Consider the following 56001-nt stretch of genomic DNA (forward strand, 5'->3'; position numbering starts at 1 on the left):
CCACACAAACAGCGATAACTTTTACAATTATTAATTTTTTTCTTTTAACTTTTGCTAAAGTCAAGACAAAACATGATGTATTAATACTATGTTTTTATTTTTGTAAAATAAGGCAAATGACTAGCAAAAAAATTTATTGAAAATCATAATTTTTTCGGGCCTCTACCTACACCTAACCCCTTAAAATAAGCTACCAGCATTTCCCCGAAAATTTACCAAACATTTGAAAATTTAACGAAAGCTTTATTTCTAATAGTTTTAATTGAAATAAAATAAATTTCTGAATAACAATAAAAAAATAAATACTTAGACTTAAGCACGAGTTGCCTCATCATGTTGGTCTCCTTGACGCGGGGATGAGGCTTAAGTGGTGGTCTGACCCCCATAGCATGGGGGCCAACCCAACACGAACTAAGAGGGAAGCTCCACATGGGGATTGGCTAGCCATCCACTCGCTTTACAGCGTACTTGGTGGTCACCCAGTCACCATGCGAAGATCACCGTACCGACGAAGATCCCTTTGTCGTCCCTAAACCCCCCTACATCCAGTTATTTCCTCTCCTAGCCCACCCCCTAATCCAGGGTGTTATGCGATTGGATGATTTGCAGCCAGGGGGTTCACCAGACCGGCTGTATTTCAACGGCGCCTTCCTAACACCGGGCCACCTTAGGAAGTAACTGTGGCCTTGCCACGGCATGGAGCGCTGCCGTGGTGGACCGTGCTGAATTCCCCATTATAAAAATAGACCACTGCGCTCGCCTCGTCGAGCAGGTGGTCGTACGAAAAAGATGAATACCAGTAAAAGTTTAAGCAACAAAACTTCCATTGTAGCGGGAGCAGGCTACAGTGGTCGTAATTCTACTGCCAAACACACACATAACGCTCTTCAGCGCGGAAGTGCCGTTGTCAACGAAGACTCGGACCACGAAAGCGTCAGGAGCATTAACACAGCTGAGGAAGAGGCTCTTCTGCGTTCTCTGGCTGGATCCAATGGTGCTGCTTCGGATAGCAAGATCAGACCAAGGATCAAGCCTGATAAAGAGAAGCTGAAGGCCAAAGCCCGATACAAGGCCGCGGTCAAAGTTTGTGACCGATTTGGCAGCAAGACCAACCTGACGAAGCAAGAGGAGGAACGGTTGGATTGGGCCAGAGAGGAGATCAAAAATGGCCGGGCCTTCTACGCAACAAAGCCAATGTTCGCGGCTTCCAATCCGAAATATGCGAACAAAATTGAAGAAGAGCTAGCCATCAAGAGGCAGCGTTCTGCGGATAGTGAAGCCTCAGGGCCATCAAAAAAGCAGAAGCACAGGCACGAGACGGCTAAACCGAAAAACGGTGACGAAAAACCCACGACGTCGAAAGCAGCGGCAGCGGCCAGTGAAATTGCCAAGAGACACCTCATAGTGGCACTCACTGACCGTAGCGACCAGCTGGGGCGAATGTCGCAGGAACGGGGGAAGGTAGTGGAAATGAAGCTACTGGAAGCCTTGTTTACAAAAATGGACGCAGAGCCGGACGCACCCATGCCAGCATTTGACGGAGCAGGGTGGTTCAGCGGCGTCAAAATCATAAAATGCAAGGATGACCCCACGCTCACATGGCTAAAGGAAGCGGTAAAAACGCTTCACGGCCTGTGGGAGGATGGCTTGGGGAGTTGGTAGCGTGCACCTTCGCCTCAAAAAGCGCAACCCGACAGACGACAACCACAACACGCTCGCTGCGGGGGAGGTGGAAAAGGATCTCGGTATAGAAGGGATCCTGGAAGCCTCCCTCAATATACAGGAAGTGGAGAAGGGTGACTTGGTGGTAGTATCCCACCCCGAGAAGGTACTGAGGCCAGATGCTGAAAGTCCTTCAGATAAACCTCCACAAAAGTAAGAACGCCTCAGCCGAGCTCCTGCTCAACATAGAGCGAGTCGGCTACGATGTGGCTCTAGTCTAGGAACCATGGATAGCATCGGGCAACATAGTCTCCGGTCTAAAGTCACACAACTACAACACATACATCCCGATTGTAAAAAATAAGGTAAGAACAGTGATAATGGTCAAAAAAAGTATATGTTCTTATATTGATAATAATCTCTCTTCAGACGACCTGACAGTGGTGGCGCTGGAGGGCTGCAAGGATGAGACGCTACTCTTTGGGTCCTGCTATATGCCACATGATGAAGAAGCACCACAGACGGAACTTCGGAAGCTGGTAGAAACAGCTGCCAGAAAGAAGCATGCTCTGGTGGTAGGAACGGACGCAAACGCACATCACACGGTCTGGGGAAGTGCAGATATAAACGACCGAGGTGAGTCACTATTTACTTATATTCTTCAAAGTAGCCTAGGAATAGCTAATAGAGGTGAAGAACCAACATATGTGGGACCAACCTCGAAGAATGTACTCGATTTAACACTCTACACAAGCAGGCATGTTATGGTTCAGGAATGGGAAGTGTTGAGTAGGCCCTCATTCTCTGATCACAGATACATAAGCTCTCAGGTTATATTCCGCTCAAAAAACAAGCTTACATCCTTTAGAAATCCTAAGAATACGAACTGGGACTTGTATAGGAATATACTATCAAAAACACCAATGATACCCCGGAAATACAAGTCACACGTCGCACTTGAGAAAGGGGTTGAATTGTTTGCAACTACTCTTGTCAAAGCCTTTAAAAGATCCTGCCCTCCAACACGTAATAAACGCAAGGTGAAGCCTCCCTGGTGGAACAGGGAATTAGGAGCACAAAGACGTAGAGTACATGAATTCTATAGGTTAGCCAAAGTTGCTGACAATGAGTTCTGTTGGAAAGAGTATAAGGATCTACTAAAAGTATACAAGAAAGAGATACGTAAAGCCAAGAGAGAATCTTGGAAAGACTTCTGTAGCAGTATGGAAGACACTAACGATGTGGCTAGACTCAGGAAACTGCTATCCAAGAATCCGTCTATGCCAAGAACAATACGAAAAACTAACGGGGAGTGGGCTGACAGCTGTGAGGACTCTTTAGAAGACCTAGTCAGTACACATTTTCCAGGGTGTGCGGACATTGCAGATCTCGAACCAAGAGGAGATATTATGCATGAAATCCCGACGAACGTAATTACAACCAACAAAATAGAATGGGCTATACAAAGTTTCGACCCATATAAATCGCCAGGACTGGATGGAATCTTCCGGGCCATGCTCCAAAAGGTAAGCCACCTTGTGGTACCATGGTTAAGAACGATATTCAGGGGATGCCTGAGGTTCAGCTACGTTCCTGTATTGTGGAGGGAAGCGAGGGTTGTGTTTATTCCAAAAGCGGGAAAAAGCAACCCTCTATACTCAAAAGAATACAGGCCCATTAGTTTGACTTCATTTCTCCTGAAAACGTTAGAGAAGATTCTAGATACATACATTAGAGACACAATTGCGCCGGACGAATTATCAAAGGCGCAGCATGCTTACACTAAAGGCAGATCCACTGAAACTGCACTTCACTCACTTGTACTAAACATAGAAAGGGCGTTAGAATATAAGGAGTATGCTCTAGGAGTATTTCTAGATATATCAGGGGCCTTTAACAACGTGACAAAAGATGCTATTCTGAATAGCATAGAGTCACTTAATGTGCAACCCGCGGTTTATCTATGGATAAGGCAGCTATTAGCTAGCAGAAAGATAAGAGCGGAGTGGAACGATGCGAGCGTCACCAAATATGCATGCAGAGGTACTCCGCAAGGTGGGGTACTATCGCCGCTATTATGGCTACTAGTAGCAAATGAAATTCTTAAGAAACTTGACAGAGGGGCACCTAAACTAGTGGCATATGCCGATGACATAGCTATAGTAGTTACGGGAAAGTACCTGGACACCATCAGTAATGTGATGAACAGCACTCTCAAAACGATACATCAATGGGCATATCGCGCAGGGCTAGGGATAAACGCGGGAAAAACGGACATGGTACTTTTTACCAGGAAGTACAAAGTTCCGACGTGGAACCTCCCGAAGCTAGACAACAACGAACTAATTCTCAAAGATTATGCAAGGTACCTCGGAGAAATATTGGACAGCAAATTGCTGTGGAAGCACAACGTTGAGGAGAGGGTGAAAAAGGCCAGTAATGCGTTGTACGCATGTAAAAGAATGCTGGGCGTTACTTGGGGTCTATCACCCTCCCTGATGCATTGGTGCTACACAGCAGTAGTCAGACCGATATTGCTGTACGGAACCTTAGTATGGTGGACTGCGACAAAAAAACTGACATACTTAATGCCGCTGGAAAGGATTCAACGACTCGCTGCCCTGTGCATAACAGGAGCGATGAAGACCACTCCAACGGCGGCGCTGGAAATGATACTCAGCATGCCACCTATTGACCTCATGGCAGAAAACCTGGCAGCGAAATCCGCGAAGAGGCTAATGGCTGCGGGGGTATTCATCTGCAGAACCGTCGGTCACAGCACAATAGGAAAGTGGAGCTCAGGTGGCACAGACTACATGACTCCGTACTTTAATTGGGAAAGAAGGTTCCGCACTACAATTGAAGAGGAGGGATGGCACAAAGGCATGAAGCCTGGCCATAGAACCTTTCACATCTATACAGACGGCTCGAAAACTCCAGACGGAGTGGGAGCGGGTATCTACTGCTCAAAACTAGGAATAAGGCAGTCTATCAAGCTGCCAGACCACAGCAGTATTTTCCAAGCGGAAGTTTTTGCTGTGGGGAAGGCCGCGGAGCTAGCCTACACTAGAACAAGAAAGAACTCAACAATTAATATATACGTGGATAGTCAAGCAGCAATAAAAGCAATAAGCTCATATTGTATTAAGCCCAAAAATGTTCGACGGAGCAGGGAGGCCATAGAAAGGCTAGCCGGAAAAAGTAGGCTGCATATCTACTGGGTACCTGGACACAAAGGCATTATAGGGAACGAAATAGTAGATGAGATAGCAAAAAGTGCTGTGAGACTACCATTTGAACAAGAGAACGACATACCGAGACCGCTAAACACAATATACAATGAAATGGACGACCACATGAAAAGGCAAGTTAAAGCTAGGTGGACTAACCTGACCACATTCAAAACAGCAAAACTCATATGTAGAACTAACGACACGAAACTTACTCAATTCGTACTTACGCTCTCGCGAAAGGAATGCAGAACTATCATAGGTATGCTAACAGGTCACAATCTACTGGCTGCACATGCGTACAAGATAGGGATTGCTAACACGGACAAATGCAGAAAATGCAGAGAGGATGTTGAGGAGACTTTAGAACACCTTCTGTGCGTTTGTCCGGCATTATCAAAAACACGACTAAGATGCCTGGGAGCCCCACTGTTTCAGGGTTTGGAAGACGTCTCAAAAGCGGAGCTCCCAGCCCTACTTAGATTCGCCAAAAGCGCTGACATCCTACATGATGTCTACTTTAGGTATTCATAGAGGTCGGTCTCCATCTGGTATCGCTAGGGACCAAAAGGTCTATGCGTGGCTTACTGTCAACCAGGCTAACCTAACCTAAGTACGAGTTGTAATGTACACTTGTGCTCACATAATTAAGTCACTTTATTTTTTTACCTTATTCGCAAAAGTTCTCATACTACAATTTTTATAAAAATACAGTTCATTGCATAACAAAAACCCTGTAACAACAAATTAAAAAAAAATTTAAAAATTCCAAAAAAAATGTACATCAAAATTTTCAACTTTTAATCAGAAACTTTAGAAAACTTGTGAGTCTGCAGTTTTATGGCCCATTCAATTCTAATTTGAAGTCGTTTAAAAATCACGCTAATTTTTGGCATTTTTTTTTTTGCGTATGAACTTTTCAAGTTTTTCCAATTAAATTACTTCGGAAAACGCGTAAAAAATGTGTTTTCAGTAAAATATTTTTAAATTCAATTGCAACCGACTTTATAAGTAATGAAAAGCAGAAGCACAAAATATTTCTTTTGGCGACCATATGTACACAATTTTAACACTTTTTGTTTAAGAAAAAGTTCTTTCTGTGAAATTATATTCATAATTGCAACTATTAGGAATTTTCTTTTGAATTAAATTAAGGTAGTAGTCTGGTAAATTACACGTTTTTTGAGGCCATGTTTGGGACATTTTTTGGAAGGGAAAATAAAATTCAATCGGTTTGATTTTCTGATATGTTATTAAAGGTATCAGAACCAGTAAAAAAAAAAAATTTTTTTTTTTAATGTTTTGATATTATTTTTGTACACTGCAGCAAGCGGCAAAAAAAAGAGGTACAGTGGCTGGCCAACGTGATTTCGTCACTTGTGGTCATCTGAAACAGAAAAAACAAATTGCTTATTAATCAGTGTACTTGTCGTTCTGGCGGGTAGTAAGATCAAATGGTTTTGACAAAAAATTGCCGACTTCGTAAGAAAATTGCCTTTTTTTAAAGTGAAAATCGGACTAAAAAATGGAAAGTTAGAGTCGAAATAAATTAAATCTACTACCCGGCAGAACTATTGATGTGTAGAAAAACATATCTAAATTTCAACTCAATCCGTTAGATAGAAAATTTGTTTTCACGGCGCCATCCGGAAAAACGTTGTTTTGAGAAAAACGCGTTTAAAGTTTTAGCGGCTTAGCGCGCGCAAGTACGAGCCGCTCTCATGTAAATATGTGCTATAATTTCGTCAATATTTCGAATTTCAGTCTAAAATTTGTACAGTATATTACCAATATATCGCACTTTCAAAATATGTAAAAAAACGAGATTCGAAATTTTCAAAATAAGTTACCAGACTACTACCTTAAACTCCGAAAACTTACGTTCTGCCGCTACTGCACAATTTGGTAGACTCGGTAAGTTGAAAATAAAATTACGTAATGCACTTCAGCCATGGCAAAAATGATTTTTTTAGTTAAAATAAAGACCGTTAATATAATTTCTTTAAGAGCACTATCAGATAGATGGAAAAGTGCGCATTGTATTATAATCAGCTCTTTATGATAGTCAAATAATTTGGATTTTTTAAGAGAAGCGGCGAATACTAAAAACTTTTTGTGGTGTAATTATGGGTAACACCTTCAAAGACTCTTGGTTGTAGTCAAGTTTTGCAATCAATGTAATTTCATTACTAAAACGATTTGAAGATGTTCAATTGCAGCTAAAAAAATCCTACCAAAAAGTTATATGGTTAAAATTGTGAAGTAAAAAGCTACCAATTTTTATAAAATTTTACCAAAATGGCAGCAATGTTCAAAACGCGTAATGCCCCTATTTCTACAACAGCATAAAAGCAATATTTTTTTTTTTGAATTTTTATTTCAAATAATAACCTAGTATTTTTATTTATTCTATTTTATCCGATATTTATTTTATCCGTTCAGCTACTGTTGAAAAGAATATTAATTCGAAAAGAATGCAGACAACAATAAAAGTTACATATTTAGAATTATTATTTACAAAGAAATTTCTTGAAAAAAATCAAGTTTTCTGTTTCATAAATGTTTAATTTTTATACACATATACATATGCACACATACATATACATATATATGAACATATGCATGTACATATATATATTTTTAAAATTTTTCTCTACTGGTTTCGCATAGAACCAAATATCAGTATATTTTAATTTAGCTTTACCAGAAAAAGTACAAAAACGTTAACTTACGATTTTTTTAATTCCTGCTTGTAGACAAGTTTGAAAAAAAAGAAATTATACGTAATCACCAATACAAGACACTTGAAATAGGCTTATAAATAAATAATGTGAGAAAGACCATTTTAACACTACATTTGATATTCTTTATAAAAGAATGCAAGTTGTTTTAGAACTCAATGCTTCAATATTTGCTTGGTAAATCAAAATTAAACAATAAAAGTGATCCCGCTACATTTTTCACTCTTTCACCACACTTCAAACTATTGCGTGACTTTGATGGGGAATTATTACAACAAGCGAAACGAAACTGATGTTACAATTGAGCTAATGCAAAAATATTGCTGGAAAGTTATTAGATATTATTAATACAAAATACATGAATTCACTTCTTATTATTTATCTTAAATTCAAATTTACTATATGCCGGCGGAAGTAAAATGTAGATACAATAAATGCGAACGAGTAACAAAATTTCATATCCCACACGCAATGTTTTGCAAATTCAGTTAAAAAACAACTTTATTAAATTAGTATTTACTTAGAACTATCATAACTACACAATAAAACCGAAACATCCGTGAGAAACCAAAAAATTAGTGAACAAAAAAAAATATCGACAGAAAACCGACGAGCGTTGTTGCATTTAAACGAATCATAAATCCATGGACAGGATTTTAATTAATTGAATTCAGTGATAAGGAGCGCAATGGGGTAAGGAGCTTAACTAAATAAACAAATTTACTATTATTACCATATTTTCAGTACATCTAAGCAAAATTTAATTGATTAACAGATTATTAAAACGAAAATTATGCGTGAGCAACCCTGTAAATAGTATTGAGAATTGGCAGCACTTTTGCTTTTTGTAAAAGATTAGGACACGTAAGTTTTTTGTCAAATCTGACAATCTTCTAAAAAACAAATTCACGAATACCACGGAACGTTAATCTCTGCACATATTGTTCGTTGCAAAGGAAATTACTCTAAAAATCATTTATATATTAAAAAGTTTCAACTTGGAGTGTAAATATAACTTATTTTAAAAATGACCGATCCAGGTCAGTGGTATAATCAGTTACCCCGCTTTACACGCTACTGGATAACATGCACGGTTGTGCTAAGTCTGCTGGCCCGTTTCGGCATATTGCCTATGAACTCGGTGTACTTAAGTCGCCATGCCGTATTGGGTCATTTGCAATTATGGAGATGTGTGACCGCATTATTTGTCTACCCACTAACATCAGCGACGGGATTTCATTTCCTCATTAATTGCTATTTCATCTCGCGTTATATAGCGCAGCTGGAAAAGGAGCAATTTGGTCGTAGTCCAGCGGATTATTTGTATATGCTACTATTAGTCGCATTTCTCGCCAATGTTGGTGGTTTGTTATTCAATGTGAGTATTTTCCAATTTTGAAATGTTTTAGTAATTGTACTGATTTTTATATATAATAGGTATTTTTCCTGATGGATCTATTGGTGGTATCAACAACATACATTTGGTGCCAGTTGAATAAAGAAGTTATTGTGAACTTCTGGTTTGGCACACGTTTTAAAGCTATATACTTACCATGGGTGTTGGCGATCATGGAACTAGTATTCCAAGGGTAATAAAACCACGTAATTATTATAAAAATGCAATGACTAATTGGTTTTCTCTCAGATCGATAGCGTCGCTAATTGGTATATTTATTGGGCACTTTTATTACTTCTTCAAATTCCAATATCCACAAGAACTTGGTGGCGGTGCGTTTTTGGAGACACCGAATTTGTTGTGAGTGTTGTTACTCTCCTCTATTGGAACTCTTCAAGACTTACGATTGATTTGTTTTCAGAAAACAATATGTGCCAGATGTGAGTGGTGGATTTAGTGGATTTGGCGAACCACCGGTGAGCCGCGCACCTCAGCGGCCAGCACCAGGCAATCCTTATTTCGGCAACACTTGGGGGCGCGGTAATCAGTTAGGTCGAAATTGAAGAGAAACTGAAACGAGGTAATGAAGTGGAATGTTTTACAGCGCAAACTTCTGAATAAATGAAAGATATTATGTTAAACAACGTTTAATTTACACATTTGTAAATTTATTTGCATTTGCATACATACAGAGTACTATGGTAATGCCGTAATTTATCACTGCACTAATTTCTTCTAACATGAATGGTGAACTTAAAACAACGCATCATATAATGGCATATGTGGTTATGTATAAATTTAGTATAAATTTTTGGTATTCAATGTTCACACGAAGAATGTGATGGTAATAGCTTTGTAAATAGTATAATAAAAACAACAAATCTATTATAACAATTTATTAAATTTAATAAGAGAACAAATACTTAGTAACAAAATATGCAGGCAAGTGTATACAATATGGCATATTCATTTGATATCGCAAAGCAAAGCAACGCCACGTAATATCCAATGGTCTGGCGACTTCACTGATTGTAACCAAAGTGGTGTGATGTAGTTGAGATCGGTGCGATTGATTTTCTTATAAACTGGACACTGGAAAATTAAAAAGAAAAACGTTAAACTTATAATTCAAAAAAAGTAAAAATTTCAAATTGAAACTAAATAAAGTAAAAAAAAGGTTTTTTACATTTGAATTATGCTACCTTTTTTTATTGATTTATTCAATATGCAGCTTTCGTTTACTTTTAGTCGTATGAATAATTCTAAGCTTAAATAATAATAATATTTTAAGTGCATACTTTAAATATACACCCACCGTATATAGTTTTGGATTTTTCGGCGCAACAGAATTTATAGCGTATATGTGCACAACTGGAAGTGCTACGTACAACACTTTGTTTGTCGCTTCAATTAATCTGGAAAGCTTGCGATCCCAGCCAGCGCCATCCACAAACAAGCCCTCGACAAAAACACCCTCTTTCGGTGGTTTCTTACACTCATCGGTGCTCACTTTCAGCACATCATTGTGCATGGTGACTTGATCCAAGGCCCAGCCCTGATGAGCTCGAGCTACTTCTTGTTTCATGGCAGTTAAGAAACCTTGTGGATTGAAGAACCCGGACATCCAGAATACTACTGGGCGACCCTGCATTTAAGCATAAATTTTAAATCAAATACTAAAATGCTTCTATTTCAGCTTAGTGAACTTACAGTGAAACACCAACTGTTGAATTGTTGATTACGTTCCAGTAATTCGGTAAACCAGAAGCCCAAACTAGATGATACCCAACTTCCGCGCTTCCATATTTCAGGTACACGGGCATTGAAAATATTATCTAAAGCGTCCCGCAGTTGTTCGCTCATAATGATGGTTCCTTCAATGGCTAGCAATAGGTCCTTCAGTGTAGTTCGGACCAGGATGATGATCTGCACCATAAGAAATGTACATTTACCGTCTATGCTAAGTATATATAGCCGTCAAGACTCACCCGCTGCATGCGATCAATTTCTTGCCGCAAAAATATATTCATTGAGCTGGTATGACCCATAAGACGCAGCCGTTCTCGAACCTCATATAAATCGTATGGTGGTGGCATTTTACTTTGCATGTCACGTGTTGAACGAGCTACACGATCTTCCCGGGTCTCACCAGTGCCACCACCGGATTCTAGAATAATAGAAAATACGTTCTTTTAAAGAAGTTTAGATTAGATATCGATGCATGATTTATTGTATTTATATAGATTTTATAGTGCACAAATATAATAATGTGGAGTATTACGAGTTGTTACTTTAACTGTCATACTTGAGTCGTCTAATGACACACAGTTGCTCAGAATTGTTTAATGTAACAATTAAATTGTTATGCTTTAACACTTTGAAGCTTTGTTCCCATGTTAGGCAAAGTCTATGCTCCAAATGATTGAATTCCAATACACTTAAGTGTTCCATACTGCGGCTTCCCGCAATTTCAAATAACTTTTCCCAACCGACTCAAATTATACTTTCAACTATTCCTCGCTTAAGAATATACATATGTTTATCAAATTAACCATCTAACGAATAACGATAACTAATCCCAGTTCGTGCGCCTTCAGTGAATTCGTGTACCTGTTGCCAGCTTTCGTTGTTGTTGTTGTGGAATCAGCAAATATATTCCCCATACATATACGGAGAATGCTGCTGAAGTGACAATCGTTGGCCGGATATAAACCCGGATCGTTCCGGCTTCGTAAAATTGACTGTCGTGGGAACGTTCCACTTTCATCGTGGAAGTTAGGCTTTTCAATTTGCTCACACGTACGACTTGTCAAATATCACAATTTGATAAGCTATTTCATCATCAATGAAACAACTGAAAATTCTCGTTTAGCTGGAAGTATTCAGCTTATCAAAGCCGAGTGAAAAATTGTGTACGAGCGAGCTGAGGGTAATTTGCAAAACTGCGACTGCTTCGGTAAAAAAGTGGCTAGTGTGTTGCAATTCGCAAAAAGACAAAATTGACTTAAAACTAGTTGGTGTAAACCTTAAGAAATACATGTAGCTGGTCACAGTTCTTCAATACAAAAGCAAAGTTGTTCTACTAAATTATTAAAGGTTTATTTGCTCAGACGCACTGATACAATTTATTGAAAATAGAACATTTTATTGAAATGGGCAACTTCAAATTATTCTAGCAACTGCCGTTGTGAATGGGATTGTAACAAGTTTATCATTTCGAGTATTCCTGTACTCGTATAATATTTTTCTAAAATTTACGAAACTATTTCCAGGAGCAGTCTAGGTACCATCCATGATAATTATTCATTATTTCATAATTCTCAGTGCTTCCAGGTTGGATTTAACTATTTCTTCAATTCAAATATTTCTTTAATTAAATAATTAAACTATAAATATTACTTTTGGTTAAGGAAACTATCTCCATTTGAGATATTAAACACCTTTGTGACAGTTCATAGTTAGTCTATGAAATATTATACTTCGACTACATTTTAAGTATTTTCTGCTCAGCACAGAAGAAGGGTGATTCTGCAATTTGTGTCAACTATCGCGCAGTGTATTGCGTAAAGCCCACCATCAGCCAACTGATTGGACTTTATCAGTTACGCTCCAACTATCGACCAGATATTCACGATACGCCAAGTCTTGGAAAAAGCTCTTGAAAAAAGAATGAGCACGCACCATCAGAGTTTGTCGATTTGAAAACAGCATGAAAAGGAATTGTCTACAGGGTCCGGCACTTGAAGTGGAACCAACTTTAGACAGCTCGCGCAGCTGATGTACGAACATTAGCTGTCTGTTAGTTGGCTAAATGACAGTTCAAAGAATTGTTTACAAGAGCGTGGAAGCATGTTGCCGAGAGTAAAAGCGAAAAACAAAAATCAGTAAGTGATTTAAAACGTAATAGTGTGATTGCATTATATTTAGCTGGAAAATTCCAACCAGCGATTGTTCGTGAGCTCGAGCACCTTAAAGTAAATAAAGTTTTTATTTATCGCACCATTACTCTTTGCAATGATACTGGTAGCATCGCGAAACGTCATAGAGGTGGTCATCAAAAGACTGTAACGTCACGTTAAATGGTTCACAAAGTGAATAAACGATTTGAGCGAAACCCCGACGAAGCCCCAATCAAATGGTGAAAGAACTAAAAATATCTGACCGTAGCATCCGCCGCATACTGACAACTGATCTCAAAGTCAAACCTTACAAGTTCCAAAAGGCGCATGATCTCACACCAAAGCAGCAACAAGTCAGACTTGAAAGAACGAGAGAGTTGTTTCGCTTAGCCGAAAGCGGTCAACTTCCGATCATTGTATTTTTTGGCAAGACAATTTTTCAAATTGAGCAATTCGTAAACTCCCAAAACGATTGTCCGCGAGTAGGCCAAAATACCTGCAAATCACATTCGAGCAGCTTGCGATTCGTTTCTGGAGCGGCTCAAGGCCATAGTCAAGGCAAAAGGTGATCATACCGATCAGAAAAAAGTAAATTGATTCTTAATTTTGTATTATTTTCACACATTTTTTACTTTGAATTGGATTTGTAAAATAACGTTGGGCAATATCACCAACTCCGTAGGAATTGTGAAAGACCTCTCTGGACCCTTTAATACCAAATGGAACTTCAAACTTTTTTAAACTGATTTTGGGAAAGTTTGTTCGAACCGCAGAACTCAATGCTCAGCCATCACATTTTATAAAAACATTCATCGTTTCCACGACAGTCGGTTCTATGTTACCGAAACGACCCGGATTTATATCCGGCCAAGGACTGTCACTCCAGCAGCAATCCCCGTATGTAAATATGGGGAATGTTTATGCTGCTACAACAACAACAACAACATAAAAATATTCATGCTGGGTTAAAACGAATCTAAAGGGTCTTTCAAAACATGCGCCTAGATTTTGTTTTACAATAAATTAGTAAAAATTTAGATTCTTTCAGGTTTCACTATTTTGTTCAAAATACGACTATTAACAAGTATTTATCAAAAATCACAGCATTTAAATGTCAACCTTGAGCACGTCTACAGGTAAAACCCCCCAAACAGTCAATTATGCTTTCATGAGTGCCTAATTGTGAAAATATTGAAATATCGATGTTGAAGGTTATTCAGCAACATTTTGCGCTACAACAACAATATTCTTAACCGAACGCAAAGTTTTTGATCTGACAGTCCTTTTTCTACCCTCGACAAACCAGTTTCTTGAAATTTTTTCAAAAACCTTTGTACTGTCGACTCATTCGGACGATTATTTCCACCAAGAAAATCACGAATTTTGCCATCTGTTGTTCTTAGAGGTCGGCCATTTTCATAATAAGTTTCAACAATTTTATTGCGTTGTTCTGTCGTGAAAAACTGTACATCTGTCTACTTGTCAAATATCAAAGATGACGTAAAAAAGGTACAATCTAGGAACATCTAGGTGTGTCTTTTGAATGGCCCTTTCTTAATATCACTGGCTTAGAATTTACAAAAAATGAATTATTCGATAATAACATTACTCGAAAACGGCTAAACCGATTAGTCTCAAATTTTACCACAAGCTTCTTAAATATATTTTTTAGTAACTAAGCCAAGATTTTTTCTCACCGATAAATGTTTATTTTTTTATAAACAATTTAAGGCCGAAATTTTGGTCAAAAATGGTTTTTTTTTTTTTTTTTTTTTGAGAAAAAAAAATTTATTTTGCTTATTCCTTCGATTAATTACTAGATTTAACATTACTTTAACGAAATCTGTTTGGTTTTTTTATTTTAGAGGATCCAGTTCAGAGATATAGTGGATAAAGAAGCAAGGCGAATGGGTCATCAAACAAGCAGTCGTTTGAAGAAATAAGGAACTTCATTTATTAGAGAACCACTATTTACACCGATAATAATGTCAGCATTGAAATCCAACGGAAAATATCTCTTGCCGACAAGTACTATTATGAACTAAGTAGGTAAGCAAGTAATATTGTGCCCTCTCAGAGCACAAAAATCACATTTTATAAGTCTCGGGCGTGATACCGCTCTATTGTATGCTGGAGAAACTTGGACAATGAGACGGTCCTCGGTGAGTTCGCGACCTTTGCACTTTGGCGACGCCGAATATCGCAAGCGATGGAACAATAAGCTGTATGAGCTTTTCGCCGACATAGGCATAGTGCAGCGAATAAATTTTAGTATCAGCTGAGTAGGCCGTTTTATTTGGCGTGGTATCTGCTGATAGCGGATTGAGAAGTGGAAGGACTTGGATTCACCTGGTGTCAATCTGGCGCCAATTAAGGCGAGAAAGAAACGGCTGGCGTAGTTTGTTGAACTCTTTAAAAAATACCCTAGTCAAGTAGCAAAGGATCTGGGTATATATAGGAATTCGCACATTGAATGCCCTCTGTAAGCGCTCAGTTTGTGCCTCTTGCCATATCATTGTTTGTTTTCCTAAAAATTGTACCCTATTAAAAAAATAAACCCTATTAAATGGTTAGCTGTCTGTCAGTTTTTACTACTACATACTACACTTAACTTTAGCCGCCACACCTTATAAATACAATTACTTCCTATGTCTTACATACATACATATTTACACGTTTCAAACTCACCCTTTGGCTGTATAGAAATAATCGTATCCAAAATACTCCGCATTGTATTTGTCTGGTAAGTAATTTCAGCATTTGAGTGAAAACCGTAAACTTGTGGTGAGTCCAATAGAGGCATATCGTCGATCGCCTCCAAATATGCTTCTTGCTCTTTGAAACAGAAAATCTTGTAACCTTTGTAGAACTCAAATGTGGGTGCAAATAGATAATCGTGGAACCACACGCGTGCGAAAGTATTCAACAGACGCTTATCATAATCGTCTGTAACTCGACCACCGTACTGCACTTCACCCAACATATAGCGCACTGTAGTCCAGCTAATACCCTTGCCCGGTTCCAAATCGTCCAAGTGATTTTGTACAAATAAACAACTGGCGTACCAATCAGCAAAATTGAATTCATATGGTATATTCCAGCCCAATGGACCGAATTTACGTCGCTCTTGTACGACTGAATGTAAAAAGGAGATCGCAAATACCAGGGGATGGTAGAAATTTGATTGGGAGTAGTCGAGAAAATCTTGTGACAAATTTCCGTAGGTACGCTTTAGACCGGCACGTATGCCTGCTGGTGGTTCATTAGTAAATTTAATGGACATCTGCAACAAGGTAATTGAGAATTTCTCATGTGGTTCGGTTGTGATCCAAATCCGGAAGGATTCATTGAATGAACCTGCTTCAGCCTTTTCCAATTCCAATAATTGTAGGCACAATTCGTTCATATACTCTAAGCCCAAGTGACAATTTTGTAACAAGACCCAACCACCATCTCTGAGGCAATTTTCCACTAGCTTGCGTGCGTGTATTTCTTGGCCTTGACCCATCGATATGGGATAGCACTTGAGTTCATTTTTCTTGGCCAGAGCTTCGATATTGGACGAAGGATCCGAACCCATTGAAAGGAAGCAAACTAAAGGTGTTAAAAGTTTACTCTCCGATAGCAGTTCATCGAAATTCAGAACTACTGGTTCTGCGAAACGATCACCCAAAGAATTAGCGATATATTTGCGACTCTGTGCAATGGTGCGATCCACACACCACGACCGGATTAGCAACAGTTTATAGAACGGTTGCAGAGAATTTAAACCATCCGGTATTGTCTCATTTTCCGGGCATTCTTTTTTATACCAATTGAACCAACCCCGCTCGTTATTCGTGACCTTAGTAAGAACATTAGCAAAAGAAGGCATCTTCGACAATTGCACCAAATTCAACCATGTCTCGTCGGTGATCCAGCGGAATGGTACAGGTGGACAATCATTCAAATTCAAAGCTGCGCCGCCTTTTATGAAATTCTGAAATTCATCATAGCTCACAAGATCCAGCTGACGATCGATATTTAGCGCCATCAAGAGTACAAACAAAAACTTATGCTGCTCATATAATCCCCGTGACTTATAACGATAAATCTCAAAAGTCAAATATGAGATAATACGTTTGATGCGTTTAGCTGTAATATGGGTTTTAGCTGATAGATGCATAGAGGCATCGAAACGGTCCAGAAATTGAACCAGCGATGTTTGGTACATACAATTTACCATCGCCATACTGCACACCAAGAAATATAGAACGCTGCCACGTGTTGCCACTGGCCGATACTCTTCGCGCGCCAAGTTGATCTTTACCTCAGTTACTTTGGCGACTTCGATTTTCTCCTTCACCTCTATAGCCGTATTCTTGCTGGTGTTCAGCACTTCAATGACAGTTACATCATCCAACAGGCTACCTTGAGTGGTGGATAGTTTGTGTAGCAAATTCGCTTCTAACTCCTTCATCTTCTTCATATTATTCGTCACCGTTTCAACCAAATCTTGACGCTCCTCCTCTAGTTCTTTGCGCTCTGTCAGAATCACACGACCTAGCAGCTGGTCCTCCAAACCCTTCATTGTTACTGTAAAGTCTATAATTGACGTACGCGCCGATACTTCCGGTGTGTAAGCGGGGTTCGGTAATTTTGTTGTTATATAACAACGAAATGCTGGATTGTAGTCAACTTCTTTGTCGCCAACCTTAATTTTGTATGTTGTGCCGACCTTCAGCAAATTTCGGTCCAAAACATTATCCAGGCAAGGATCCAACTCTTCACCAACATCTTCAATAATTATAGGTAAGCCCAAGCTAACAGAATCTTCGATATGATTGCGGAAATATTTGTGATTCAGTGTCGTCACTATGAGATTATTAAATTTCTCCTTATTCTTAATCCATGCTTTGCCTTGCGACTGGGGATCGATCAGCAATGGGAAGCGTACGGCCTTTGTAGCGATAATACCATTCTGCACGGACAACTCATCCGAAGGGAGACCTTGTATATTCCATTCACCGATTTGCGTGCGGTCCGTTAGACTTTCGATAATATTTAGGTTGAAAGACAATGGTATTGTGCGCTCGCGTACTTCCTTCAGCCACTGATTTTGTAAGTCAATACGATATTCTTGGTTAAACGGACCCGTATACGACAGGAAGGCAGTCAATATTATGGTGTCACCTACAAGACGATCCGTTTCGCTTTTGAATTGCGCAATCTGTTCGGTCCAACGTATTTTTTCGCCAGCCAAACCGCTAATCAGCGCCGTTGCAGCATCCATTTTGTCTTGCACCTTTTTCGCCTCAGCCAGCACAGCATCCTTCTTAGCAATAGCTTCGTCAAAACGCGCTTGCACTTCAGCTAATTCGCGTTCTTTAGAAGCGAACAATTCTTCGGCTTCTTGCAAGTCAGCGGCCGCCTTCTGATATTTAACCGTTTGTATGGCTAAATTGGCCTTCAATGGCAATACCTCTTTATTCACCTCAAAGTACTTAGCCATTGCGATGGTCCAGGACAATAGACCGGCAACATTGCCGCAAGCCACCTTGGCTGCTTCAAATGTGTACATACTATTAATGAAAAAACAAATAAGAAAGTGATTTCGGTTGAAGAAACTGTGGTACACACCTATAGGTAAAATATGGCAGCATCAGATCCACCATTTCTGCATTAATGATGTCCGTTGGATATTCGACAATCTTCTTTAGGAAACTCGTATCTGACATCACCTTCAGCGACTCTTCCCAAGAGCTTTGTAGAAATTGCTTTTCGAAATCCGGTTTTATGGGTTTTATTTTCTTGCGAAATAGAATGCATACCGCATCCATAATGAGTGTAATCAAGTATGGCGGCTTACCCAGTTTTCGTACAGTCGCTATATCGGCGGCTTTGATGGTCTAGTTATAGGAGAAAATATGTGAATACTCAATAAAATAAAATTAGGGCACTTCGCTATCGCAGTTTACTTACGCGTAACGCGGCTTCGGCTTCCTCTAATGCTGGACGAGCCTTTTCCAGTTTAGCTTCGGCAACCTCTTTGTCGGCCGATATGACTTTCACTAACTCACCAGCCTGTGCTTTCTTCTCCGCAACCTGTACTTTGACAACTTCAGCGGCGGCAGTGGATTGTGCCACCGTCTCCAGTACTTCTTCAGCCTCTTCCGTCGCGATTACAATGACTTTATTCATTTCAATCAAGTCTTTTTTCAGTACGGAAACCGCAGCGCCTGCTTCGTCCAACTTATCTAAGCCTGAGCTCATGCGATCGGACATTGTAATGATATTCACTTGTTTATCTTTGTACAAAGTCATGTAGCTTTGTAAAAAGGATATCAACGACTTAGGTGTTACAAATGTAGTGCGTCGGAAGCGTTCGAAATATGATGTACAAGCCTCGGATGCAGTTTCATGTATCCAACTCATTAAGTCTATAACTTGTTCTTTTATTTCCGGAGCACAGACTATGGGGAAATCTTTCAAGTAATGCTCCGATACCGCAACACGCGCATCCTCGGGCCATTTTTGGAACCAATCAATGACACAACCGGAAATAAGACCAGGAAATTTCAGAGAGCGTGCACGGAATTTCTCGCCAATCTACATATGCAGTGGTATAAGCACTGTGAATACAAATGTATTCTGAAGCGATTTCAGCACTTACCGGTGAGAAGCAAAGCGCAATGTGTAGATTGAAGCGTGCGCGTGACAAGAAGAAGTCATAGAGGTTGTCCTGCGTTGGTATGCGTTTTGGAGCTATTTTCTTCATGATGGGTATCATTTCATTGTAGATTTCGTCTAACATAAAAAAGCAAGTTTTCTTTTATTTCATTGCTCGATTTTTCGACAACTTACCCATTTCATCCTTTGCAAAAAGATTTGCAATTTCACCAGAGCTGAGGATGTTGTTAATAAATTCCAAAAAGCCATCATCCTTGATTTCATTATCGGTAAATATGAATGTTATGCCACTTCCTTCTAGACCAGCTGTGCGATATAAATATTTTAAATCTTCAACGAGATTACTCGCATTGTAGGCACGTGTTAGTACGATTTGGAAGAACTTATAGTTAGCTATGAAGGACGCCAAACGTGTAAGACTTTGTTTGCCTGAACCGCCGACTCCGACGAGCAGAGCATTGCCCCTTTGAGAAAGGTGGGAAATTGGGTTAGGCAATAAGTGAAATACACAGTAAGTCGACTTACCTCGGCATACTTAATATTCTGGAAACAATCATAAGATGAACTAGTGCATCACGGAAAAATACCATGTCCATGGTGAATCCACGTACGTATTCATTAAATTGGCCCATGTAGAAAAACACTTTCTGTTTCACAAAGTCGAAACTGCAATTTAGAAAAATGTGTAATAACGGGGTTTCCAATAATTTGTTGAAAATCGATTCGCGCCGTTTGTTAAGTCGCATGGTGGTGAAAGATCTTAGCTTACAACTTTACAAGATCAAACTAACTCAAGACGTAAATCCGCTAAAGTGTTATGTTATTCCAATGTTGACAACCCTCTTTAAATCGGCTGTAAGCTAACTAAGATAATGATTTCAAAGAAACTTTTCGAGCGATTGAGTACAAAGGGCGATCGGGTGTCATAAAATCTGCTTACACAGCTTTGGTATAATGAAATTGTTCGTTGCATTGCCCCTCCAATTTGGGACACATATAAAAGCTCATACTGAGTTAAAACTAGGATGTTCAATAAGTTTTGCGGCTCGATAGGTTTTATTATTCAGTAGAGTCTCCCTGAATATCAATACACTTGTTCCAACGAAATTCTAATTTATGAATCCCACCCCTGAAGTAAGAATATGGAAGGGCTGCAAAATAAGATTCCACAGCTGTTACGACGTCATCATTTGGTGGAAAACGCTTTCCGCGCATGCATTTTTTAGGTCTCGAAATAGATGGCAATTGCTATTCGCCAAATCTGATGAATACGGTGGATGCTCCAATGATTCGAACTTTAATTCATGTGTGTCAACCATTGTCAGAATGCTCTTGTGCCACGGTGCATTTCCCTGATGAAAAATAGTTTTTTTCTTTTGCAAACTGGGTCTCTTTTCACGAATTTTTCCCTTCGATGGGTCTAAACGGTTACAATAATATTCAGAATTTATTGTTTTACCAGTTTGCAAATAATACACAAACAAAACACCTTCTTGGCTGATTTCTGGACACGAACTCGTTTCGGAGCCGAAGAACCAGATTCAAACGCCTGAGGTTTCTACTTCTTCTTTTTCAGCCGCTCGACGATTTTCCAATACAGAATGCTGTATTTTTTCTACGATTTCTAGTGTTTTTCCTGGTTTGGACTCCTTGACGTGGATCGGCTTCAAGGCTTGTGTGACCAATTTTAAATTCAGCAAACCATCTTTCTCCTGCACTAATTGATGGCGAAAAGTCCTTATACACGTTCAACATTCGTTCATAAATTTCGTTTGCTTTTAAACCTTCCAAAAATAAAAATTCAATCACTGCATAATACTTGATTTTTTACATTGTAGAAAATATTGTGACACGTTGATACTAACTGGTTTGTAAACAAAGAATCGCTTGAAAGATTGAAATGAAACTTCATACTCTCTTATCTAACCGCAAAACTTATTGAACAACCTAGTATTATATTTGAGTAAGTCCGAAGAGTCAGCCCATTAGTTTCGACACTCAGCTTTTCAGCCGTATAGTGTACAAAATATGTATGTACTATATGTGCTAAGTTAATTTAGGAATCTCAGTTATGTTATCACTGTGTTTAGCTGGGATGCTCTTTAGGGCACTTCCCTTTAATTACAAGCAGACAAGCAATTAATTAAGATCCAATAAATCCCTTATTTGGGAAAAACTTATCATACTCGAACCGTAAATGGAGACCACACCCATGCGATTTAAATTTGAAGATAGTTACAAGAACTTTTAGAATAAATTTGAGGTTTGTGAGAATAGATAAGTGCACGTATCCTCAACTAAACCCAAATAAAACCTATTATTTCAGTCTAACACCTGTGAGGGATATTGGACTCCAGATTGTAAAGAGAGAAATATGTAGTTCGGAGAGCTCAACTTAACAAATAACAATCCAATTCACTCTACTGTACTTCTTACATGGCCAGCTAGTTATCTGAAATAATCTTAATATTAATCAATAATCTATAGGTGGATGAGGTTTATCTCCCGACATGAGATCTAACTACATTGCAAACGATCTTTCCCATATCTTTGAACTGTCGAAATAACAAAACCTCACCACTTCACTTTGAGCTAGGAAAATTCTTGCTGCAGAGCAAAATGAACTTTTTAAGCAGCTTATTTAAATTTTAAAATTAGAAAACTCTGCTGATTCCATTCTCACCTTGGTAATTCCTCGTATATTTTTGGCGGTTCTAGTGATACCTCCTGTTCATCATCTTCCCCAGCATCTGGAGCATCCCTTAAAAAGTCAACGAAAAACGTTTCTTCTTCAGGATAATGCTCAGCTATTTCCTCTGGCAAATTTTTCAGAGCATCGCCTTTCAGGCAATTCAAAAACCACTCTTTGTCCTTGAACTCGGTAAACCGATCCGCAATAACACGTGTACATTCATGACACCACAATTTCAGCACGGTTTGTATACTGTCGCATTCCTCCGCCTTTATTTTCAATATACCTTCCCAAATGCGAGAGAGATCACGCAAATTGAATACATAATGGAAATTCGCAGGTGTCGGTAACATTTTCGCTTTGACATTTTGCCAGAAAATACGAGTGAGCGGCACCAAATGTGGTATAGTGTCAACGACTTCCTCGTTGAAGCGCGACAAACAGAAATAACCTTGTCCGATTTTATTGAAAATCTGATCCATAGAATTATGACTTGGTAAAGTGCAGTTGAAGATGGATAAGTGGCGTTTCAAACGATTTGGTATATCATTACGACCACCACCCGGATGTATCATGGCTGCCAATAGCTGTATGTCCATAATAGTAGAGAAGTCACCTGTGGTGGTATAAGATTTAAAGTATAGGTATTGATTTCAAATTTTATTTAGTTACCTGGCTTTTCCAAAGAATAGAAACCACCCTGTTCGATCATTTGGCGCACAATTTCGTTGGTGATTTGATCACCCCATTCATTAATCACTGGCATATTTATATCATCTATGAAGACAGTCATCGATCGTTGCCCCGGTGGACCATAGGTGGTACCGACACGTTTTTCCACATATGATTCGATAATACGCTACAAAAATCGGGCAAAATGAAACGTTCTATCTGTTAACATTCATTGGGAAAGAGGATAAGCAGAGCGTGCATGCATTTCTCTTAAATATACAAAGCATTTTTAGGAACTAAATCTGTCATAGCGTCCGTGTACTGCATTTTTAAATCCAAGAACGTATTTTTGAAATAATTATAATAGGACTATCAATAAGTTCGTGCGGTTTTACAACAGATGGCGTAACTTGATTATTATTCCATCGATCCACATTTCCAAACATTCATTGGAGAGCTACTGTCGTAAGGCACAAACGTCAGTATAAGTTTTTTATTTGAAGCGTAAACAACAATATTTTTACCACACTTGAAAATGTCGAATTTCGTGCCAAATAATGTGTTTTTGCGGGGAATTCTTCTTCATTATTTTAATATGAAGAAAAAAGCAGCCGAAAGTCATCGTATCTTGGTGGAAGTTTATGGTGAGCATGCTCTATCTGAGCGAACGTGCCAGAAGTGGTTTGCACGCTTTAAAAGTGGTGATTTTGGCTTGGAAGACGAAGAACGCGAGGGTGCGCCGCCAAAGTTCATGGATACCGAATTGGAGGAATTGCTCGATCAAGATCCGGCTCAAACGCAAGAAGAGGTTGCAAAAACTTTGGGAGTTGATCAATCAACCATTTCCAAACGTTTAAAAGCCATGGGAATGATCCGAAAGGTAGGCCATTGGGTGCCGTATGAATTGAAGCCAAGAGACGTTGAACGCCGTTTTATGGCATGCGAACAACTGCTTCAACGGCACAAAAGAAAGGGTTTTTTGCATCGAATTGTGACTGGCGATGAAAAGTGGGTCCATTACGACAATCCAAAACGTCGGGCAACGTATGGATACCCTGGCCATGCTTCAACATCGACGTCGGCGCAGAATATTCATGGCCTGAAGGTTATGCTGTGTATCTGGTGGGACCAGCTGGGTGTTGTGTATTATGAGCTACTGAAACCGAATGAAACGATTACGGGTGATGTCTACCGACGACAATTGATGCGTTTGAGCCGAGCACTGCGAGAAAAACGGCCGCAATACGCCGATAGACACGACAAAGTTATTTTGCAACATGACAATGCTCGGCCACATGTTGCACAAGTGGTCAAAACACACTTAGAAACGCTCAAATGGGATGTCCTACCCCACCCGCCGTATAGTCCAGACCTTGCGCCATCCGATTACTATCTCTTCCGATCGATGCAACATGGCCTGGCTGACCAGCACTTCCGTAATTACGATGAAGTCAAAAAATGGATCGATTCGTGGATTGCGGCAAAACCGACCGAATTTTTCACAAAGGGAATCCGTGAATTGCCAGAAAGATGGGAAAAAGTAGTAGTAAGCGATGGACAATATTTTGAATATTAAATTTGTAACCATTTTACGTCAATAAAGTTTCAAATTTCGAAAAAAAACCGCACGAACTTATTGATAGTCCTATTATTATATTTTTCTGACCAAGAAACTAAGTTTTTTCCGCAGAAGAGTGGGGAATGGTTCAGTTATGAGGGAGTGTAAGAAGTTCAAGGAATGATAGGAAAGGCCGTAAATAAGGTTCAATACACTTTAAAGATCTTTCACTAAATTTATTAACACCATAAAATAGTTTAATCTAGACCTTTGAGATAGCGTACATATCGGAGTCTAAATCTGGCCTACAGGAAGGTGGTTAAGGGTTTGAACTTAAACTTCTGTGGGTCAGCCACCACGACGAACTTTTGTGAAGAGCTGTACATTTCTGCGAAAAAGTACATTTGGGTGCATGTTTCCTTAATGTTTTTTATTTTTTTATTTTTTGTGAGTAGTATAGCGGATTACATTTTTTTTATGAGCAACCAATAAAACAGTACCAATCATCTTTCTAGTCAATTAGGTCTCCAGAGATGGTGCCACTGCAGGAACTCTTGTTTCGACTCCGGTGCAAAGCAATAAATTCTAGTTTCGTTTTTAGAAACATTCCGGTTACTAAATTCATCCCAGCAATTCATGTTATTGCTACAGAGTTTCAAAAACTCGCGTGAATACTCGTCATGATCTTGCTTCTGAAATGGTGTCAGCTTGGGATATCCCAAGATGATCACGGAGGATGCTCAGAATGGTCGTAGAATTTACTCCAACATTTTTTTTAACAAAGCAAATTTTTCGCCTTTATCAACTACTATATCCAGAGTGCATAGCTTCAATATGCCGATAACCTGAGCGCCTGATCGTCTTCAATTAACTCTCTACCTTGCTTGAAGAACTATGACGCTTTCAAATTATTAGTTTTGATGGTCATAAGCAGATGACATCACTTCAATAATGTTTTTTCTTTTGGTTTTTGAGGAACTTCGTCACAGCACAAAACTCAATTTTCTTCACTATTTATCCCACGATATATGCAAGTATGATAGATATACTAAGTAAGTATGACATAAGTCTATCGTACTCGTATACAGGTCCAGTACTTTGTATGTATGTATAATTGGCGCGTACACCTTTTCTGAGCGTTTGGCCGAGCTCCTCCTCCTATTTGTGGCGTGCGTCTTGATGTTGTTCCACAAATGGAGGGACCTACAGTTTCAAGCCGACTCCGAACGGCAGATATTTTTTATGAGGAGCTTTTTCATAGCAGAAATACACTTGCCTGCCGAGTGGCGACCACTATTAGAAAAAACGTTTTCTTAATTTTGGTGTATCACCAAGATTCGAACCTACGTTCTCTCTGGATTCCGAATGGTAGTCATGCACCAACCCAGATACCAACACCCGGATACGGCGCTCCAGTACCTTATATAAGATAAATAAGTACCATGCCCTACGAGGTGTTGTTTCTGGAAGCTTATAAGATATGCAGGTAAATAGACTACCAGAGAACTTTTGTAGACGACATTTTTTGAGTTTGGGGACGAATGTCATGTTTCTCATATGTTTGCTAAGGTAATCGAAAATTACAAGTAAATTACTCGTTTTAACCCTAATTCCATGTCGTTCCCTTTGACCTTATGAAAAATTCATAAGGTATCTTCTAAGCTTTAGCTAAAAATATCTAAAGATAATATATTTTTCATTTAAATAATATTTTATCATAAACAAATGGTATGAAACAGACACCGTGCAGAAGTTTCATAGAAAACGAGCCCCCACACATACCTGGTACATATTTGGTGTTGTTGCCGATGAAAAATTAAAGGACTTGGATAAATGTTGCTCCGGATCATATTGCGCCATATATCCTTTAATCATCACCGTCTTCGCAGTACCCTGCTCACCAATCAGCAGCACCTGCTTGCGCTGCTTTGCAATATTATGCATCAGGTATGCGGTACGTACGTTATCCACATTGGGCACTAAAATCGAGGCGAACTCCGGTATGCTATCCTCAGGGTAGATGAAATCTTCAACTCGCGTATTCCAATGTTGCCATAGACCCTGATCATCAACATAATATTCAAAAATCGTCTCGTTTGGCTGTCTCTTTGGCCACTCTTTAAAATATGCGAAAAATACTAATAAAAAATAATATCGAGCTGAGGCTGCACTTACTTAGCTTTGACGGATGCTTAACCAAATATTCTTCAAATTTATCACGTTCGTTGATTTCCAGCACAGCGCCCAAAGTCCACATTAGAGCAAATAGGAACATACGTTCCAAATATCTTTCGCTTCGATTGCTACACTCCTCTAAAATGCCGTCCATAATTTCGAGCATTTGCTTAATATAGATTGCTTCCAAAATACGCATTTTAGCCATGAGCTTTGTTTGTAGGAAGGTATGTGCATCATCATAGATGGCAGCATAGCATCGTCGGTATATTTCTGCTTCAGCTGCGGGCTGCATGTGGACCCAAGCTGATAAAAGGAAAAAAAGAAAACTACAATAATTAAAATTATATCTCTAAAAGAAATGCATTTGTTTTAATTAGAAAAAGATTAATTAGCTAAAAGAAACTAATAACCAGACCATCCAATATATATATAAATAATATATTTATATAATTTTGTCACGAAAGGTTGTATGTAGCAGCAAAAAGGAATCGAAGTAGATGTAGACATATATGTATAAACCAGAATACCCATATTGATGAGAGGGGTGGCTGTGCGTCCGTCCGTGTACACGATGGCTCGAGCAAAAATTAATATTATATACTTTAATTGAACTTCGTATACACATATTGTGCTTTGTCCATCTATTTTTGTATTGAAAATATGCGAAATCGGTCAATAATCACTGCTAACTTCCGTGTAATGGTAATTTTCAAGAAAGAAAACAAGTGATATCTCGGTTATAGATAAAACAAAATTAGACAAGCAAACGCAAGTTAACTTTTGAAAAAGTGCACGGTGCCACTCCCACTTTTCGGTGAGTGAATTTATCTCGATAACGACTTAATAAACTCGGCCAAACTTGGTACACGTTTTGCTACCCACCTCATTTAGAGCCGACCTAAATATTATTGAGATCAGATAAAAATCACGCCTACTTTTATAAGTTATAAACAAAATTTCCGTCCGTCCTTCTGTTTCCACACGCTATTACTCTTATTAACTATGAGTTTGCTTTATTTCAAAAATTAACAGCCGGCCTAAATTAACATATGTGACCTGGTCTACGAAAAGGTACCTTACGTGCGAAAACAAGTTTTCGAGAAAACAGCAGTTAAAGTTTAAACTTCTAAAAAAATCAGTCTTTTTCGTATTTGTACTTTTCTTTTTTTTACTTTTAACATTTTGAAGAGCCTTTCACACACTATTCGAATCAACAAAAAAGTGAAAAATGACTTTTTTGACACGTAAGGTACCTTTTCATAGACCAGTTCACATATACAAAATTCAATCAACCGAATGCAACTTTCCTTACTTACTTTTTCTGTTATGTAGTTTTCGATATATAGCCAAATATCGGTTTTCGATTAAAGTACAACATTCAGATCATACAAATTTCTAATATCTGGAGAATCCGATAAAACCGATCAAACCCAATAATACAACAAATTAAAGGTAATTTCCAATCTTTCCTTCTACCTCTGATCAGCATTTTAACATCTCCTATGATCCCATTTTTCTTTTATTTAAGTGGCGCTATATACTTAGTTGGTTGTTTGGATGAGTTCCTCCTCCAATTTATAGTCTTGTTGGTGTTTCACGATTAGAAGAGCTCACAGTTGTACGCCCCCTCTGAACGGCAATATATCATATTTTATGAGAAGCTTTCTCATTACAGAAATATGTTACTATCGAGGCTTTGTCATTATATGGCAAGGGGGACAGCTATATGAGACTGTTTCTATCGTTTTCATGTGTCGAGCCCACTCCGGGTCACACGATGCGTGATAAATGGTAGCACAAAAATCGATTCTGTGTTGGTCACGTGTTAGACTTTGGTCAACTCATTCGACTCCAATGCCACAGGTTTACCAACAGCGTTCGTTTGTTTTTATTTGATGAACAAAAGTGCTTTTGTTGAGCAAAAGTGGTTTTTAAAAAGCTTCAGCAGCGGTATTGGGCATTTTTAACAGTATTCAACAAGATGTTTTTCAATGTAAAATTTTTTCCAGTTCTACCAATTACGAAAGTCTGTGCTGCCAAACAAATTACAAATAACAAAACCAACAGAATGAATGTACCCCCTTTTTTTTTTAATACAAATCCGTAATTTGGCATTATATCGGAAACGACTTGGTAGAAAACTAAATTATGTAAATTTTTGGATTCAACGATCAACCTTACGAAGTAACTGGATGGTCTGGTCTTGTGTAAAAAAATCATTAATTATTTGGGATGAGCTGACGATCTACCATAACTGGTTAGACTTATTTTGTAACAGTAACCAAAGACGCTTTGCATGCATCTGTCCCTCAGCTCTTCCACTAGAATATACCAGAATACGTTTGTATCTACATACGTGCACTTACCTTCCATATAGACCATCCACTTCAACACCGATGAGCTCATAAATGTCATACCGACACGACTTACTGTAGCGGGCGAAGCATTATCCACATTATCTGGTTCGAATACCAATTTTGAATTATCCGCCATTTTTATACGATCACCATTGGCTAAGGTCAAGGTTTTATTATCGTCTAATACAGAGTTTAAATTTTCAATCCAGACCGCATCTACGGGTCCATCCAGAACGATCCAGCAGTTTTGATGTTTCGGTATTTTCAGCGAACGTCTCCATAATGTTGAGAAAATACCATCGGTCCAATCATTGGTGGCCACGTCGAGGCGACCGAACATTTGAGGAGCAGTAATGGCCTTTGAATGGTGAATTTAGAGGATTAATGGAAATAAGTAGTGACAAACTAGAATTAGTAGAAACAAGCAAAGACACGTACACCTAGGTGGGGTGAATCTAAATACATTAGGGATATGGAACAAAAAGCCTCAAGAGGTACTCAAATTCGTCAGAAGCCTTCAATTATAGGCCTACGGTCAAGCGCAATAGACCGCCTCAGAGTCATGCACTGCGACTGGCCCAATAATAATATAATGGTATTGAAATTCTCTATGAAAGGTCTGTTTTACAGAAAACATCATTTAACTTTTGAATGCAATATTTTATCTTCCTCTCTCAAACCTTAAGCATTTGGTTGACTCACCTTCGGGTTCATTCGCATCTCCTTATGGGGCTGTCCCATTTCGGTGAAGCATCTTAGCATCGCATGTGTGCAGCTTGTCTTTCCAGAGCCAGTTGGTCCCATCAGCATCAAACCGTGTCGCACAAGCGAAGTTTCGTACAGCTGCACGACCTTCAGATTCCATTCAGGATTGTTCACATAACCCAGTTCGTCGGCTACCTTTACAATGGCACGCTGAAGATCTTTGTATGACGCTTGGGTCAGCTTAATACCCGGAAACATGTCATCGATCAGTGAAATAAATAGACCCTCGTCTTCATCAATCAGTTTTGAAACATTCATGTCACGCAACACGCGCATTACGATAGTCTCCTCTGTATCAGTGGGATTGGCACGCTTTTGTGCACCTAATGTACGTAACACTGATAAAATGTTACGCAAGCCAAAATCGTAGTGCACTTGCTTAGATAGCTGCTCTTCGCAAAGCTTGTAGAGGGTGTAAAATTTACGCGACAACACCAAATTTTCCTTAAAACCACAACTGGCTAATTTCACCCGAATAATAATAGCGCGATCCGGTACCATCATTGCCACAGAACGGAACATAATCTTTAAATTTTCGGGCAATTCTTGACGCCCTGCATAGCCGGGATTCATTGTAATGAAGAGACCAAATTCGGAATTAAGCGTGACTGTATCACCATCGCTGAATATGAACCAGCTACGCTTTTCTTTACGCGCAGTCAACACAATATAAATTTGTTGCGCTGCTACCGACAACACAGGCAACTCGATGCGATTGAACTCATCGAAACAGCCCCAAGAACCAGACTGTGCTAGTCCTTTATAAATACGACCCAAGCCGCGAAAATCCATTTGATCCGAACAATTGAACACCACGACCAATTTGCCCAAAGCACGGCCCATATCTTTAGTTGTCTCTGTCTTACCAGTGCCAGCAGGTCCCGCCGGAGCACCACCCATTGACATACCTACGAATATAGAATTTTAAATGTAGATAATGGTTAAGGCATAAGTACGATAAATACAAGCTCACCTATAGCTTGTGCTAAAGTAATGTAACAGCGATCTGTCAATGGTGTAATAGCCAATCGCTCAGTTACACCCAAATATTCGTTCTGATATATGAAATTCACATCCGTAATACCAACTATAACGTCGTCATTATCCTCGTGATAGTAGAATCTCGCTTGCTTTTGCCATTCAAAGTCGCTAATATATTTGATACGCATGGTGCATAAATCGTCGAAAATATCTCTAAAATGAGAATGTTAAAAAATCGTGCATATAGGACATGCATGGTGTAACCACTTTGATAAGGCTCAATCTCTCATAAATGAATACTAATGTATGTATGATAATGGAAACTCAAACAACTGGAAATTTAGATTTTTTCTACACAATTAAGAGACCGAGATCAATATAAATACAAAATAAAATGATTTTGAAGTATTTAGACTCGAAGACTGGGAATAAACCATTGAAGCACAGGTCTAAATTCAGATGGACCAGGAGTATAGGAATGTCACGACACCCTTCAGCTTCTGGCAAAGAAAAATACCGTGATGTTGCAGGGCATAAGATCGTCAACGGGTTAACAAGAGGATGTGTATACGCTGCTCCCGTGCCACCAGGCACCATTTCGACTGGATATACTTAGAGAGCGGGGTAAGTACTGGAATAAATTAGAATAACTCAGGAAGGAATGGCATAAATCATTTAAGTAGGACCAGCTTAATAATTCTTTCTGATGACCTCACCGGCCACAATCGATTGTATTCGTGTTGGCACCGCAAGAGTCCGTTTATCGATGGCGGGATTGTGGATGATCTGATGACTGAACACATTAATCATCATAAGTGAATGTCTGGTCTTGGCTGAATCTAAATTAGAACTTTTCAGAAGAGTATAGTTGCACTTGTGATAGATAGGCTTGCGACTACCAAACACCTCTTCATTAGAGAGGTAGAAGGTATTTTGCGTATTGTGGATTAAGGGTACAAAAAATCTTCTACACTGCAGTCTTAAGTCAAAACGCGATTGATGAGTTTATTGTTTTAAAAGCACAGTAAATAAATAATTTCAATATAAATGTACAGTATGCAAAATTCATATTCGTACACATTTGCTTAATATGCATTGCACCAGTGGAAGCTTAATGAAAAATTTGTGCAAAATTCATATTCGTTCACCTTGGCAACGTACCGACACAAAAATAAAACTGTAGAATTTTACCATTTTTTGGAAAAAAAAAAACGCTAGAGCGGCAATTGGGCACAATTTCCTTTCAGCTCGCAAATAATATTAGAAAGATTGATTATAATTTTGATAATTGGACGTAAATCGAGTGAATTGTGAAATGAAATGAGAAATTGAATCATAAACATGCACAGATGACGATTTATTGAGAAAACTCGCGAAATCGGTAAAACGAAGTGTTTCTACTATTCAGTCCATAGTAAAAGTATATAAAAATACCAGGCGAACCAATAAAAAGTAAGAAATCAGAAAAGGTTGCTCCTGAATCGGCGGAAGCAATCTTTTTTCCGACGCGAAGTTAGAAAAGACGTTGACCATTTTACAATCGCGATTCAAGATTAGTGTTATTGCTTTACATTACATTCGAAAAATCAGATTAGATGCAGAACAACAACAAAAAACTACGGATTGAAATTTGAGGAAAATTTCATTTGTTTAAATCAACGCTATTTCATACCCACATTTAAGTATGGAATTTCATCGGTGATAGCTTAGGGATGTTTTAGCGACTCAAGTGTAGAGAACTACACCTTATAAATGGAATTATGAACTCAAGGCGATATGGTGAAAATTTGTGATCGAGGCACAATTTTATTTTTCAACAAGGTAATGATTCCAAGCACACCGCTTTGGATACCCGTCTCTGGATCCTACATAACACATAGGCTGAAAATTCCCGGACCTAACACATAGATGACACTAGTATTATTGCATTCACCTCTTTTTGAAGTTAATACTAACCTTAAAACGACAGCTGTTAAATTTCATAATATTCTATACATTAGTTCGTGAATTATTGTGCTAAGAGTCACTCTACTTTTGTTATTTTCAAAACAATGGATCAAAACAATTTCATGTTACTTTTACACTGCTTCTTGATGGGAAAAAATACCGTTCAAGCAAAGCAATAGCTTGAAAAGTATTATGGGGACTCCGCTCCATCAAATAAAACAAGAATAAAACGATGGTTTGCTGACTTCAAACGTGGTCGTAGAGACAGCGATGATGCACAACGGTCCACTGCGGTCCAAATAAGGCCACAAAATCGTTTTGAATGATCGAAAAGTGAAGTTACGTGAGTTAGCTGACATCGTAAGATATCAAAAGAATGGGTTGGCTCTATATTGCATGAACGTTTGGCTATGAGAAAGAGCTCTGTTCAAAGTGGGTGGCGCGTTTGCTCACTGTTTTGTTTCATAAAGACAACGCACCGTGTCACAAGTCAATCAAAACAATGGCAAAACTACATGAAGTGAACTTCGAATTGCTCCCACAACCACCGTATTCACTAGATTTTACTCCTATCGACTACTGGCTGTTCGCAGACCTAAATAAAATGCTTAAAATATTTAAAAACACCAACGCAAAAACCTGATTTGAACCCTATATAGAATTTATTTTCCATTTTTAAAAAATCCTTTAAAAAATATGATATAGAGAACATCCAGAACCTGAAAAGAATTTTAAGTCTAGGTGGGTAAAAATATTTACAAATCTTACGGGAAACTTGTGAAATTCATGCCTCATCACCTCAAACGGATTAAATCGAACTTAATTACTTAACCCGTAGAAATATGCATATTTTTGCATCTTTTAAAAAGCTATATTCAGTTTTTACAGCAACAATATCAGTGATTACTTTGTTTAGAATAGTAGTAAAAAATCTAGGGTGTATATATAGGTATATATATATATAATTGACGCGTACACCCTTTTTGGGTATTTGCCCGAGCTCCTCCTCTTATTTGTGACATGCGTCTTGATGTTGTTCCACAAATGGTGGGACCTACAGTTTTAAACCGATTCCGAACGGCAAATGATTTTTATTGAGGAGGTTTTGCATGGCAGAAAAACATTCGGAGGTTTGCCATTGCCTGCCGAGGGGCGACCGCTATTAGAAACAAAGTTGTCTTAATTTTGGTGTTTCACCCAGATTCGAACCTATGTTCTCTCTGAATTGCGAATGGTAGTCACGCACCAACCCATCCGCCTACGGTGGCCGCGTAGGGTGTACGAATATGAATTTTGCAAACTATATATGAAAAGGCTCATGGGACTCATTCTATAAACTAGGTGTGGCAACATTCCGGCTTTATTGTGGAGCTATGGATATACGATAACGGGCTGAGGAATATTATTTGCATCCAACAGAATAGATTCATTTTTAACACCAAAAATTTTGTATTGAAACAAAACCCAATCGAATTCCGAAATTCTATAATTAGGTATATACCTATGTATGTATGTTTGTGGTTTATCCTACCTCTGATGCACATGAATTGTGACCATCGTTTCAAAGCGTACACGATCCAGCTTTGTTAAATCCTTCACAGTCAAATCAATGAAATAATTAAGTAAGTTCAGAAATTTCGCATTCGTTCGCTTCATGATAACACGATCGGTACGACATTTTCTCAACGCATATTCCGAATCACGTGTCCAGAGTAATTGCACACCTAATAAACCTGCTTGACCGCAGAATGCAGGAAACTCTTCAACAAAAACAAACTCAGGATCGCTTAGACTTTGTGCCATGTTTGCCAAAATGGTACGCATTGTGTCTTGCATTTCCTTTAACAGTTTACCAAGCCACAGCTCAACACTGCCACTGCATTGGACAGGTGTTTCGAAAGCCACTTTCTCGTTATTCATTGAATTCATAGCGATCATAACGTCATTTGTTTTCTCTTGGAAGTCGACCTGAAAACGGGAAATGGAGCATTCATATACAAAAACAATTCATAACTTTAGTGTTCTTCTTACTGTTGCTATTGCATCAAATATACTAAGCAAGTGTGGCTGTATGGTCGTCGGATCAGAGGCTTGTCCGAGTATCTCGAGCAGCACAGGATCCGAAATGAAGAAGAAACGCGGAAATAGCAAACGCTTCGATTCCAAGTAACCTAAAGCCCAAAGCAAAACATGTCAGATATATACTTTTTGTATACACTTCATAAAAAATACCAGTCAATGACTTTTGGCATGTCTCCAACTGATCCAGCAGCCACGAAAGACTTGTCGCGAGTGTATCATCACCCGTGCAACACTCCACGGCATTTGGAATTTCACGTGCTCTATACATAATCTTCACATAATTTTTGTCAATGTTAGTGAAACGTTTAGCCTCCAATGGCAGCTGCTTCGCGATGTCGCCACCAACAAATACCGCCTCCAAGTAAATCCATAAATTTTGCGTCATCAACCATTTCTCCAAAATCTCGCCAGTATTCACCAATTTTGATAGCCATAGTTGTATATCTTTTTTGAAAGGTGCATTGTAACGATTCGAAGCCAACGAATTCATCACCATCAAACTGTCCTCCAAACTAGCGATAATATCCAGTGTCTCTTGTCCTTTCAATACGAGCTCGCCACGATTCTTGAATTGACCCAATTGCAAATTAACAACGGACCAATCGGCGACGACTTGTTTCAATTTTGCCTCAATGTCCAGCTCTTTACTTGCACCCACACAAATATCCTCCACTTCATCCTTGTATTTCAAGATAGGTGCCTCTAGCAATTTACCGAGCGTAAATTTAGCGCTCGTCGGATCGAATTCAGTCTTTAGAAGTGCATTAAGTCGCACCCAATGACGTTCCTTCATTGCCTTGTTGGTCATCAACTCTAGCAGTGGGCATGTCTCATTGAAATCATCGATTTTAGTTTTAAGGTCAATAAAAGCTGGCCATGACTGCATACCTTTGGGCAATTTGCGGCATCTTTAAACAACAAGAGCAATAATAAAATAAAAAGGAGAATATTTAAGGATTAAAGAATGTGAGGTTATTAATAAGAAGAAATTTATGCTAAGTTTTCACTTTCAAAAAATGCTCTTTCGTAGGTATAGGTATTTATAAACATATATATGTACCTACTTTTCACTGGCATATACAATTTGGGAGTTCATGTAACACATACACTCAAACAAGCTCTGTCTGTAAGTATCAATATTTCATTCACATGCCCTTATGAGAAGAGTGGGGTGGTGCAGCACTTAGAGACTGGTCATTCTGGTCAACCTGTTCACGGAGCTGCCCTCCAAACTCAAATTCAGGCTGCCAGGCCACCGTAGTGTATTCCGGAGAAGGTAGCCGCAATCAGGGAAGCGCCTGTTTGGCTTTCCACTTGTGAAACAAGTGGCATGGAAGTAAACATCTACAGGGTTGGCCATATTAAACTGACCCATTGAGTAACCCTATAACTTTTTACTGTAATTTCAGATCAGCTAATGACATACCGCGTTGGAAGCGTCAGTCGAAGGAGATTTATACCATGAAACAGTACACCCCAATAGAACGCGCTGAAATTGTTCAGCTGTACATTCAAAATTCCTTCTCGATTGTAAAAACGCAACGTCATCAAATCATTATGAGTGATGAGGCCCATTTCTCCTTGAACGGAACCGTAAATAAGCAAAATTGCCGTTTCTACGCCACTGAAAACCCTCAAATTATTGAAGAGGTACCTCTCCACGACCAAAAAGTTACAGTCTGGTGTGGCATTTGCGCTGATATGGTCATTGGGCCGTTCTTCTTTGAAAATGGTCAACACCAACCATTGACCGTCAATCAAGAGCGTTATCGGGCCATGATAACCGATTTTGTATGGAGCACTTCTGGTTTCAGCAAGATGGCGCACCACCACACACAGCACGAGCCACCGTCAACTTATTGAAGACTTTGTTCCCTGGCCGTTTGATATCAAAAAGCGGCGATTTTGACTGGCCGCCACGATCACCGGATTTGACGCCACCGGACTTTTTTCTTTGGGGCTATTTGAAATCTAAGGTTTACGTCATCAAGCCAAAGACACTAGGCGCACTTAAGGCCAATATCCGACGGGAAATAGCCGCCATATCGGCCGAGACGCTGGCCAAAACTATGGAAAACGCCGAAAAACGGGCACATTACGCTATACGAGCTAAGGGCGACCACTTGCGCGATATCATATTCAAAAAGTGATGTAAACGAATCTCCTTGAACTAAATTAAATGTTTTTCACAATGAAACACAAAAAAATGTTTCTTTTTCCATATTTTTTTAATAATCACATGGGTCAGTTTAATATGGCCAACCCTGTATTCCGACAGCCAAGAGATAATTAGAGCTCTAAGCTCAGTGATGATGCACCAAAACTGGTCAGGGAAATTCCTGGCTTCCCTTTCGGCAGCAGCCAAATTCTTTAAAAATAGCTCATTAGGGTAACTGATCGCAGGGAAAATGCGGAAAACTGCTGGGCAAGGTGGTTTTCCCTCTAAATGAGAGGATTGAGATCCCCTTGAGGTTGGCTTTGCGTTAACTCAACGAGTTTTGAGCAAGTATCCTTTTAGCCACAGGTGGTTCGAAGGCACTCAAAGTAGCAGTAACAGAAAGAAAGTAGTAAGGTTACCGCACCTCTCGAAATTAGTCGGTGCCGATGATCGGGTAGGAGATCTCTGAGACCAATTAAGTCGACCCCTTCCTGGCAAGCTCATCAACAATTTATTCTCCCACTATATTCCTATGCCCTGGAACCCAAATCAGAGAAATGTTACCTGCACATCCAACAGATTTGATCTTCTTTTAACAGAAGTTAACCAGTTTGAATCTGAATCTTGAAGCCTTGACCGTGGCTTGACTATCGGAAAAAAATTTTAATATTTTTTCGTAACTTCGAATCCTTCTTTCTGTAACTATTTGGAGGATGAGAAGGGGTCACCTCAGCACCCTTTCCTTAGCTATCCTGCTCTCACGGGGCTAAGATTTAAGAATCTTGACTCTCACTTCTTTGCCACGTCTGCAAATATAGCAGTCGTAGATACTAACTACCTGATAAATTTCATCAGTAGCAAGAAGCGGTTAACACAACGGTGGATAGTCATCGCTCGGTTTTCTTTGTTTGTTTTGCCACAATTTATCACAACGTACGAATTTAATTCCTGATTCAAAGAGGCCCTCTCACCGACAGGTATTTAACCGAACCTATCCTAGTAAGCAATTTAGGTAGTGAAGTAGACTTTTAAGAAACATTTTGTCTTATTTCCGAGTCACAGAACTCCCAAAATTTATTAAAATTAATTCGAATTCACACAGGCATCCTAAACAGCTGCTATGGATAACTCCATACCCCTCTTCTTCTCAATTGGCGCGATAACGGCTTACGCGATTTTGGCCGAATTTAACAAATCCCGCCAGTCGATTCTTTCTCGTGCTAACCGGTGCCAGTTGGACACACCAAGTGAAGTCAAGTCCTTCTCCACCTGATCTTTCTAACGCAGAGGAGGCCTTTCTCTTCCTCTACTACCACCACCAGCTGGTAGCGCATCGAATACTTTCAAAGCCGGAGCGTTTGTATCCATTTAAAGGTCCAAAAGTCTTGCGCAGCATCTTTCTCTCAAACACCCCAAGCGACGCTTCATCGGATATTGTCATCATCCACGCTTCTGCGCCATACGTTATGGACGGGCATGATGAAAGCCTTGTAGGATGTTAGTTTTGTTCGTGGAGAGGGAACTTTACTACTCAATTGCCTAATTAGTCCAAAGTAGCATTTGTTGGCAAGAGAGTTTCTACCTTGGGTTTCAAGACTGGCATTGTTATCGTGGTTAATATATATATATATAACACAGGCCGACAAAATTTAACCAACATTCAGACCCAGAAACCAGACTATATATTTCCGAAGGTTTATGATGCGCTGAATCCAAATCTGGCCTCAGAATTGCTCTATTAGTTTGAGTTTTCGAGATATCCTAACCTAAAAGTGCAAAAACCCCCATTTTTGCCCATATTTGAGGTTATGTAGCCTTGCAGATGTTTTCTTTCACCAAAATTAAAGGATGGCATCTTTAAATACAATCCTTCTTTTTTCAAATGGCGTTTTGTTTGCTCAAATATCATTTTTTTTCGCAGAGATATCGCATTTTGAAATTTTCATGTTTCGAAATTTTCCTACACCTGAAAATCGATTAAGATAACATAGACATGATATAGTCGCTTACTAATTTTCTTGGGTTTGAGGGCCTGAAATATATGGATTAATAGTATGTAAATTTGGAGTTTGTGGGAAAGCCTGCTTGCGGTTATGTGGGTTAGCCTGCTCGCGGTATGATAGGGGTGGTTTCTAGGGGTTAGGGCTGTGTGTGACTCGGTACCCAAAGGTTAGATAGTGTAGGGATGTGGTGAGTCAGCACACTTATGGTGTGAGACAAAATTTTAAGAAAAATAAGACTCAATTCAAGAAAATTAGTAATCGAATATATCATGTCTATGTTATCTTAATCGATTTTCAGGTGTAGGAAAATTTCGAAACATGAAAATTTCAAAATGCAATATCTCTGCGAAAAAAAATGATATTTGAGCAAACAAAACGCCATTTGAAAAAAGAAGGATTGTATTTAAAGATGACATCCTTTAATTTTGGTGAAAGAAAACATCTGCAAGGCTACATAACCTCAAATATGGGCAAAAATGGGGTTTTTTGCACTTTTAGGTTAGGATATCTCGAAAACTCAAACTAATAAATTAATTTTAGTTATCAATCCGAATTTTGCATGGACAGAGAAGCAGATATTAGTTTAAATTATTTCGGATACTTTTCCTTGTAGACTAGTGTAATTGGCGCGTACACCCTTTTTGGGTGTTTGGTCGAGCTCCTCCTCCTATTTGTGGTGTGCGCCTTGATGTTGTTCCACAAATTTAGGGGCCTACAGTTTCAAGCCGACTCCGAACGGCAGATATTTTTATGAGGAGCTTTTTCATGCCAGAAATACACTCGGAGGTTTGCCATTGCCTGCCGAGGGACAACCGCTATTAGGAAAATGTTTTTCTTAATTTTGCTGTTTCACCGAGATTCGAACCAACGTTCTCTCTGTGAATTCCGAATGGTAATCACGCACCAACCCATTCGGCTACGGCGGCCGCCAATGCTGCGTTAATGCTGCTTCCTAAATAAAACGAAGTCTTTTACAACCTCGAAATCATAACTGTCAAGAGTGACGTGCGTGCCGATACACGAGTGCGTCGACTGTTTGTTTGATAACAGGAGGTACTTCGTTTTGCCCTCGTTCACCACCAGACCCATTCGCTTTGCCTCTTTATCCAGTTTGGAAAAGGCAGAACTAACAGCGCGGTTGTTAAGGCCGATGATGTCAATATCATCGGCATACGCCAACAATTGTACGCTTTTATAAAAAATTGTGCCTGAGCGATTAAGCTCTTTGGCTCGTACGATCCTTTCTAACATCAGGATAAAGAAGTCACACGACAGCGAGTCACCCTGTCTGAAACCTCGCTTGGTATCAAACGGCTCGGAGAGGTCCTTCCCAATTCTGATGGCGCTGCGGGTATTAAGCAACGTCCTCTAGAGGATGGCTCCATATGTAGAAATCCACGCAATTGGGGAAAGCTACTGATCGGCATTCACTTGGGAGTGGCCAGGACGATTCTTCTACATATGGTTCAAGCAGCTCACAACTTCCGGAATTAACCAAAGTATCTTCTGGGTAACTTCCGAACACCCGTTCGGGAGCAAGCCAACGTGAGAAGGCGAAGCATCCCAGGATAGTTGGTGCGCTGGGTTTGGGACCCACCACGTTAAAATCCGCCAAATGAAAACACAAAGAAAGCCTCGGATAAGAACTTCATTCTCAGCTTCTATATATATCCGAACCACACCTGGACATAAAGACATAAGCATTTCAGAATTTAAACTTCAACTACTATCCCAAAAGCCATATTTTCAGGTGAATGACTGAACGTACCTAGCTTATTTATAATATTTATATCCAACCCTCAACACTTCTTAAAAGATGTTAAAATTATTGACCCAATTTTTTTTCGTGCGGAAACTGCTCTATGCCTCCAAGCCTCCTCTCATTACACATATTGATATGCAGTTTGCTAACAGTGACAAGCTAACCGAGTTCTCTAATAATCATCTTGTAGGAGTAAAAACCTTTCATATTCGTATTTAACTTGGCCACGAACGATTGTCCCTGTACATTGTTTTAATTTAATTCACATACCTGACTTGGAAATCAGACAACTCGGTACTGATCTTTTCAATATCTACTTCAGCCCATGGCATTTCATAATAGTCGGCAATCGTCTTCAGTACCTGAATGTATAACGAATACAACCGATTCAAATAGTTAAATTCACGTTTACGCTGGTGCAGCACCGGATAATCCGTGATCGGCAAACCGAAAAGTTTTTCACCACTGTTATACATTTCATATTTACGCCAAAGCTCATCGAACTGTCCCTGAAAGAGAAACACACGATCACTAGCCTCTTTTGCCGAAATGCCCTCAACCATGGGACCATTCGCATCGAAATCGATGTTGAATTGCTCGAGATCCTTGACAAACTGTGCAATGCCTTCGTTTAACTCGCGCAGCAGAGGCCCCTCCATGTCCGATATGCGTTGGGAAGTTTTCTTAGCCTACACATTGAAATAAAATTTCAGTTTAAATAAGTGAAAATTTTAAAATGTAAGCTAACTCACATTTTCCAACATTTTATTAAAAGCCAATTGCAAGCTATCCACCTTATCGTAGTCATCTTGTGGCACAAATATGTTGTACTGTGAGAAAAGTGCGTAGGTGTCGGTAATCAATTGGAGATTCATATCCATGCTGGAAAAAAAATTGTTTTATAAAATATTTTTCATCGATTGTTCCAGCCAACTCTTATAACCTACGTTATAAAGTTATCGCGTATCTTTTCCAAACAATTCATCGCCTGTCGCACGTCATCGAGATCGTTTATAGGTTTATTAAGTATAACCTCCATTTCAGTAATAAAATCGACCATTTCGTCTAATTCCTTTTTATACTGAGTGCTCAATAATTGACCCAGCATAACTTTCCACTTTTTTGATTCTTCCACATATTTCACAAAAGCTTTCTCTGTTGAGAGGGCAAATATACGATATATCACATAACGGCTACATTTAATAGTATACAGGAATCAAGATAGATATAAACTATGATAAGAGAGTCGATTTAGCTATGTCTATTCGACCGTCTGTCCGTCCGTGCGCTCGATAACTCGAGCACAAATTAATATATTTTAATTCCCATGGCAGCCGGTTCTACGTTACCAAGAGCTGCCGCTCCAGTAAGCTAGCCCTATCTAGTGTACTAACCACATATTTTAATTAAACTTAGCACAGACATTGCTCGTCATCCGCCGTAGGTTGGTAAATAAGCTAAATCGGTGACTAACCACCGTCTATGTAAAGGTAAGTTTCAAAAGGAAAACAAAGTTATTCTGTTATAAATGAGACAAAATTAATCAAGCTTGGTAGGAATGACAAGTTCAAGGAAAGAAATGCCATGCAAGTAAAACTTTCAAAAAATAGGCGGTGACGCACCCAATTTTGAATAAATGCGACTTAATGAAACTCGTCCAAACCTAGTACACGTATTGCTCCCCGCTTTATTTAGATTTTATTTAAATATTACCGATAGGGGAAAAACCCCATCCAACTTTTATTTGTTAAGACGTCCATCTGTCTATTTTTACAATGAATAATTTTCATTGTCTTCGAGTTTGTTTTATCCCAAAAATTAACAACCGGCTAAAATTAAATTTTATATAAGGGTGTAAAAAGTTTAGTCCGAATTCAGCACTTCCCTACTTGTTAAACATAAAATCGTTTACATACCCATCCGTATTTCAATTGGACCAATAACTTTTTTTGTTGACATTTCTTCCAGATCCCTAGTGATATCATCATAGTAAATAAATTTGTCACGTATGTCCACCGTTAACGGATTGGTTTCCACAAAATCCTGTATGATCTGCTCCCGCTCTTCACTCCATAAATATTTAAATTTGTCGAAATTTTCCTAATGTGGCGTACGACCAAAAATTTAACTCAACGTTATATCAACTCGAAATATACTCCATTATCAGAATATAACGGCACTTCAGAAACTCACCGTTAAAAAGTCATCTATATCTTGCTTGTATAACAGTAAACCATTTACGAGATTCGTAGTAGCGCGGATTATGTCCTTATGATCAACAACATAACGGAAATAGGATCTGTCATACCGATTCTCATCTGTAGAGATAACATAGAAAGTTCCGATGAAAAGTACACTTATATGAATATATATTTTTTTCTAATAAATTCGCCTACCGACGGTGACACGCCTTGAACGTCGCTCCAATGTCTTTGCTTGTCGGCCCCACGTCGAAACAAAATAATTGATTTCGGTGCATACCTGTATCGCTGTAAGGAAATGCGTTTGCATCACTTCTAAGCTGGGATCAATCGTACAACCCAATGCCAAGACAACATCCATGTTTGTGTAGAGTATCGGCTTGATTGGATCGGTGCGCCAATTTGTTCTACGATAGAGAAGAAGCGAATAACTCAATACTTAATGTGATACAGAACCATTACAAGGAACACTAATTTAATCATGCGATCGCTACTGTCTTTTCGGCTCCCTTGATAACAAGTCCACTCTACTACGTAGACCAGAGAGTTATATGCATTTTTCGGCTCTCAGCAGAGCGAACTGAAAATACATACGCCGTCATACAAGGCGAAGTCCAAAATAAACGAAGTTTGTGTCATAAAATTGTTTTTGATGACGCCATCTTTTTAATGAGTTAGTGCGTTGGACTGACTTCCAGTGAAAGCTTGATGACATTCGGTTCAATGGAAGCGAAGTTATTGCTTCTGAAGTGTTAGTATGTTTGTGTCATCGTTACAAAAATGAGTTTCGAACAAAGAGCACAAAACTTTGTTTTAAAATCGGTAAAACGTTTACTGAAACATTTGAATTGATGAAAAAAGTTTATGGCGATGCTTGTCTATGTTGTGCCAGAGCTCATGACTAGTTTACACTTTTCAGAGATGGTTGTGAGGGCATAAACGACAATGAACATACGGGGCGCCCAAAATCCGTAATCACCGAAAACTCGATCGAAATAGTTCGTAAATTTATCAAAAATGAACCGAAATTATCATTGAAATTCATGGAGTCGGAGTTGAATATCTCCAAAACATGCCAAAAATTGCTCAGAATTTATCATTCGAAAGATCTCATAAAAGAAGCGAGAAAAGACGAGAACTTCCTTTACAACATTGTACCTGGTGATGAAACGTGGTGTCTCCAACATAAATCTGAAAGTAAGTGTCAAAGTGCCGAATGGAAGGCCCCAGACGCGCCACCACCCAAAAAATCGCGTTTGGATAAGTCAAAAATCAAGTCGATGCTCATTTGTTTTTACGATTCCAAAGGAATTGTCCACAAGGAGTTCGTGCCGACGGGTCAAACTGTCAATACAACCGTTTGTTGCATCGCATTCGTCGGATTCGCCCTGAATACCGCGAAGGAGGATAATGCACCATCTCATCGATCCACTCTTGGGACTGATTTTTTGATAAGGCTCCCTGTGACTTCTACCTTCTAGGCTTGTACCGACATCCTGAAGGGCATTCCGGTCAATGACCTGAAACACTCTTTCGAAAAGCTTTTAAATCGCACAAAACAGTGTATCGAGGCCAGAGGGGACTATTTTGAATAAATAAACTCGAAATTATCAGAATAAAGCTCCTGTCGTTTCTATCTATCTTGTAAAAAGAGGAAATTCTGTGATTTGATGTTTAAGATTCATGCTAAATATGGTATTCAATTGTGATTCTACACTATTCAAGCGAGAACTCAACCGCGGCACCAAAAACAAAAGCATTTACCTCCACAATGCACACTGTGACTTTTTATCGTTTTAGGATGCCAAAATTAAAAAAAAAGAGTTCTGCGAAAATGATTTTCTTTCGGTATGTTGTGTAAAAATGACCAAATTTTACGACAGTGTACTCAAAATTTATCAGAACAATAGTTTTAAGAAAGATAACCGTTTACAAACACAAGCCGGTGCGTCAATTGAATAATTTTTATTTATTATACGAACATCGCTGTGAAGTTTGTCAAAAGATATAATACGAATAAGTATCAATTTCATAAAATTGAGTATTTGCTGATTAAATTCCAACAATTTTGTACTTCAGGGGTAAGTAAGAGGATTATAAAGTTTTTACTATCGATACAAATCCACTCAGTAAAATATCACTAAAACAGCCATAGCTTAATATTATTTTTGATATTTTACTGAGAAAAACTTATATTTGTCCATCGAGTTCCGTCCATTCTTTAACAGCGAAACGACCTTTAGGATTCTGTGTTTCAGATACTGGAATAAAATTTTGCTACAATTTGCTACCACAGTTTTAAAAGAAGTTTTCATGGCGATTCCTCGGAAAGAACTTTTTGAAATTTGGCTGACGAGCTCGCAAGAAACGCGTCGTGATGCGGTGTTAGAGAAAATTTGTGCGATGATCGGAAGAGACGTGGATACTAAAAAGCTAGGAGAGCGTATAAAAAAACTGTGTTACCAATTTTCTTCAAAGTGGGAGGGGTCTTGCCGAGTTAAGGCCCGTGTTCTAGCCCGTAATTATAGTTGGCTTTCCAAGAGTAAATACTTTGGAAAATAACGTCTTGATGTTGGGCCATCAACTTCATCCTCTATTAGATCCAATGTAGGTACGTTTATTGATCATAGTATAAAAAGGTTGTGTAACGCACAAAAAGAAGTACTGCTGTCGATTCCCAGTATTCAAGAAGTTTTCGTGACTTTCAAATGGGGTTGCGATGGCTTGGAGCAAAAACGGTATAAGCAAAAGTTCAGCGAAGAAAATCAATCTGATAGCAGCATGTTTTTTGTTTCACTCGTACTTCTCCAAATGTATACTCTAGTTAATGAACGTAGAGTTGTTATGTGGAGGAACCCTGTTCCATCATCAACCAGATATTGCCGTCCCATTAAATTTTTGTTTGAAAAAGAAACGCGAGATGCTATTGTGAGAGAAGTAAAGATTGTGGAAGACCAAATTTCTAATCTTCTTCCTACAATAATTAGGATGGAACATTTAAACTTTAAAGTTACTAGTACACTAATTTTGTGTATGATTGACGGTAAAGTATGTAATGCACTTTCAGCATATACCTCATCTCAAGCGTGTTATATTATATATGTGGTGCTTCAGCGAAGGATATGAATAATTTTAGCGCTTTGTCGAAACGGAAAGTTGACGCAAACATGCTAAGATTCGGCATTTCACCACTTCACTCATCGATACGGTGCATGGAGTGTATGTTGCACATTGCATATCGGTTGGAACTAAAGACATGGTGTGTAAGAGGCGCCGAAAATAAGGAAAAACTGAAACAGAGGAAGGAAAGCATTCAAAGCAGACTTAGAAACGAAACTGGTCTTTTAATTGATATGCCAAAAGAGAAATCTGGCAATACAAATGACGGAAACACAGCATGACGTTTTTTTTAGTAATACAGAAGTTGCTGCAGACATTACAGGCATTAACTTACGTCTCTTAAAAAGGCTTTTCACCATATTGTCTTGCTTAGGGTGTGAATTTCAAATAAATGCTGAGGCCGTTGAGGTATACGTGAGAGACACACGCGATCTTTATTTGAGGGAATATGAGTGGTACAATATGCCAGTCAGTCTGCATAAAATACTCTTCCATTCAAGACATATAATATCGTCATGCATGGTTCCTATTGGTCAGCTTTCCGAAGAAGCGCAAGAATCGAGAAATAAAGATGTCAGAAATTATCGCGAATGGTATACAATGAAAAGTTCACGAACTCAAACCAATGAGGGTTTATTGGACAGGCTTCTAATATCATCCGATCCCTGCTTTTAAAGTAGAAAATATGATTATGTGAAATTTTACGTTATATGTGGGCAAGGAGAAAAAGTAGGCGTATCACGCCTATTTTTATTTTCAAATCAGATTTAGGTATCTGCAACCACACTGCAAAATTTGAAATAAATTGCTCCATTGGTTTGGCTGTTATTAATTTTGGCATCCTAAAAGTGAAAAAAGTCACACTGTGCAATGGACACATATCATAGATTGTTTACGGCGTAAGGTCGCAGGATAGCCAGCTGGGGTGTCCTAGGAGGTTATACGTATTGTAAGCGAAACTTAGACCTGATTTTACAAGACATTAGCATATAGGCATCCACGCCAAAAGACTGGATATCGTATAAAAATTAATACAAGGAAGCTGAGCGCCTTCTGTTAAGGTGCCCTTCACAAATAAGAAAGTGGGAGAATTTCAGTTCAATACCTAAGAACAGTACCACTCATATTTATACACTACGTTGGTTGATCGTAACAAAATCATTCGGGGATTAAGCTATCTAACTCAAGGTTAAGCTATTTACCGCAGTGTTAGCTCAAACTAAGCCTACCCATATGCTAAATACTTTATCTTATTCTACAACAAATCCCCTTCTTAAGCTAATGACACCGGCACTCACCTTAATATTTTGTGTCGTACAATATCCAACGACCGCTTGGAACATTGCACCAGTGTTAAAATCATTTTTGAATTGTAATGTGAAAATAGATCCATGCAATCATTACGTAAATGATATAATTCGTAATGAATGCCTTCGTAGTTTTTCATCTGTAAACTTCTCAGGGCATCATCCGGAACCAAATAAATAGTACGATATATCTTCTGAAATTGTATCCAGTCCCATTTGTTAATGGGGTAATTACCCTCGACACGCCAATTATTGTCGGTAAGTTTTTCCAAAGGCAATTGATATACACGTCGTCCTTTCAAATCGAATGGACCGAAGTCCAACAAATCTACGAACATATTAACCAAATCGATAACAGATCGTTCAATACACACTGAGTTACGCTCGATAATTGTCTCTGCGAATAGTGTAACGAAGAATAAAAGAGAATTTTACGGAGAAAAAACCTGAGAATTATACCTAACTCCGCACGGAACTTATTGCTCATTTCTAGATATTTTTCCGATGTAATGGGTTCTTTAGGTTCGTAAACGTACAAGAAGTCGGTTAAATTTTCCATTTCTTTAAGTATGCGTATCTTTTCAATATTCTGGACTGTCCTATAGAATGTCTCAACTTCATCGACTTTCTACAAAGAAACCAAAACAAACAAAAAACTGTAAAAAACTGCAAAATGAAAGCGGAGGATGAGCATACTTACATCTTCAAAAGCTTGGACAAAGTCTTCGAGATTTTCTGAGATCCATGTTAAAGATGACAAGGCGGGTTTCAACATTAATCCGATTTCTTTTAATCGAAAACGCATAATATTTATAAAAATCGCAGAAATCGATTGTCGAAATCTATTGTAGCGCTTAATGGCTTCCTTAAGCTGAACGGCTGGGTCAAGAATTCGATCCTTGCAATAGGTAATCACGCTAGCAATATTCGGAACCTCTGGAGGAAAGTATACCATTTTCAAACAATTTATCGAAAAATATTATTATTATTGGCAACTAAATATCGTACATAAGTTTGGATTAAAGTCGACTAAGGTGATGATAATATTGGCTTCCATTAGATTTACGAACTTATATCGTAGTTTTTTCACTTATTACTCATTTTGATTTGGTATTGAATAAAGCGTCTGAGGCGATCAGATTTTGGAAAGCGATTTTTCCCACAACTTCAACAACTATCTCCGCGTTTTTCTAGAAAAGGTATTGGCAATCATTTTGAGGTTTATAGAAGAAAACTGCAGAGCCCTTATACTGCTTCAATAGTAAAGGGTGTTTTTTTTAGAGGTTAGGTTTTCAAGATGAAATAAAACGTATATAATTTAATGTTATGGCCAAGAATTTAGCTTTATTATAAAGATAAGGGTTTACCATTATGTTTTAAAAATGATTTCGGGCAAGTGGCCGCCGCGGCTGGCTCGAATAAGTTCCAGCCGAGAGGCCCAATTTTCGACCACTTTTTGCAGCAATTGTCAGCAATAACGCGCCGAATATTCTCTTCCAAGACGTCAATTGTCTCGGGCTTATCTGCGTAGACAAGCGACTTCACATAGCCCCACTAGAAATAGTCCAGCGGTGTTATATCGCACGATCTTGGAGGCCACGCCAAGGGTCCACGGCGCGAGATAATGCGCTCACCAAAAGTTTCCTTCAATAAATCGATTGTTGCGTTGGCTGTATGGCATGTAGCGCCGTCTTGTTGGAACCAAAGGTCGTCCACATCAACATCGTCCAATTCAGGCACGAAAAAGTCATTAATCATGGCTCTATAGCGCTCTCCATTGACTGTAACATTATGGCCGGCTTCATTTTTAAAGAAATATGGACCAATGATTCCCTCTGCCCATAGAGCACACCAAACAGTGACTTTTTGAGGATGTAACGGCGTCTCAGCAATGGCTTGTGGATAATGTTCACTCCAAATGCGACAATTTTGCTTATTGACATACCCATTCAACCAAAAGTGAGCTTCATCGATGAACAAAATTTTCTTCGATGCGTCGCCCGAACCGAACCATTATTTTCGTAATAAATTTGCACGATTTGCAAACGTTGTTCAGGTGTAAGTCTATTCATTATGAAATGGCAAACCAAACTGAGCATAAATCAAGTGACAGCTGTCAAAAAGACCATCTACGAAAAAAGTAGTGCCAACTTGAAAACCTAACCTCTAAAAAAAACACCCTTTATAATGAAATTGGTGTTCTTTGATCGAATGCAAGACCGCCAGCAATGTCCGTTCAGTTTGTTCAGCACTCAACCACCGAAGAACGAAAAATCTACTTCCGTTAGGTTTAAAAAATACATATGTATGCTTGTTTTAAACAGTGCCATTGCTCATATGATCGACCCAGCTGTAATATCTGCTGAGGAAATTTTAATGCACGAATGTTCAATAATATAAATTAAAAGCTCAACATTTCTGGCAGGTAACTTTTTGGGGCACCCCGTCTCCAGCAACATCCCCCAAAACATTTACGAAAATTTGTATGCTGTCACAACAAATTAAAATACAGTTGCTTTTAAATAGGTTTGTACCACGCAGATCATCGTGACACATCCCCTTTCCGCGACTATATTTATATATATATAACTGGCGCGTACACCCTTTTTGGATGTTCGGCTGAGCTCCTCCTCCTATTTGTGGTGTGCGTCTTGATGTTATTCCACAAATGGAGGGGCCTACAGTTTCAAGCCGACTCCGAACGGCAGATATTTTTTTTATGAGGAGCCTTCTCATGGTAGAAATACACTCGGAGGTTTGCCATTGCCTGCCGACGGGCGGCCGCTATTTGAAACAACTTTTTCTTAATTTTGGCGTTTCACCGAGATTCGAACCTACGTTCTCTCTGTGAATTCCGAATGGTAGTCACGCACCAACCCATTCAGCTACAGCAGCCGAGACTAACTTTTCTAATAGTTTCACAAATGTTAGATAGCCTTACCCAATTTCAGTTTCCACATCCATTCCGTCTCTCTTATCAACTGTCTAATGGCCGGATCCAAGTTGACTGTATACTCGGCTAATTCTTTTTGACATAACAATATTGGCGAATTCAATAAGCAACGAACTTCTTCGGCATAATCATACCAAGCTTTGTGGTAGGTCATCTCATAGTGGCATATTATACCATTCATATAATTATAATAGCGCACCGTACGCTGGGCTTTTTTATGCGCCAATACACACTGCCGATACCTGAGTACTTTCATGGGTTCATCTATCTTTTTGAAAATGGAACGTATCCAAGTGATGCGACCAGCTACTGGTGGCATATTTCTCGCTATAAACGGATTACCACGCTCCTCGTTGTACCTATCGAATGTATTCAGGAATACAATACAGATATATATCGAGTGCCAGCGATACGTACACATCTTTTAAGAGAAACATTTCCTTTTCCAGCATCTCGGCAACTTCTAAGTAACGTCTATCCAGGCATAAACATTCTAAGCCCAAACGCTCAAAACGTTGTAGTATCAATATTACCGATTCGGCGATGGGTACATCAGCAATCTGTTGTTTCACGAATTGTTGCATACCTACTTCTGCTTGTTCGACCTCCTTGACAAAAGCTTCATAATCTTTATCGAACAAGTCTATGCGGTAATCAAGTGGATCGTACGGTTTCGAAGTGATCGTACTTCTCGCGCCCTTAATTTGTGCATTAAACTTCTCCATGCCACTGATATTGATAATGTCCAGCACCGCATAGGTAATTTCTGTATTAAATATATCTCTGATCTACGGAAATACATAATATGAAATTATATGGAATTCCTAAAAAACCTGTACTATTGCACCTTCTCAAGGCGGGCTTGAAACTTTTCCAAATAAGTAAATATGTAAACCTTGGACACAATCCAGGGTTTTTCATTTGCAAGTGCCATGTCTTCAACAGTTTGTACATAAATTTTCTTATAGAATTCCATTATCTCATTGCATCTATTTATTTTCGTTATTACGCTATTTGGAGGTATATTCCATATCACCTTGCGGTTGATACCGGTAAGATAGCGGCGACTAGTCAAAGTTATTTGATTCGAGATTTTTACAAAAAGACCAGTGACATTACTCGGCGTATTAAAGTAATGAGCTGTTTTCGATACGTTACGAATTGCCACCATCAGACCTGGCAGACTGCTAATGATTTGTTCTGGGGAAGACCTGCCAAAAAATAAACAACATGAGAGTTTCAAGCAATGATTTGAATAATTATTTATATACCTGTACAAAGGATCCCAGAACTTCTGTAATGATGATATGTACCGCACATTATCCTTGGCTTCATTTTGCACTAAAGTCACCTGGTTGTCGATTTCCGCCCATTTCTGTGTAAAAGGTGTCAACATAGCAGTAAAAGTATTTTGTTTTTGTGGATATAAAGAAATGTATTCCTGATTCACCTTCAATAGCTTCGAAGATCGTGACAATACTAAGCACTTCTTGTGATTGTTAAAGGCAGGGGATGAGACAAATTCCATAATGGAGGTATAACGCGCTAATTGGCGCCGCCAGTTGACCAGCATTTGTAATGGCCCAACATCGGGCGAATCGCGTAGTATCCGTTTTCCTTCTACCAAAATTCCTTGGATTTGTCGCAACCATTGTGCAAAATAGCGCTCAACTAGCCGTACACGACCTATATCCTTAGCACTTGCTTTAATTTGAAATTTAACCAAAAGGAAACCCTTATATAGCTCATGAGAAACGTCAAAATGTACGCGTGTCGATACGGTCTCCTCCGAAGCTTGTAAAAACATATTATACATGTTGAGTATGTGAAAAAATTTGCGCTTCTGCTCTGGCTCGGCAACACCAAAATCCGTTAAAACTTCCAATGAGGCGGTTAAAACTCGTTTCATAAACTCTTTTACGACATATAAGCAATTGCCGTCATCGGCAACCCAACGAAAAATCGCTACATCATCAGAAACAGTGCGATTTTCTATGCTTTTGTTGTTATTGTTTCGATACACAATCACCCAAGGACCCTTCATCTGGACCAAATCACTTTTTAGACAAACCGCTCGCTTCACATCGGCATATTTATTTTTCTCATGAAACCGGCCCGATTCGGGTGGATAACCCTTCATAGTATTATAGGTAATCATACATGCGCGTGGCCCTTTCTCTTCAAATATACCGTTGAGTAGATCAATAAATGCCTGATCATCGACCAAACCCATGATTAATTCGTCCATATCTATGTTCAATAAATCGGCAGCGACTTCGATGATGTAACGCTGATTGGCTCCCAAAGAAGAAATGCGTTGTTGCCGGTATTCCTTAAGCATTTGCATTCGCTTGCGTTCGATCTCTTCCCTGTCATGGTCACTAACGCTACGCCGGCGCGCTGTGCGCTGCTGAATGGCGCGCGAAACGCCAAAAAATTTACGCAAACGGAAAAGATTTTTCTCGCCGCTATCCATAGTTATGACGAGCTCACTTCGATACTGTTTGCAAATACTATGCTGATATTAAATAATTCAATAGAAATATCAAAAGAAAAATTTTCGTCGGATACGTAGAAAAATTATTTTTCAAATAATTTTTTTCATTTGACGTGAACTTTACTCGAATTAGCCAGCCCGAGTAGAAAGTCTACACAAAAAAGTGAAATCTTTTGTGATGCAAAGATGTGAGGTTTTTTTACCGAATTAGTTGTGGGTTTTGATCATGATTCAATTATATCTCTATATAAAGATCTATAATTATAGATATAATAGAATCATGGGTTTTGATAAATGTTTTATGACAAAAAGATTCAAAAATCACAGAGAACTCGCGCCTTGGCTTTCGTTTCAATTCGGTTTCTACTATGATACATAGGAGGTATACAGCAAAACAAATATTTCCCAATGTCAGACTAATAGCACTAGTGCCTTTTAATTGTAATACTACTATTTATAGTTATTTTACTAGTACATAAATACATAAATAAATACCTTTCCGAAATGCATCCAACTCAAACTTGTCATCAATGTGTACGAGTGTTTCCGTATGAATTTAACTGATTGAACCTGAACTGACATCTTGTCACGCGGTCCGGGTATCCAGGCTGAGCTAATATACGGCTTCTATTCTAACTACTCTTAATCCACATTGACATCGTCGGGTCCAGTTCGTTTCGGATACCAGTTAATATTTGTATTGCCTCAAAAATATGTTTCCTATTAAAAGCAATGGTCATTCGAATCGGAAAAATGTTTTACTTTGTGAGAGCGCGGCCAAAGGTTGGGCGTGAAGAGCTCTTGTTTACAGTTTCATTTAATAGAATTCAATGGCTCTGTGCGAGGATTAGCCTCTTACCGCTACTGAGAAAAGCCTCCTTGTTGTTTCCAATCATAAAGCATGCCTATAAATAATTTCATAATTTTAAATTTATTATGCCGGAAGGCACTGTTTATCACCAAATAAGTAAGCCAAGGGTGAATTAAATCTTGTTGTTGTTGTTGTTGTAGCAGCATAAAAACTCCCAATACATGCACGGGAAATGCTGCTGGAATAAGAGACCTTGGCTGGATATAAATCCGGGTCGTTCCGGTAACGTAGAACCGACTGCCGTGGCGACGGCAGAAATTCACTCCGATGGCTTTGCCTGCCGAGGGGCGACCGCTATTAGAAAAAAAAACACCAGTCTAACGGTTAGACGCGATAGAAGTGAAACCTTCCGTAAAACAAACTGAGAGAGAATAAGACGAAAGCAGCATTAGGAGCAAGATAATTATAGGTTCATTATAATATTGCTATAAAGTTCATATTTTATTTTCTTCATTTTATTATTATTCATCCTCAATGTTTTCAATTTCAACAAATGATACGAGTGGCTTATGATAGCTAAAATATGATACAAATGCTTTGGTTTCGATGTTGTCAACATGTCTTTGAAATACCGCGTCAATGGTTGTTTTTGATCGTGTTGTCGATTCAGTGCGATTGTTACACATTTTTAAATTGAATGTTGTATTGAGAACGTCAATTAAAGGAACCGCTGTGTCCAATGCAAAATTTACGTTAAAATCGCCACTTAAAATCATTGGAACTTTATTGTAATCTGTTCTAAGTATCCGCGATACTTCTGGTGTATACTTTATTAAATTTTCGTGAATGAATTCCGTGATGCTATTTATTGATTTTTTTTTCTGTCGATATTCACGACACTTTTCTGCATTATTTTTCGGCATAATTGCGGTAAATATTTAAAAATGAAAATATTTACGAATATAAAAATACACACGCGGTTGCTATTATGAGCGTCCCCAGCAAAACCTGCGTGACCGAAACTCTAACACAATTATTTTATTGAATGTTACAAACACATATGCACGCAGGTTTTGCTGGGGCGTGACCGAAACTCTAACACAATTACACATATGCACTCGTATATGTTTGAAAATCGACTTTTTTTTTGGTTCTCCGTCACCTTTGGAAAATGTGTAAACAGTAAGCAAACTTTATTCATATATTTTTCCTCATTTTTGCATCAGTAAAATTAAACAAACGCCGTAGCCGAATGGGTTGGTGCGTGACTACTATTCAGAATTCGCAGAGAGAACGTCAGTTCGGATCTCGGTGAAAACGCCAAAATTAAGGAAAACTATTTTTCTAATAGCGCTCACCCCTCAGCAGGCAATGGCAAAACACCGAGTGTATTTCTGCCATGAAAAAAAGCTCCTCATAAACATATCATAAAATAAAATAAAATAACTGTATAAAAAAATTTTTTTTCTTGTGATTCGACCAAGGATTTTGGATCGGAAGCTCACATTGCTAGCCGCTCGGCTATCGCGCCATGCTGTCGGCGCTGGCCTAAAAGTTATTTAGTTCGTCGCTACGCGTATATGTAATATTCGTAGCCAAGAGTGTCGCTTTTTTCGTTTCACTTTTTCTCAAATCACTCCCAACGATTCTAAAGAAGTTTTCACTTCAAAAACTTGTTCTTTCATTTGGTGTTTCATGCACGGAAACTCGAACCTGCTCACTTTCGAATGGTAATCGCGCACCACCCAATCGAATACGACGGCCGCCCATTTGTGAAACAACATCAACGCGCACGCCACAAATAGGAGGAGGAGCTCGGCCAAACACCCAGCAATACACCCTTTCAAATTATATATATATATAATATATATATACTACATATATAAGTATGATAAAGACGACTACCTAGTCTTAAGCAAATCCACCAAACCTGCATTGGAAACCGTTGCATGTACATCAGAGAACGAGGAATATATCTTAGAAATACCCTTACTCATATTTTCACGGATTTTGATACATAACTTCTAAATACACCTCCTCTAAAAATTACATTCAGTTGTTTCCTTCTCCTGTAAAGAAGAATAAAGAGTATTTCGAGAGAGACGCCTAGATATCAGTAGTGAATAATTCCTAGACGGTATCTGTTTTTCGTAATCTTTGACATTGGTCAAGTAGACAGATGTACAATTTCACAAGATAGAAGAACGCGTTAAAATTTTTTAAACTTATTATGAAAATTAGAAATTATCTCTCAACCTTTTTGGATTTTCACCTTTCTGGGGCTAAGCAGGTATTTCAAATGCAATTCAAAAATTACTTTCTTTTCAAGAAATCAAAATAATATGTATTTACTTTGTAAA

At 38.8% G+C, this 56001-nt stretch overlaps 2 protein-coding genes across 3 annotated transcripts; one reads left to right on the forward strand and one right to left on the reverse strand.

Annotated features, from left to right (window-relative positions):
* Positions 1–8514: 8514 nt before the first annotated feature.
* On the forward strand, positions 8515–9923 carry LOC128862930 (derlin-1). Of its 2 annotated transcripts, XM_054101768.1 has the most exons (5): positions 8515–9011; positions 9071–9222; positions 9279–9389; positions 9451–9609; positions 9722–9923. In XM_054101768.1, exons 1-4 carry the CDS (start codon positions 8661–8663, stop codon positions 9590–9592), a joined length of 756 nt encoding a protein of 251 aa, XP_053957743.1. In that variant the 5' UTR covers positions 8515–8660; the 3' UTR covers positions 9593–9609; positions 9722–9923. The 2 variants fall into 2 exon arrangements, with proteins under 2 accessions (XP_053957743.1, XP_053957741.1); XM_054101766.1 differs by lacking the exon at positions 9722–9923 and having other exon boundaries at positions 9451–9684.
* A 56-nt stretch (positions 9924–9979) lies between these two features.
* Positions 9980–52809, reverse strand: LOC128862931 (dynein axonemal heavy chain 8). The gene is made up of 34 exons (XM_054101769.1): positions 51784–52809; positions 51605–51708; positions 51181–51544; positions 50751–51121; positions 50322–50692; positions 48081–48316; positions 47840–48008; positions 47372–47777; positions 43149–43360; positions 42946–43070; positions 42669–42852; positions 41700–41907; positions 41505–41634; positions 41023–41441; positions 34980–35737; positions 34779–34918; positions 34279–34715; positions 30793–31013; positions 29757–30727; positions 29064–29412; positions 26695–27000; positions 26302–26636; positions 22962–23148; positions 22281–22905; positions 20123–20263; positions 19772–20061; positions 19581–19714; positions 18890–19516; positions 18548–18816; positions 15617–18489; positions 11018–11196; positions 10740–10955; positions 10345–10674; positions 9980–10121 (listed from the first exon to the last, which is right to left on the reverse strand). The coding sequence occupies exons 1-34, from the start codon at positions 52807–52809 to the stop codon at positions 9996–9998; spliced, it is 13839 nt and encodes a 4612-aa protein (XP_053957744.1). The 3' UTR covers positions 9980–9995.
* Positions 52810–56001: the final 3192 nt, after the last annotated feature.

The sequence above is a fragment of the Anastrepha ludens genome, chromosome 5, assembly GCF_028408465.1.
Source record: "Anastrepha ludens isolate Willacy chromosome 5, idAnaLude1.1, whole genome shotgun sequence".
Lineage (NCBI taxonomy): Eukaryota > Metazoa > Arthropoda > Insecta > Diptera > Tephritidae > Anastrepha > Anastrepha ludens.

Excerpts from the sequence above, each read along its gene's own strand:
- LOC128862931 (XM_054101769.1), bottom strand. The coding sequence starts at position 52,809 with ATGGATAGCGGCGAGAAAAATCTTTTCCGTTTGCGTAAATTTTTTGGC. Across the intron at positions 35,738-41,022 it reads TTGTCTGATTTCCAAGTCAG|ATGCCGCAAATTGCCCAAAG; the intron begins GTATGTGAATTA and ends TGTTGTTTAAAG. Across the intron at positions 10,956-11,017 it reads AAATTGATCGCATGCAGCGG|ATCATCATCCTGGTCCGAAC; the intron begins GTGAGTCTTGAC and ends CTTATGGTGCAG.
- LOC128862930 (XM_054101768.1), top strand. The coding sequence starts at position 8,661 with ATGACCGATCCAGGTCAGTGGTATAATCAGTTACCCCGCTTTACACGC. Across the intron at positions 9,012-9,070 it reads TTGGTGGTTTGTTATTCAAT|GTATTTTTCCTGATGGATCT; the intron begins GTGAGTATTTTC and ends TATATATAATAG. Across the intron at positions 9,223-9,278 it reads ATGGAACTAGTATTCCAAGG|ATCGATAGCGTCGCTAATTG; the intron begins GTAATAAAACCA and ends GTTTTCTCTCAG.